Source organism: Nicotiana tabacum, chromosome 4 (genome assembly GCF_000715075.1).
Source record: "Nicotiana tabacum cultivar K326 chromosome 4, ASM71507v2, whole genome shotgun sequence".
Taxonomy (NCBI): domain Eukaryota; kingdom Viridiplantae; phylum Streptophyta; class Magnoliopsida; order Solanales; family Solanaceae; genus Nicotiana; species Nicotiana tabacum.
The window spans coordinates 40,828,412-40,900,500 of NC_134083.1; the positions used below are offsets into that span (position 1 = coordinate 40,828,412).

The 72,089-nt window shown below is 37.8% G+C and overlaps 3 protein-coding genes across 8 annotated transcripts in view; 2 read left to right on the forward strand and 1 right to left on the reverse strand.

The window, feature by feature from the left end:
* Positions 1–10,563: 10,563 nt before the first annotated feature.
* LOC107788601 (cytochrome P450 71A3-like) lies at positions 10,564–13,823 on the reverse strand. 5 transcript variants are annotated; one of them, XR_012708639.1, is made up of 4 exons: positions 12,637–13,823; positions 11,837–12,177; positions 11,652–11,756; positions 10,564–11,076 (listed from the first exon to the last, which is right to left on the reverse strand). XR_012708639.1 is itself a non-coding variant. In XM_075251741.1 (3 exons), the coding sequence occupies exons 1-3, from the start codon at positions 13,528–13,530 to the stop codon at positions 11,069–11,071; spliced, it is 1,428 nt and encodes a 475-aa protein (XP_075107842.1). In that variant the 5' UTR covers positions 13,531–13,823; the 3' UTR covers positions 10,564–11,068. The 5 variants fall into 5 exon arrangements, 3 of the variants coding, with proteins under 3 accessions (XP_075107842.1, XP_075107841.1, XP_075107843.1); XR_012708638.1 differs by having other exon boundaries at positions 11,568–11,756; XM_075251741.1 differs by having other exon boundaries at positions 11,652–12,177.
* An 11,979-nt stretch (positions 13,824–25,802) lies between these two features.
* LOC107788598 (cytochrome P450 736A117-like) lies at positions 25,803–39,043 on the forward strand. Its single transcript, XM_075251147.1, has 2 exons — positions 25,803–26,881; positions 37,981–39,043. The coding sequence occupies exons 1-2, from the start codon at positions 25,853–25,855 to the stop codon at positions 38,590–38,592; spliced, it is 1,641 nt and encodes a 546-aa protein (XP_075107248.1). The 5' UTR covers positions 25,803–25,852; the 3' UTR covers positions 38,593–39,043.
* Positions 39,044–69,797: 30,754 nt separating this feature from the next.
* LOC107793203 (E3 ubiquitin-protein ligase RGLG2) overlaps positions 69,798–72,089 on the forward strand; it is a 6,127-nt gene continuing 3,835 nt past the window's right edge. The window contains exons 1-3 of one of the 2 annotated variants that reach the window (XM_016615501.2): positions 69,944–70,082; positions 70,314–70,377; positions 71,310–71,542. In XM_016615501.2, the coding sequence (XP_016470987.1) occupies positions 71,315–71,542 (228 nt within the window). In that variant the 5' untranslated portion in view covers positions 69,944–70,082; positions 70,314–70,377; positions 71,310–71,314. Of the gene's footprint in view, positions 70,083–70,313; positions 70,378–71,309; positions 71,543–72,089 lie in introns of both variants that reach the window. The other variant, XM_016615500.2, reaches the window with a different exon arrangement.

Here is a 72,089-nt window from a genome sequence, read left to right on the forward strand (position 1 = left end):
GCATATAGCCTCAATATGATTTTTAACATGATTCCCAGTTCAATTTCTTTAACACATGAAAGTGCATGGATAGTGCCAAGATTATTTGACTACAAAATTTCACGAAATCAATTACGTCGCAACTCCTACGGTGCACGCCTACACGCCCGTCACCTAGCATGTGCGCCACCTCCAAACAAATCACATAACACGTATATTTAGGGTTCATATCTTTAGCTCCAAGTTTAGAAATATTATTTACCTCGAACAAGCAGAATCTGATGCCGAGCAAGCTAAAAAATACTCCGAAAATTCTATTCCGCGCGTATCAACCTCCAAACGCCTTCCTATCTCCTCAATTCAAAACAAACGATCCATATCTATTCAAGCCACATGTAAATTAATCACAATATACTCCAATACTTATAATTTAACAATTTAAAAAAAATTCTCAAACTCCGCTCGAAAGGTCGGCAGTGGGCACCACATCTCAGAATCCGACAAAACTCACAAACTCCAACAACCCATTCAATTACGAGTCCAACCATACTAGTTTCACTCAAATCCGACCCCGAATCGACATTCAAATCCCAAAAATTTATTTTATGAAATTCCTACAATTTTTCCCAATTTTCCATCTCATAATTCTAATTAAATGATGAAAACAATGATATATTCATGTATATTAACCAAATCCGAGTTAGAATCACTTATCTCGATGAATTTCTTGAAAATCCGATGAAACATAGCCACAAACCGAGATCCCAAAGTCCAAATATGAAATAATACTCTAACCCACATTTATAAAGTACAACAATCTGATCTCCCATTGTTCTGACCACACATTTTTTGTGCGGTCCGCACATTCCAAGTTCCGCGGCCGCAATCCAAATTGTGCGATCGCACTTCAACAGTGACTGCACTACCAGAATTCAATAAATTGGCCATAACATTCGATACAAATGTCAAAATTAATAATGGTTTCTTTATGAATACTAGACTCAAAGGGCTACAACTTTCATTTTTGGATCATCTCCAAATTCTTTATAGATTAAAAGATATAAGCTTACGAAGCCAGACTATCAAACCTGCAGATTTTCCTTTCTGTGGCCACATAAGGATTTCTGCGGTCCACATATTTTTCACTGCCTCCACACTTTGGGAGTTTGCGACCGAACATTCGCACTCCAAAAATGTGCCCTCCGCACTTCAACTGCTCCAGGACACCATCAAAGTGCTGAAATGCCCAAACTCGTTCAAAACTCACCCCGAAACACACCCGAGCCACTTGGGACCCCATCCAAATATACCAACAAGTCCCGTAATATAACACGGATCTACTCGAGGCTTCAAATCACACCTAACAATATCAAAATCATGAATCACACCTCAAATCGAACTTAATGAACTTTGAATCTTCCAACTTCCAAAATGCGTGCCGAAACGTATCAAATCAATCCGGAATGACTTTAAATTTTTTACACAAGTTATAAATGATATAACGAAGCTACTGAAATTTTCGGAACCACAATCCGAACCCGATATCATCAAAGCCAACTCCCGGTCAAACTTATGAACATTCCAAACCTTCAAATTTTCAACTTTCGCCAATTGGTGTCGAAACCTTCTAGAAATATCCAAATGAAATTTCGGGCATACGCCCAAGTCTAAAATCATCGTCCGTACCTAACGGAATTATTAAAATTTCGATACCAGGTCGAATACTAAAATGTCAAACTTGGTCAACTCTTCCAACTTAAAGCTTCAAACATAAAATTTATTCTTCCGAACTAATTTTGAAACACTTGAAAACTAAAACCGATAATTCACATACGTCATAATATATCAAATGAAGCTATTCAACAGTTCAAATAGTTAAAACGAGCGTAAATACTCAAAATGACAAGTCGGATCGTTACAGATTTTGAATGAATAAACCAAATAAAAAATAAAAAATGAAAAAATTACTTAATTAAAACACAAGAGGGGACACTAGACATGTACAAACTGAGAATTGAATCTCTACCTTTATTTGTTAAGGTGCACCCAATAATCGTAGAACCATAGGAATCGTTGAACTCAGACATAGAATCTTAAGTTTTTTGAAATAAAATTTACATATTTTAAAACTACTCACAATATTATTAATTCAAAATATTTAGAAGGCCTACAAAAAAAATTATGGTCAAAGAATTTAACTCTCACAATCCCAATGATGACACATAAATTGAAATAGAGGAGCTCCATCCAATAATAAGTGTCATCTTTTGCTTTTTGAGAGTAGGTTTGACTAGTCTATGAAGCTAATTTGAATTAGATAAGAACAACTCATATTCTTAAATTAATACTTCGATATTAAAAAATTATATGAAAAATACTATAAGTTTCAATTCTTCTCATATCAATATTATGAAATAATATAATTTAAAATATTGGTTAATTAGTTTGAATATGCAAAAGCGAAAAGTGAAAGAGACAGAGAAAGTGCATTTTTATTAAAAATAGTGAGAGATTGAACTAATGAACAATTATTTTTAGGAAGTCTCTACATTTAACAATAGAAAAAGACGAACTTTTTAATTTCCTAGTGAATTGTTAGAGGCAGCCCACCTTGGAGTAGTACTATAATGTTTTAAATCTCAATGTGGAATGCAACTTCCTGAGGCACTACTACTTAGAGTCCGGAACCAAAAATGTTGTCATTTTGAACTCAAGGGACAAAAATAGTTGGAAAAAAGTTTGGACTACAGTTTTATATATAGCGCATGTTTTTAATACTAAAATCGTGTTTCGAAATACATATTTTTGAATGTTTTTGACCGGAGAAAATAAGCCGCTTTTACAACCGAATCGAGCACAAATCGCGTTCAACTCTACGAGGCAGCCTTGGATCGTGTTTTTTATCAATAAAATAATAACGACAAGAGATTTCGAGGATCAAAGTGGGCTACAATGGAGGCTTTTTAAAAAAGAATGGGGAGGGGGAGGGGACCGTTTTTGAGAGCTTCTGTCGAGGAAGAGAAGCTGTGATGTTATTTATATAAGTATAGTGCATGTATTACATGCACTATACCTGACCGACTTTTGAAGTTCAGGTATAGCGCATGTAATATATGTGTTATACTGGGTATTTCAAAATAGTAAGCATAGCGTTTGTATTTCATGCGCTATACCTTAACGGGTAACTGGCCGTTAAGGTATAACGCATTAAAAATATGTTCTATATATAAAATTATAGTCCAGACATTTTTCAACCTATTTTTGTCTTCAAGGTTTTGGGTTTTTTGAAATCGTCTGCTTCGTCTTGTGGCAGTGGAGGATGAGAGATTTCTCTTAGCTATGGTAGAAAAGTTGATGAGAAGTGATGGATAATGAGAGAGGATGAGGGTACTTAACTAGGCTTTTGGAAGATTGAAGGGTTGCATCGGTTAGAGGAAAAGGCAGGTTCAGATTGCAGTGACACTTCTGAGGAGTTGCTTCGGCAGCACCAATGGAAGAGTAATAATAGCACTCACATCAAATTAATACACTCACCAATTAAGCAAACTAAAAAAGAAGTAAAATATTTACAAAGATACGGAAGATTTTTACGTAATAGACAAAATACCAATCTTTTTACGCAGTAGACAAAATCTTTCTTCCAAAAGAAGTTTTGTAAAAATATCAGCAAGTTGGGACTCAGTACTAATGAAGTCTAACAAAATATCACCTTTTGCAACATGATCGCAAATAAAATGATGCTTAATTTCTATATGTTTTGCCCTAGAATGATGTACAGAATTTTTGACAGACAAATAACACTTGTATTATCACAGAAAATAGGAGTAGAAGTGAGAGATAAATTATAATCGAGAAGTTGATGCATGATCCAAAGAACTTGTGTACAACAGCTTCCAACAGCTAAATACTCTCCTTCAGTAGTTGACAAGGCAACACAATATTTTTCTTGCTATGCCAGAAAATTAGAGCATTCCCCGGTTATTAGCATGTGCCACTAGTACTTTTTCTTTCAGTCCTATCACTTGCAAAATCTGCATCTGAAAAACCTTTTAAATCAAAATTGTTGGAATGAGCATACCATAGTCCTAATTCAGTGGTCCCAACGAGATATCTAATAATGCGTTTTACTGCAGTCAAATGAGATTCCTTTGGAGCCGAATAAATCTTGCACACTTACAAACACTGAATATTATATCTGGTCGACTAGCCGTGAGATATAATAGAGATCCAATCATTCCTCTATACATTGTTTCATCCACACTTTTTCCATTCCTGTCCTCTTCAAGCGTAGTTGTTGGACTCATTGGAGTTCCAATGGGCTTTGCATTCTCCATTCCAAACTTTTTTATGAGTTCCCTGTTGTACTTGGTTTGGCTAATAGAAATCTCTTTGGAAGATTTCTTGATTTGTAATCCAAGAAAGAAGGTTATCTCACCCATCATGCTCATTTCGAATTCTCCTTTCATGATATGAGCAAATTCTTTACATAATATAGAGTTAGAGCTCCCAAAAATAATATCGTGTACATAAATTTGAGTAATAAGATTACCTGAATTTGAACGCTTAATAAACAGAGTTGTGTCGATGTTACCTCATTTGAAACCTTGATTTATAAGAAAAGAGCTTAATCTTTCATACCAGGTTCGAGGGGCTTGCTTGAGTCTGCATAAAGCTTTTGACAGCTTGAATACATGGTTTGAAAAGTTGTTGCTTACAAAGCCAGGAGGTTGTTTCACGTATACTTCTTCAGAGATATATCCATTTAGGAAGGCGCTTTTTATATCCATTTGAAATAGTTTGAATCCTTTATGAGCAGCTAAAGCAAGTAGTATTCAAATGGATTCTAATCTTGCTACAGGAGCAAATGTTTCATCGTAGTCGATTCCTTCTTGCTGAGAGTAACCTTGGGCGACTAGCCTTGCTTTGTAAAGAACTACCTGACCAGATTCATTCAGCTTATTTCTGAAAACCCATTTAGTTCCTACGATGGAAGCATTTGAAGGTTTTGGAAGCAAGCCCCACACTTTATTTCTTTCAAATTGATCAAGTTCATCTTTCATGGATTTGATCCAATAGTCATTTTTTAGGGCTTCATCAACCTTTTTTGGCTCAAGTTGTGATATTAAGGCCACGTGAGAGTTGAGCTTTTGAGATCTTCTGGTAGTGATACCTTCTTGTGGATTTCTAATGATGTACTTGTGGGGATATCCAAGTTCACTTTTCCATTCATTTGGAATACCTGTGACTGGCTCCTTTTCCACAGTAATTGACTGTTCAGCAGAAAATGGTTCATGGACTTCAATGTGCTCCTCAGTTGACTGATTTTGCTGATTTGTCACTTGATCGTGACTGTCTTTTCCTGATTCGTCTTCAATAAATCAACCATGCTTTTAAAAATGAACCTCATAGTCATTATCACATAGTTGACTAATACTGAGAACATTGTAACCAAGTTCATCAACCAGGTACACTTCGTCTATATCACATGTTCAGCTGAGAGAAACGCTTCCAACACCAATTACATTCCCTTTTGATTTGTCTCCAAACGTGATTGTTCCTCCATCTAGTTTGGTGACCATCTTGAATAGTTGTTTGTCACCAGTCATATGTATGGAACACGTGCTATCAAGGTACCATTTCCCTTTTCGATTCTTCTTGTGTTATTCCTTGAAAAAAGAAAAATTACTTATTTTTAGGTACCCAAGCCTGCTTGGGTCCTGAATGATTAGTGCTCTGAGTATTAGCTTGACTAAAGGGATTGGGTCACCAGACCCATCTCCTGTTGTTCTTAAACTTGCAATGATTAGAGGTATGACCGAGTTTTTCACAATTAAAATATGAGGGGTTATTGGAATTTTCAGAGACTTTTTCTCCTCTGATTTTAATCCTCCAATGGTTAGAGTTATGCCCATTTTTTCCACAATGAGTACATGCAGAAAGATTTCTAGTTCTAGTCGGAGATTTATGACGAGTAAACTGATTTGATCTAACTGAACTATGATTGATGGATTTTCGCAATCCATTCATTTGAAGTTGAAGTTCATTAACTTCATCTTGAAGCATATCTCTCTCAATTTCACATACTTCTAACTTCAAAGCCCGGTCTTTCTTTTCTCTTTGGATTTTTCGAAGTTCATTCAGAACTTTCTCAATATCTACAAGAGCAATATCAATAAATTCTTGGAGTTCATGATCATTAGGACATGTAGGAAGACGTACCTAACTTATTCATTCGTCTGCCATGAGACCAAGTTCACCCGAGTCTTCATCGCTATCTTCTTTAATGGCCATGAAGCACATGTTGGCAAGTTATTCGTGATCAGATTCTTCTTCATCACTCCAAGCTCCAAATGATTTCTTCTTTTAAAAGTTCCTGCTTAGTTTCTTTTTCAGTTCAGGGAATTCAGCTTGAATGTGTTTATGTTTTCCACTCTCGTAGCATCTTCCATCATTTTTGTCATTATCATTGTTCATCTTCCCTTTTCTAAAATTTGATTTACCTCTTATGTTGTTTCTGTTTTTCTTCATCATGCTTGTTACAACTTTGGAAAGCATAGCTATGTTCTCATCTTCTTCTTCTTCTTTTTCTTCTTCTTCTTCTTCTTCTTCTTCTTCTTCTTCTTCTTCTTCAGCCACATTTGCTTTGAATGCAACTGTCTTCTTCTTTTCTTGTTGAACTTGCCTATCTAAGTGTGTTTTCTCAAACGCAATTAGATCACCTCTAAATTCATCATAGGACATTTTGTCAAGATCCTGACATTCCAAAGCAATGACTTTGGGTTGCCAAATTGTGGGAAGACTTCTCAGAATTTTTCTGACTTGTTCTCCACTTTTGATTGGTCTACCAAATGATTTTAAGTCTCCGTGAATTTTGCTGAACCTGGAAAATATTTCCTCTACTGATTTTCCATCCTTCATTTGAAACAATTCATAGTCTCGAACTAGGAGATTGATCCTTGTTTCTTTCACTTTGTTGGTTCCTTCATATGTGACCTCTAACTTATCCTACATTTTTTTGCAGTTTTACAACTTGATATCTTTTCATATTCTTCTCCGCTGATAGCATTGTGCAACAGATATTTTGCCTTAGCATTCACTTGAATAACGACTGATTGTTCTTCAGTGTAATCATCTAAGTCAAGAGTATCAGATGATATTATGATTTGACTGTTGTCGTCCTTCTTTGGCAGAATTGGAAGATTTTCTTTCTTGATCATGCGCCAAAATTTAATATCATATGACATAGTGTAGGTCTCCATGCGCACTTTCCAATGAGAGAAGTGCTGACCATTGGAGTAAGGGGATCGTACCTGAGAAGTTCCTTCTTGAAATAGTGCTCCAACGACTGTATTTGATCCCATGATCTTTTCCTCACTTGTTGTTAAGCAATGTTAGTGAGTCTTACTCTGATACCAATTGAAAGTACAAGAGAGGGGTGAATTGTAACTAATTTAAAAACTTAGTCGACTTAGAAGAGACTTAGTCGACTTAGCTTTATCAGCAGGTTTGATTGACGATGAAAATAAATTGCAAGAAATTTAAAGGCTGAGAACACATGAGTTTTATACTAGTTCAGTACCGGTATGGTACCTACATCCAATTACCTTGGGTCACCAGGGTTCTCTTACATTTTCAATGGTTGGTTTCAGTAGCAGTGGTTTTATGGATCATTTACCACCAACAATTTTCGGCAACAATATTTTATAAACTTGACACAACTCTTGTTTTGCTTCCTAATACTTCCTTTCTCTTGAGAAACTAGTAAACTTAGGAATACAGTGTTTGTGCTAAGAACTAGGAAGATATAGAAAACAGTGGTAAGTTGCGTAGTTGAATTTTTGAGTTTGCCAGTATAACGACCTGGTCAATCGTTTCGAGAGTTGTAGCCTCATTTTTCCCATTTCTGCTTATTTATATGTTGTCCAGCTGTGTTGAATTGAATCGAGTTGGTAGGTTTGGGTTCGGAGTAGTTTTGGAATGAAATGAATACTTAGTCTCTTAGTTAGAAAGTTAAGTTAGAAAAGTCAATCGGAAGTTGACTTATGAGTAAACGAATTCAGATGTGAATTTTTATGATTCCGTTAGCTTTGTTGGGTGATTTTTGACTTAGGAGTGTGTCCGGATTGTAATTTGGAGGTCCGTGGTAGAATTAGGCTTGAATTGGCGAAAGTTAGAAATTTGGCGATTTTGGTCAGCAGTAGAAAATTAGGTATCGGGGTCGGAATGGAATTTTGGAAGTTGGATTAGGTTCGTAGTGTCATTTTTGATGTGTGTGCAAAATTTGAGGTCATTCGGACATGGTTTGAAAGGTTTCGGCTTCGTTGGCGAATTTTGGAAGTTTAGAAGTTCTTAGGCTTGAATCCGAGGTTGATTTGGTGTTATAGTATTGTTTTGGGTGTTCCGAAGGTTCGACTAAGCTCAGGTAGTGATATGTGACTTGTTGGAATTATGGGTTGAGGTCCCGAGGGGCTCGGGATGATTTCGGATGGGTATCGGGGAGTTTGGAAGTTGGAAAATGCAGCTGAAGCTGTTGCTACTGCTATTTTCGTCGCTGGTGCGCAAGGGGGTTCGCAGGTGTGGGCAGTGCTGGGATAGGCAGGATGCGCAGGTGCGAGAAGGATATCGCATCTGCGAGCCCGCAGGTGCGAGACCTGGGGCGCAGATGCGTAAGGAAGGAAGAAGGATGGCTTCGCAGATGCGGCGTGTCACGCGCAGGTGCGCAAGCGCAGGTGTGACAGGTTGGTCGCAGATGCAGAACCTGGGCTCATAAGTGAGTTCCACACCTGCAATGGAGTTTTTCGCAGATGCGGTTGCGCAGAAGTGAGAAAGGGTCCACAGGTGCGGAACCCCTGGGGCAGAACCTATAAAAGTAACCCTTCGCGAATGTTTGCCCTTTTTCCACCATTGTTGAACGGTTTTTGAGCTTAGGGCAGTGTTTTCCAAGGGAGAAACAAGAGATATCACTGAGGTAAGTTACTTGGGTTTATTTACGCGTGTTTTTAATGATTTTCTGCTGATTAGCCATGAAATTAGTAGGGGTTTAGGGTGAAATTGAGGGAGTTAGGTTTTGAGTTTTGGAGAGTTTTAAGTAAGGATTTGAGGGACCAAACGGAGTCCAATTTTGATGAATTTTATATGGTTAGACTCGGGAGAGGACGAGGATTGTTATTCTGCCATTTTTGACTAGTTTCGAGATGTGGTCCTGGGGGTCTGGCTTTAGCCGATTTCGGAATTTTGGTCTATTTATGTAGTTTTTATTGTGTAATTCGATTCGTTAGCCTATGTTGATAGTAGTATTCTGATTTTGGTTAGATTCAGAGCTTTTGGAGACCGAGTCCAGAGACGAGGGCATCCCGGAGTAGGATTTTACGCTGTTAAGGTAAGTAACCGTTTTAACTCTGGCTTTGAGGGTATAAACCCGGAGATTTGACATCATGTGATTGTTTGGAAGTGATGCCCATGCTAGGTTAGGACGTGTGGGTGTGCACCGCGAGGTGATTCAGACTTGGTCCGTCCCATGAGGCTGTGAGACCTAATGGCTATTATTTGTGGTTATGTGTTTATTTATTGTTGAACTTGTTTGCCTTCATGTTAGAGATCAAACTTAGGCTTTATTCATACTCATATTATTTGCACTCAGTCATAGATATTATTGTACATGTTTACGTCAATCCCTATTATTTTGCTGATATGATGTGATACTTGACGTGGGCTGTATTTCCCTTATTTGTTTATGATGGTGAGGCTAGAGATGTACATGACTGAGTGAGGCCGAGGGCCTGTTGTGAGTATTTGATTGAGACACGTGAGGTGTCTGTGCAGCATGTGAGTTGTCCGTGCGGATTCGGGTATTGATACCATAGCGCGTGAGTTGTCCGCGTAGAACGTGAGTTGACCGTGCGGATCCAGGGATTTAATATTATGGCACGTGAGTTATCCGTGCAGCACATGAGTTATCCGTGCAGCACGTGAGTTATTCGTGCTTAGCGCTTGGGCTTTGGGATCCCCTCCGGAGTCTGTACATACCCCCAGTGAGCGCAGGTACGTATTGAGTGTTGAGTGCGATTGCCGAGAACCGAGTGCTGAGTGATGGAGTGACATTGCTGTGAGGATTCATTGCTTTTGTTGTTGCTGCATTTTACCCGTTAATTTCTTTGTAGCATTTATTGAGTTGATGGAATTTACCTGTTTATTTTTGTTTATTTTAAATTGTGATAAAGAAGTAATTTAATTATTTTACTTAGCTCATCACTACTACTCAGTTCCTTAGTTATTTCTTTTACTACTGAGTCGATTGTACTCACACTACACCCCTGCACTTTATGTGCAGATTCAGGTAAGTTAGAGCACGGCAATCGTTGAGTTCAGGCCGGCTATCGTTAGAGACTGCAAGGTAGCTGTTTGCGTCTGCAGGACCTTGTTACTCCTTTTATCATTTCTTATTTTGGACTGTATTGACAGTTAGACAGTTTTATTTCTTAGTTCATAGATTTAGACGCTCATGACTTAGTAACACCCCGATGTTTGGGGCTCGTTTTCATATTTTCTATAATTATATTTAGAGTTGATTTAGTTTATGAAAAATTCAAATGTTGAAAATATTTTATTAAATTCTTATAATCGATTTAGTAGTAATATTTTGGGAAATAGGCTTGCCTTGTAACACGATAGGCGCCATCACGACCATGGTTAGATTTTGGGTCGTGACATAGCGTGAGTATTTGCCATTCAAAGCAAAGCTGCAGATTGACCCTTGAATGATGCACAAAATATTCTAAGAGTTTTAACCCAAGGGGTGCCTCCGAATCCTGCTCAAGAGATGGGCTGGATTCATTTACGTCCTTCCTTTTCGTATTCATAATCAGGGGAGTGATTTGTGGCTTGACTTGATTGATCAATCTTCTGAATCTCCAGATTCCAAATCAATCCTTGAAGTAGGGACTGTCTTTCTATAGCGATTGCGCTTGATCTTGTTTCCTTTTTTATGGCCTTGACATCCTTTGATTTAGCATTGTCCTTGCTGCATTTGATCTTGTTTCCTTTATGATATCTTTAACATATTGACTACCTTTGATTTAGTACTGCTTTCCTAATTTCCTGCAATTAAATAGATACAGTTAGATTTATATTATTGTCATCATTGAAACTTAGGTATAACAAAGTCTATATATATAAAATGTCAAATTCGTTCAAGTAGTACGACGATGATTCATTCTGATAATATTTTTCACGTTAATGGAATAAAGACTTGCTCCTTGAGTCCTCTCTCAAACATGGACCAAGAGCAAATAGATTGACACATAAAACATTTCTATTTTGTAGTAGTTGTACACTGTTGTATGTTATGCAAAAAGATTCTGCTTCAAAAGCCCTGGGCTCAGTTTATCCTTTTCTTCATTTTCTTACAACTGTGGTATTCTGCAAATTTGCGTGCATTGGTACCTATTATCTTCTATCTGTAAAAGTATCAGATAAACTTAAAGTATAAATATCGTACATAGTTTTATTATAACATTCATTTAGAGCTTTTTTTCTTCATCTCTAGCAAGTATTTAACATGGGTGAATATTTCAGAAAAGGCTACTAACTAGAGTAAGGAGTGGCCACTGCTAGCAAAGGTGATTTCCTACGAACAGTGATGCCAGTGCCTTCAGTCATATCCAAATCCCCACCTTTTATCCCTTGTGGTAATGCAAAATTGAACTTGTGCACAAGCCTTGCTAATGCTAGCTCATTTACAATAATACCAAAAGCAATTCCTGGACAGCCCCTCCTGCCTGCACCAAAGGGAATCAACTCAAAGTTTAGTCCTTTGACATCAATATCACTACTTAAAAAAAATCTCTCTGGCCGGTACTTCTCTGGATTTTCCCACGACAATGGGTCTCTTCCGATTGCCCAAGCATTAACAATGACTTGAGTTTTAGCAGGGATATGATAGCCTAGTAATTTTACGTCTTCCAATGATTCTCGAGGGATTAGCAGTGGAACCGGTGGATGAAGTCTGAGAGTTTCTTTGATCACTGCTTTCAGATACTGCATATTTCCTAAGTCGTCCTCTGTTATCTCTGATTTCCCTTGGGCTAATTGTCGCACTTCATTCTGTAATTTTTCCATGGCACTCGGATGCGTCAAAAGCTCTGTCATTATCCACTCCAGAGTTGTATAAGTTGTATCCGTACCAGCAGCAAATGTATCCTATGCATTAAAAAGAAACACAGAGCAATTAAATAGCTGAAGCTCCATTTTACATCCAGAGTTTTCCAATATTTGAATTACAGTCACTATCCATGGGTGGATGAAGCAGTAAAACACTTGGTGCAGTTTCACCATTGCTTTTCTTCTTGAATTAATTAGTATTATTTCACATTCATTGATTTAATTTTTTTGAAGAATTAGCCCAAATAGCCGCCCACCCAACTACTTAAACTAAAAATAGCATGCGAAAGTATGATATATGCATAATTTATGTATTATATGTGTATAATCAATATATAATTTATGTATATGATAGAAAAACTAAACAATGAATATGACCGGCCATTTGTGTATAGAAAATATCAAAGACACACACCATAAGAAATACCTTAAGACACCAAATTTTTATTATGGGGACAATACTAATACAATTCAGGTTTGGAAGTACGAGAGGCTTACCAAGAGAATAGCTTTCAATGAATCCCTTTGAAGAGGATAGCCTGTTTCATCTGCATTCTGAATTTCCAACAAAACGTCCACGAAGTCTTTAGCTTCCCCCGAGCGGTATTCTCCTTTTCTGATATGTTCTTCAATCACACTCTCCAAAAATGTGTCCAACTCTTTTGCTGTTTTCTCCACTTCAGTGTCAAGACCACTAATTTTATTGAGCCATTCAAGCCATGGAATATATTCCCCAACGTTGAATGTACCTAAAAGGTTCACAAATCCATCTAAGGTGGCTTTAGCATTTATTCCACTTTCCCCTTCATTATATTTCCTCCCTAAGGCCACTCTGCTAATAATGTTATTAGTCAGAGAACAGAAAAGATCTCTCAAATCTATCACCGAACTCGAATATTCACACTCTTGTTTGATATTTTCAATCATGTTCGATATTTCTTCTTCTCTGACATAACGAAAAGATCGGACTCTTTTGTTGCTAAGAAGATGAAGCACAGTAACACTTCTTACTTGCCTCCAATATTCACCATAAGGACTGAAGGCTATATCTTTGGAGCCATAAAATAGTCTATCAGCAATGCTGGATTTAGGTCTGCTTGACCAGACGAGATCATGGGTTTTCATGATATTACGAGCAGCAGCAGCACAGGAAGCAACGACCACTGGCTTACTGCCAAAGTGAAGTAGCATTACTGGACCATGTTTTTCTGATAGTTTATGGAGAGAACGATGAGGATGTGACCCAAGTTGGTGCAAATTTCCTATTATTGGAAGCTTTCTTGGAGATGGTGGTAACTTATTTTGGGTGTTTGAAGTAGTAAAGAACCGTTGATGGAGGAAGAAAATGAAAACAAGCAGAGAAATTATAAGAGTGTAAAAGGGGAGATCCATTTTTGTTTGAGCAAGGAGTATTAGAAGAATTCAAGAATTGGGTATAATATATTTGGAGACAAATGTATATAGAAAACAAACGTCATACCTAAAGCTGATTTTGTGTGTTGGCACATATTCGGAAAAGCTTCACCACACAAACTAAAGGAGACGTTCGACCGCAATTATCTGCATTGCATGACAAAAAGGAACCAAGATACTTGCCCTGCTTCTAGCTAGCAAATAATTACATTTTCTTTTTCTTTCTTTTTTGTTCTTTTCATCTTGGTTTCCATATATAATTCCTTTCTATGTGATAAGGAAAATGAAAAAATCCCAATGCGTTCATTTCATATTATATTTCTATAAATAGCTAAATTGAAGTCCACAAAAGTAATTAAAAATTGTATACGATAATGTTCTTTCATTGAGGCACATTGTTCTTCGTTTTCAACGATACATAAGGCCATAAGTTTTTGTTTGCTTTTTTCCATTTTAATTTATATTGATTTTTTTTCATCTTCTACTAAATTGACAAAATAATAATACAATTTCGCAACAAATTTTGGGGCAATCTCTCATTATAGTCAAGAGTGTAATAAGTGTATATTACTCCATATTACACACTAAGATAATAAATAGTCCTTCCCGATAGCGGCATCAAAAATTTATTGCGGTCAAACGCACATGCAAGTATACGCGATCGTCAAGTAATAGGTAATTAGAAGTCAGATGTTGAAACTTATATCCAACTATTAACTAAATTAGATTATCCTAATTATTTAGATAATGATCATACTATATTATAAGGATGAAGATCAAAATTTAAATGTGAAAGACCAAAATGACCCTATAATATTATTGAATTTTTATGCCCTTAAAATTTATATTAATAATACCTTCAATATTAATAAATAAAATAAGTAAACTACAAAAGTTATTTTATAATGTTAAATTTGCCTTGAGATTGTCAAAGAATTAATTAAGGTACATGTGTCTAAATTCTTCGCTTTATAAAGTTAAGCTATTTACGGTTCTTATATTTTATCTTCTCCTTTTATCTTTCTTAGCTTAAATATTCAGATTATTATGATTTCTAAGTGCAATTCTTTTCTTATAAATGCAATCATAATTTAAAGCGTCTTACCATCTATGTACAAAACGATATAAAATTTTCAGTTTTATACTAATTATATGGAATATACGTACAACGTGTGTGCCCAACGACTAGTTAAACTCAAAAGTGGTGATACTAAACTAATTAAACTAAAAAGAAAACACTAATAAACTCTAAACAAAAGTAGAATAGGTTTTTATGTTATCAATATGATGAAAACGATCTAGGATTATGAGCTATCTAACAATCCTATAGTATTCTTCACTTAAATTGACTAATTAATTTATCTAATTTATTAGTTGACATGGTTAATATTGCTCATAAGAATCTATCGAGTTCTTACTCGTTTATTCAAGCTAATCTAACGCCGATATGTCTATGGAGTTAGAATCAATAAGAATGCATTCATAATTTCCGAAATAACCAAGCAAGGCAATTAGCATATGTCTATCCTAACAGCGAATTTGTTCCCCGATGCCCAGATTCAAGAACCTGCTCCACTCAATCCTATCTAGAATTCCCGATGCCCAAATTCAAGAACCTGCTCTACTCAATCCTATCTAAAATTCTCACTTTCGAGTTCATAAACTAAAGGAGACGTTCGACCGCAATTATTTGCATTGCATGACAAAAAAGGAAAACGTAATCTAACTTTAACCACAAAATTTGTTTCGTACGATGTACGTTCACTAGATAGTTGATAAGCAACTAATATACTTGCCCTGCTTCTAGCTAGCAAATAATTACATTTTCTTTTTCTTTCTTTTTTGTTCTTTTCATCTTGGTTTTCATATATAATTCCTTTCTATGTGATACGGAAAATGAAAAAATCCAGCATAGTTATGAACATGTTGTTTGTGTTTTGAGTATTTTTGAAGTAAGGCATAAGTTAAGGGAAGTGTAAGTGATTGCATATGCTACAGTTTAATTGTTGCTATCAACCATGGTCATTGGTGTAGTGTGTCTCGAATGTGTAAATATGAAGTGCTCAAGGATAGTGTAAATTGTTGGTTGACTCGAGGATGAGCAACATTTAAGTGTGGGTTAGTGATATTTAGCTATAATTATATATATTTTTAGTGCGTTACCTACCTTATATTTTGGTGCTTTAATACTAAATTGTACTGTATTTAATTGAGTTTATTTTATGTGTAGGTATTTTATGATGAAAATTGTAAGCAAAGCAAATATTTTGAAAGTATATTATATGTATTTAAATGATTGCATGCAATTGTAGACACAAGAATTAAAGAATTGAAGGTTTGGAGATTACCTATTAGCACTCAAAAGCAACGAGCTTCGAGAGAAAAAGTTAGGCAACAATAAATTGGATAAGTAGGTGAAGCGAGACTTTCTGCTGGCGTTTGAGCTAGCGAGGCACGGTTTGACGCGAGAAGCTTCGCGCGTGACGCGTGATCCGAGTCTCAAGCCTATTTTGTCTTCTTTTTTTATTTTGAATTTGGTTATTTTGTCTAGACATTTTCCCTACACCTATAAATACTCTTTAAACACCATTTCTTAGAGAGATTGGACGAAGGGAGAGCACAGAGCCGCCGGGGAAGCTGGAATTCATCAAATTACATTTTTCTTCCATCAAACTTTGTAAACTTTACGTTTCTTTGAATGAATTATTGTTTTGCTACCATGTCTATGTGGAGCTAAACTTCGTATTCTTGGGTTGTGGTTGTCATGAATGTTGAAATTTATTAATTATATTACTGTTAATTCGAGTTATCATCTTTGGTTGTTTCTCTAATTCTGTGCATAATTGCTTAATTGTTTGACCAGCAGTTGAGTTCTATTTACTATTTATGCTATGCTTGGGAGAGTAAAAGTAGAGAGAGCTTGTTTCTGAACCCGTGGCACGGGGAAAGATTTCGCGGTTAGGTTAACAGTCTTACTTAGTTGAATACCGTATTATATTCGTTCTTGATAGATTCAAAACTAGGAATATAAGGTTGATATATTATGGATAGACAGATAGTATTGTGGGAACATGCTATTTATATAAACGATCCGGTCAACTAGCAATCATAGATAATGTGGATTAACATGTGTAATTACGAACCCAATAGGATTGGCAAACCGACCACAGCCCTGGAATCTTCTTCTCCTTTGATTAAAATCTAACCATAATCGCTTACTCCTAATTAATTTAGCTAATTACTTGTTTAATTTTCGCAATAGTAGTTTAGTAGAAAAATAATATTTTTTTATTATCTTGGACAGTAAACTGACTTTAGTTTGCTTAGTTAACGATTAATATAAGTCTCAGTGGGTTCGACATCCGACTTTCGAGTCACTTTATTATTTAATGGCCACGTATATTTGCATGTACTTGAGAACCAACAAGTTTTTGACTAGTCCGAATTTAGGGAGTGTTACAACTTCATCCTTTATACTTTTAAGAGAATGCAACCCAGCCCTCTGCCAAGAACAAAAGAACACCAACATTTGAAAAATTCTGACCAACATGAAAAGAGAAAAAAACTAGCAAGAATAAAAAAATAAAAATTAAATAGCTTAATTAGCTTCAAGATTAGCTGAAGCCTAAACAGATGGTCAACGAATACACCACATGAATCAAGAAAAATACGAGACAGATCAATTATATTTATTTTTAAAAACAAATTAAGTATTCATGGGGCAGATTAGCAAGTTAGCGTCTACAGTGGGATCAATAATTCAACAAGTAGCTGTATATCTATTTTTTTTAACAGAACAGACGAAAAGTTTTCATCACCCAATGCCTCACGTAAAATATCAGATTTTTCTAAAGATTGCAAGAAATACTCATAACCTTAATAAAGATTTAACACATCCTTGACAGTTATGTATAAAATGAAATCTCCATGACTTAGAACTAATCTCAAACGTTGACACATATCTAGTTTTTCACGTGAAACTAGCCTTAATCCTTTTAGAAAGCCACAACCTCAATGTAAACGAAGCTCTTCCTTGTTTTATTTATCGAAAATGTTGGATTTTCAAGTGTGTAAACTAAGTTTGAAGAAATTTCCTATTTGTTTTTTAAGCTAATCGAGAATCAGAAATTAGTGCTACATACACCCTAAAACTATGTTATTTCATTGACTTAGAATTTGTAAAAGTGTGTTTCTTTTACGTGTGTGGAAGTTTGTCTATTTATTGCAGACGAAACTTTCAAAAGGATAGAGCACAACTGCACAGAGAGATGGTAATCGCGCCATAGGTGATAGGACTGTAGTTGGAAATTATCTCCATCAACTAGAAATTTTGATGTTTCTTCTTGATCCTTTATACTTTGTGAGAATGCATCCCAGCCCTCTTCCAAGAGCAAAAGAACATCAACATTTGTAAAGTTATAACAAGCACGAAAAGAAAAGAAAAACAAGCAAGAATCACTAAAATATTACTAGTGAATAACGTAGCTGAAGAAATGTTAAAGAATTCACCACGTAAATCAAGGAAAATACATGACAGATCCCAATTATAGAATTATTTAAAGAAACCAAAGTATACATGGTGCAAACTTGCAAGTTTGCGTCTAATTCAACTAGTAGCTATTAATTTCTGTAATAGTATGTGTAAACTAATTACTATCTCAAAATCAATTCGAGAAGAAAATGGTGGTGAGAGTACACCAAGTACTTTTTTGCATTCATCATCCTCCCATGGTTAGTACTAACTTACAAGGTCGTTTTTTTTTTAATTGGCTGTTTCTGGCTAATGCATAGGACGCGTTTGCTGCGGGTGCGGATTCAACATATACAGCTCTAGAGTGGACAATGACTGAGCTTTTGAGGCATCCAAGAGCCATGAAAACATTACAAAATGAAGTGCGAGGACTAGCCCAAGGGAAATCAGAGATAACAGAGGATGATTTAGGAAATATGCAGTACCTGAAAGCCGTGATCAAGGAGAGTCTCAGACTTCATCCACCGTTTCCACTACTAATCCCTCGAGAACCAACAGAAGACGTAAAATTACTAGGCTATCACATACCTGCTAAAACTCAAGTCATAATTAATGCTTGGGCAATCGGAAGAGATCCGTTGTCGTTAGGGATGGCAATGGGGCGGGTTTGTGAGTTTACGGTTGGGGGACGGGTTCAATTTTTAACTAAAAACATCACGCGGGGCGAGAATTTTATTTTTTGAACTAACAGACATAAAGGCTAAATATTATATTCTTGAGCGGTCTTAAATAGGAAACATCAATCAAAAACCAAAGACTGTTTTGCTAGCATAAGTTGGAACCAACGACAAACTTTTGGCATAGATTTTAAATTTGCAGATGAAAGTCATTCTAGAACCATTGTAAGTTATAAAAATAATTGTATACGGTAATGCCATTGAAAATACAAATACAGTAGTGAATTAATGACAGAACAATTACATATGAGACAACAATAAGGATTTCCTTCAGCTAATTTTTATTGGCAAAAAAATCACCAAAAAAGAGAGAATTTTTATTAAAAAAATTGTGGGGCGAGGCGGGTGGAGTGTGGAGCGGGTGGACGCAGTGCGGGGCGGGACGGGTTGAAATTGTACGGGTTCAGACAGAACCCGCCCCGCACCTGCACCCGCACCGCCTGCCATTACTAGTTGTCGTGGGATGATCCAGAGGAGTACCGACCAGAGAGGTTCTTGAATAGTAATATTGACGTCAACGGACTAAATTTTGAGTTGATTCCCTTCGGAGCAGGCAGAAGGGGCTGCCCAGGACGTTCCTTTGCTATTGCGGGGATTGAGTTAGCATTGGCAAAGCTTGTGCACAAGTTCAATTTTGCATTACCGGAAGGGTTAAGAGAGGAGGATTTGGATATGACTGAAAATACTAGCCTCACTGTCCGTAGGAAATCACCTTTGCTAGCCGTGGCAACTCCGTCCTCTAGTTAGGACTTCTTTTCTCCAATTTTTACAACTACCAGCTACTACGGTAATAATTTCAGAACCAGTAATAAATGTACTGTTCGACTTCCTTTTTGGGTGCTTTTACATCTGCTTTATTTTCTCATATGTAAGACTTATTAATCAGCCATCCTGCCTTTCCATATCCTACACCTTACTAGAATTTCTTAATGTAAATGGGTGTGTACTCTTGCACTAGATATCGAATGTTCACTGTAATTCTACACACTCATTTCTTCTATGTATGTGGTATCTCAAAGCAGTGACCATAGAGAGCCTATGATATGGCCAAAAAAAACATGTACGTACAAGCTAAGTCCTTATTAATGCTTGGGCACTTGGAAGAGACCCTGCTAGCTGTGGGAAAATTGGAGTAAAAACGAAATTTGTCACACCCAATTTACCCACTTCTTGTGTCGTGCGAGTGTCTGCTTCAACAATTATATTATATTTGTTATAAAATATAGTTCAAAGTAACAATATAGAACAAGGAAAAACAAGCTAAGAGATATAGAGAGAAAGAGAGGAGAGATTCTTATTTTTTCTTCAATTGTGTGTATTTTCCTATCTATTACAAGGCATTTATATAGGCATGAAAAGTGAAGAAAAATATGTCATTGAATATGTCATTAAGCATTTGAGAAGATCATGGAGGAAGAGTAAACATCCACCATAATTTGATTTTTCTTATAACACTCCCCCTTGGATGTCCATAGATAATATGCCTCATTAAAACCTTATTAGGAAAAAACCCTATGGGAAAAAAATCCAGTGAAGAAAAAAGAGTACACATGTTTAGAAATACGTCTTTTGGTTGCCTCGTTAAAACCTTGCAAGGAAAACCCAGTGGGAAAAAATCTTGTAAGGTAAAAAGAGTACAACGTGTATTAACTCCCCCTGATGAGAGCATCAATTCACATCCTTGAGCCTTCGCATCCCAATCTTGTATACTAGTTTCTTGAAGGTTAACGTCGGTAGAGATTTAGTGAACAAATTAGCCATATTATCACTTGAACATATCTATTGCACATTGATATCACCATTCTTTTAAAGATCATGCGTAAAAAGTAACGTTGGTGAAATGTGTTTTGTCTTATCCCCTTTTATAAATCCTCCCTTCAATTGGGCATGCTGCATTGTCTTCATATAAAAATGTGGGTAGTTTGTCACACTTTAAACTATATTTGTCTCGAATAAGGTGTATTATAGACCTCAACCATACACATTCTCGACTTGCTTCATGAATAGCAATTATCTCAGTATGATTAGATGAAGTAGCCACGATTGATTGCTTAGTCGATCGCCAAGATATGGCAGTGCCTCCATATGTAAACACATATCCTGTTTGAGATCGAGCATTGTGTGGGTCAGATAAATACCCATCATCGGCATAACCAACAAGATCGGACTGCAATCATTGCCATAAAATAATCTCATATTGGTAGTCCCTTTTAGATACTGCAATATGTGTTTGATTCCATTCCAATGTCTCCTTGTAGGAGCATAACTATATCTTGTTAAGACACTAACTGAAAAAGTTATGTTAGACCTTGTAATGTTAGAAAGATACATTAGTGCACCAATTGCTCTAAGATATGGTATTTCGGGACCAAGAAGCTCTTCATTATTTTCATGAGGTCGGAATGGATCTTTATTTATATCGAGTGATCTCACAACCATCAGGGTACTCAATGGATGTGCTTTATCTATATAGAATCGCTTTAAAATCTTTTTAGTGTATGCTGATTGATGGACGAAAATTCCATCTTTCATATACTCAATTTATAGACCAAGATAAAATTTTGTCTTTCCAAGATCTTTTATTTCAAATTCTTTCTTTAAATAGTATACTGCTTTAGGAAGCTCCCTAGGAGTTCCAATGATATTTAAATCATCAACGATTATAACAAATTTAGATCCAGATCTTTTTATAACGACACAAGGACAAATTGAATCATTCTTGTACCTTTCTTTTAACAGGTACTCACTCAGGCGATTATACCACATGCGCCATGATTTTTTCAATCCGTATAAGGATTTTTGAAGATTTATTTAATAAATTTCTTGGAAACCTTAATATGCTTCAGAACAATTTAAATCCTTCAATGATTTTCATTATACGCATATCACGTTTTTCTTGTATTGCCAGATTAAAACCTGAAATGGCGACATCCACCACAAGAGAACATGTCTCTATATAATCAATGCCAGGATATGTACAAATTTTCTTGTGACACAAGTCGTCTTTTTGTCTATAGACTTGACTTTTTTTCCGCACAAGAACACATTTATACCTCCACTGGCTTTATACTTTCAGGTGTTGGGACTATCCGTTCAACTTTATATTTTTCAGGTGAAATTAATTTTCATTGCGTATTTTTTATTTGGCCAATCATTTATCTGTCCAAATTTTATGACAGATTTGAGCTCAAGATCCTCGTCAATATTAATAATATTGAGCGCTACATTATATAAACAATATCGTCGACGATCATTTTAAATCGGTTCTACTATTACCCAATAAAGACATAATTTATTGAGATCTCTTTATCTTATTATTTTCAGGTACTTGAGCCTCTCCCATGAGGTCTTATGAAGTGTTATGTCGTGGCTCTCTTCTAGATCACTTGCCTCCTTATTATGACCATCTTGAACATTTGTTCATCTTCTTCTTCAAGGAGTTTTATCTTTGGAATCGAGTAGTCTATTATGCTGCATGCATGCCATAGACTCTATTCATTATGAACTTTATTTTATTTGGAGCATTAGCAGCTGAATATGATATTTAGTTTTGGATCAGCAAATACGCCTGGAAATATTTTGCAAATAAATTATTACTTGAACTTCAAGTTCATTTTTTCTCGTACGAGTATTTATATGTACTCATAATAATTCATTACATGCATTACTTTTTCAACTGCCCATTTTTTCCCTTATTGTTAAGATCACCAACACATATCCCTAGCCTTATTTGGGGACCCATCTTTGTGTATTGTAGTGGAACAATTAAATCATATAACACATTCATATTTCTAGATAAAAAATTATTTGGTTCCTGACCCTGAACCGATTGTGATAGGGAGAACTTATCATAACTTGGTTAGATGTGTACAAGTGTTGTTGTATATTAAATAATACATCACATATCAAATTTTATTTTGGCAGTTTTATTCTCATAACCAATGATTTAGATATAATTGGAAGCATACAATTTCTGCTAAACCGACTTGGATTTAAACTAGTATTATCAAGATAAATCATCATAATTTATATTCTGGAACTGTGCTCTAATAATTTGAGCAATCAATCTTGCAAAAGCCAAAGTGCAAGTTGATAACAAATGCACATGTGACCATAGAATAGATGCATCTATTAAAATCATATAATAGTAAACGGTCCACATGGCAGGTAACTGGGCCCATATATTTATCACTTTTTATTTGTTCCAGAAATTAATGGATTCAATCCCAACCTTAACTGGCATATCATGAGAATAAGCAGCACAAGAGAAATCTTGAAGAATCTTCTATTTCTTCAATATATGCCAATATAATTCTCAATTAATTTTTCGCATCATAATTGAACCGGGATGGTCAACCGGTCATGCCAACTAATATTTGTTTCAGTAAACCTCTAGTTTACTTGTGACATTATGATTCCATCACCATACTTATATTTTTATAGTATAAATAGAAAGAAAATCGGGTAACCTTTCATATTTACCCATTATGATTATAGAAATATGAAGATATTCAATATTCCTTTCATTTATAACCTCAATATGCCAACCACTTTGACTTATACATTTGAAACTCAAAAAGTTTCTTTTGAAACTTTACAATATCAATGTCGTGAATAATTTTATTCATCCGGATAGTAAAAAATTAATTTTTTCGGAGCTCTTAACAACTTTTATACTACAAGATCTTTTGTCACACCATTCATATGGTAAATGTCTCCTTCACGAAGAAAATTATATCATAATAAATTGTCATGGTAAAAATCATCATAAGCAAAATTATTTCTTGTTTTAATTTTGCCTTTAATAATCTTTTATAAGGCACACCAAAATATTTTTTGGCGTATCACATGTACGCGACCAATGACATATTCATGTAACCACACAATAATATTTATTCTCTTTATTTCACTCAAACCTCCCTTAGAGGTGAGTTGTGTGGTATTCATCTAATCATGCATTCCATGTCTTTATTCATTACTTTTATCACATATTGCCACATTCACCTTTAGGAATGGGTCTGCATTCTCAATGTTTATCACAAGCCACATTCTCTTCAAGGAATGTATCATAATCAGCGGCGTACTTTATTACTTTTTATACCAATTTGATGGTAAACATTGCCTTCACATTTTTAAGGACTATTTTGAGAACCCTTACTGTTCTCCTTTTATAATCATAGTGATGATTATTATTATTTTGATCTTTGGAACGCCCACGTTCATTGTTCAACCACTTTTCTTCATTTAGATGTATTATGTGCCGCTACCACATTCACTTCAAGAATGGAGCAAATCAAGTAGGACAATATTCATGCCTTTCATGAAAAATATATTATTTTTCTTTAGTTATTATTATATCATCAATATGGTATAGTGGGACTCAAACCCAATATCTTACCAATATAAAGGCATGTTAGACCATAATGAATTGGGACTTAAACCCAGCTCTTATCATCATGGAGCATCAGGACTTGATCCTGATGTCTTCTCCTCATGGTGCATTGCGACTTGAACTCATTGAAGTTGATATCATTAATAGCAAAGGACAAAAATAATTTCAAATACGAAGGAAATGCTTACCTCTTGAGTTAAACTCTTCATAATGTCATTTGGATATAATCCTCAACAATAGACTTTCGTTTACTCAAATCAGCTAAGTAATTAGTGTCAAGCAGATATATGAAAATACAAAAGAATATTAAAAATTCACATGTGGTCTTTGCTGCAATAAGCTTACTTCAAGATGAAAGTTATATGACCAGAACATTAAGAAAAAATTATGTATCAAACAGAATAATAGTACTACTAGTTATAGCAGAACCTTTAAGTCAATCAGGGAATCAAAACAATAGTGGACAAATCTATGTCTACTATCTACTACTATATGTTTTCCATATAGAAATGATTCAACATGTTAATTTGATAAAAACTACATCAATGAAAAATTTGGTTTATTATTATTATTATTATTATTATTATTATTATTATTATTATTATAATTATTATTATTATTATTATTATTATTATTATTATTATTATTATTATATTTGACAGTAAACTAATATATAATCATTATACTAGGCATACTAAAATCGTATTATAAGGTAAAATTAACCATAAGCATACATAATAAAGTATAATTTTAATTTCGTAGATTATTTAGTATACCGCATGTCACCTATTATTTAGTTCATGAAAATTTAATAAGGTGACATCCTTAGCAGCCGCATAAATACTAATTTTCTAATAATCAGACAATTGTTTATTCTAAATAGTGGTACAAACTTATCCCATTTAAAGCTTGGACTTGTTGTTGTAGCAGAAAGACGTGTCTGTAACACTACATACCTTTCTGAATAAAATCTAGATAATTTTGACAATAGATCATCGAGATATACCTTACCAGAAGTGGAATTCAACCTTGAGGTTAGAGATTTCATGCTGATAACGTGTTATAAAATATAGCTCAAAGTAACAATATAGAACAAGAAAAAACAAGTTAAGAGATATAGAGAGAAAGAGAAGAGAGATTCTTATTTCTTCTTCAATTGTATGTATTTTCCTATCTATTACAAGGCCTTTATATAGGCATGAAAAGCGAAGAAAAATATATCATTAAATATGTCATTAAGCATAGAAATATGTCATTGAATATGTCATTAAGCATTTGAGAAAATCATGGAGAAAGAGTAGACATCCACCATAATTTGACTTTTCTTATAACAATATTATTTTTATTTTTTTAATTTATTTAATTTTTTCTTCTCTGCCAGCTTACTTAGTGTTGACAATTGTATACTAGCACGAAATTTGGCTGCTTCTTTGACGTCTCTTATGCATACAATTTTCCTACAGGAGCTTAAGACGACAACATATAGCTAGTCAGAAGTTTTCTCAGTAGAGGCCAAAAGGTTGGATTCTAATAATAATAATAATGATAATAAATATAGATAACGTTGATAAATCCTTGACTGAATCCAGGAAAATTTGAATATACTCCAAAAGTTTATTTCTATGTGCGCGCTCTAGCTGAATTATTAAAGCTCTCATTGAACTTACCACAAAAGTCTAGAAATAGCTGAATTATTCCTTAATGTACACTATTTTTAGTCTTCTTCTGAAATTCAGATTTGTATCTCCTTCTGTTCTTGTGTTTGAAACTAAGCACATAAACAATATGTTCAGCTCCTTGCAATGGCTAGAGTCATTGTCCTTCCATCCATTTTTGTCCTCTTTTTTAGCCCTTTCACTCATTTCCTTCCTTGTTTGGTGGCTCCTCATGACTAAAACTAAAACCAAAAATCTTCCCCCTTCTCCCCCAAAATTACCATTTATTGGTCACTTGCACAAACTAGGCTTGTATCCTCATCACTCTCTACACAAGTTAGCTCAACAATATGGACCCTTAATGTTTCTTAAACTGGGAAGTGTGAATACTCTTGTTGTTTCCTCAGCTGAGGCAGCTTCCGAAATAATGAAAACTCATGACCTTATTTTCTGTGACAGGCCTAAATCCAACATCAACAAGAAACTTCTTTACGACTTTAAGGATGTTTCTGTCGCGCCTTATGGCGAGTACTGGAGACAAATGAGAAGCATATGTGTCCTTCAGTTGCTTAGCAACAAAAGAGTTCAATCTTTTCGCGTTGTAAGGGAAGAAGAGGCTGCCCTGTTACTCAAGAAAATCAGGGAGTACTGTTCTCCAGAGGCAGTGAATTTGAGTGAATTGTTTATGACACTTACAAATGATATAGTGAGTAGAGCAGCTTTTGGGAGGAAATATAGTGGAGGGGAGAGTGGAGAGAAGTTTAGGAAGCTAATGAAGACATTTGTGGGAATATTAGGTGGATTTGATTTTGGGACATTTCTGCCTTCACTTGCATGGGTTGATAGAGTAAGTGGTTTAGAAGCAAAAGTGGAGAGAGTTGCAAAGGAGATGGATGAGTTTCTTGAGGGAGTAGTGGAAGAACATTTAGATAATCATAAAAGGGTAACTAACTTATTGGGTAGAAGAGTGGAGAATGAAGGCAGAGAGGATTTTGTTGATGTTTTGCTTGGGATTTACAAGCAAAACATGGCTGACTTTTCAATTGACAGAGATAGTATCAAAGCTCTCATTGTGGTAAGTTGTTTCTGCATTGAACTCTGTAATTATCTCACTAAAATTTTAAATTGCTAAAAAAGACATACTTTTATTTACTTAAATTACATCCGCATTCCTGTGTTTGGCCTGAGCCGGACACATGAAAATTAATATGTAAACACATGAATAGCTATGCAGGAAAAGAAAGAAATTGCAGAATTAGACATCAGATATTGTTGATTTGTTTTTGAACGGCGTGAATGGGAAATGGAAGAAACACTTCTTGGAACACATTTTCATCTCATTCTTTTATTGTCTATAAATTTAGAGGCTTAACCTCATTTTTCATACATGGAAAATCTGAAAATTTCTCCCGTCTTTTCTACATTGTTGCATTGTTTTTCCCAATAAACATAAGTGTCAAGTGTGATTTGCTCCGTTTGTTAAGTCGATGAAGTTCTATGATTTGTAGTGCTACTATTACAACATAATTATTCTGTTATATCATATGAGGAATTAATTCAAAACCTTGGACAACAATAAGGGGATTAAGTATCTTAAAGACATACAAGCAACTTACGGACTCGGAATAATTTTTTGTTTTATTTATTGAACTAATGTTACTTTGTTTCTCTGAATTTCTGGTTTTGAACACAGCTTACCAACAGATATTCATATGCATGCATCGGCTAGTTAGTATTTTGCTTTAGTTCTCGATCTTTTCCCCCATACAAATGACATTAGCTCTCAGGTAGAGTATCAATTACTAATGATACGGCATGAATGTGGGTAGCAAGATTAATAACTCCAAATGTATTGTTTGTATCGTAGAGAGCATGCTAATTGCTTCCATTCTAATTAACGCAAATCATTCCTCACAATAAGTTGATGCTGGTACAATTAAATGTTATTATTTACTCCTATTCTATTATGTGTATAATATGATGTAGCTAGCTGCTAGCTAGTCGTAGATTTATATTATAGAGATACAACAACAACAACTCAGTGGGATTCCACAAGTGGGGTCTGGGAGGGTAATGTATATGCAGATCTTACCCCTACCCTGGAGGATAGAGAGGTTGTTTCCGAAAGACCCTCGGCTTGAGAGCAAAGAATAGGAACAAGTAAATAACAACAACAAGGCAAGAAAAATGATATCAATAATGTAAGGATCGGAGAAAAAATAAATTGAAGAAATCAATAGCAATAGCTTATATTATAGAGATATGAAGACGCCAAATATCACCATTTTATAGTAATTGAATGGCGAAGGAATTTATTTAGTTATGACCCGCTATAGCTCCTTTAAATATGTTGATAGAAACTAAGGATCCAGCAAATTATATAGAGAACCAAGTTCTCTTTTAGTTTCCATTGAAACGCACGCACACTGCAGTAAGTAAATGACACAATGAAATTTTACGTGGAAAACTCCCAACTCACGGGATTAAAAATCACGACCTACCCTTGTAGGATTTCAACTTCACTACTGAGCAACTTTAGATTACAACCTATTGTAACCTAAGAATTAAAACTCGTAATCCCTCACTAACTTATAACAACTCTATTACAAGCCCCTTTGTAATAACTCTATTACAAAGCTTACAACTCGACTAACTCTAGCCAAGACACAAACACAAGGTTTATGATTTTACAAAAGTTTCCTACACAATGCTTCTAACTAAGCTAAGTAGGAATCACAAGTAAAGTACTTTAACAAAGGTGCAACACAACTAAGGACATGTAATGACTCAATACAGGAAACTGGTCCTTTGTTATGTTGTTCTTTGTTCTTGATGCCCTTGAGAATCGCTCGATGGATTGATACACAGACTTGAGAGAATGCTCGATGGATTTTTCAATGTTCAAGTGATGTTTTGCCATTAATTTAATGTTAATATTACATAGGTGACATCACTTGAATGATGCAAGCATATTTGGTACAAGGGCATTCTCAATGAAGTTGACTGTTACAATGTTTTGCATTGTTGAGTGTGCAGGCAGCAACTTTACTGTTGTTGGGAGGTTGACTGGGACGGTCACCAAGGGAACTGGTATCCATCTGTTCCCCTTGTTGTTTCTTTGACTCTTAAGAGATGATTCGCCTCCCCAGCTTGAGACTTGTTATGCTCACGTACTTGAGGATGTGTATCAGGTTCCTTATCTGGTTCTTATCAGTAAATTTGTTAGATCATCAAAACATAACACGAATGCATATATCCTATCAATTTCCCCCTTTTTGATGATGACAAACTTATAATTGAAGTTCCCCCTAAGAACCAGAATTCCCCCTAAATCTGTTGTTCCATATCTTGTTCCCCCTCAACTTACTCTCCCCCCTTTTGAAATCATAAAAAGATTAGTAGCAAGCAATAAGAAAAAAGAAGTCTAGCTTGATTAACTCATGCCACATGTGTACACACACCATGACATAAAATAGAGCAAAAGAGAAAGACATACACAGCAAAAGGACGAAATTATCATAAAGCTTTGGAAATAAAACAGGGAGCAGTTTCATTGTTACCAAATCATCCACAAAATAAAAATAACAAAAGGTACCAGTCTTAAACATCTCTAAGCATAAGAAAAAAAGAACAAAGGACAGACACTAAGAACTTGACACTGGGAAGGGGACAGCTTTTAAGGAGCACTGGAATGGGGAGCACTGGAGGTAGAGGAAGAGGCAAGGGTTCAAAGAACGATGTCCATTCGAGCATTTGCGGACACCTGCTCGGTTAGCAACCTTTCCTTCAGGTCCTCAACCTGTTTCCTGAGAGCAGCATTTTCCTTTGTCAGACGGGCAACCTCTATGCTTTAGGAACTACTAGAACCAGATGCCTCCTGGGCCTGACTGAGCTGACCTTCGAGAATGACATTTTGTGCCTTCGGCTTCCTTATTTCTTCAGTGGAAACATTTTGAGCGTTGATCAGCTGAGAGATGGTGGAATTGTTGCCAACCCCTCCACTCCTATCAATGCACTCACACTCTTCAAGGGTGGTTTTGGAGAACGATTGCTTGCGAATTCCTACCTTAGCCTTTCCCAAGGGAACTTTAAAGAATTTAAATACTTTAGTGAGGAGGAACCCGTAAGGCAACCTATGATTTTCATCCTTGAACTCTACCACTTTCTTCATGTGCTCTATCATAAGACCAGGCAGGTTTATAGTGGTGTAGCCATCCAGTGCTTCCATGAGAACTAAGACTGATCATGATGTAATGGAGCGTCTTTCAGTACGTGGGTGCAAAACTTTGTTCACCATTTCCAATAGCAGTTGGTATACTGGAAGGAGAGCTTTCTTGTATACCCGTTCCCCTTGTTGCACTGCCTTATCCTTTATGATGGCATTTCTGAATGGAGGACATCCCATCAGTAGGCACGCCCAAAATGGTTCCTAGTACAGTAATATCCATCACAAAATCAACATCATTCACCTTCAGGCAGATGTTATCATCCTCAACTGTGAAGAAGTCAACATAGAAACTACGCACTTCTGCCTCATATACCTTGGTACTGTCACTTGTGAACAAATGTGTCCACTGTTGGAATTCACAGATATCCACCAGTTGGTGCATTTCTGACATGTCAAGAATATCAGGGGCAAATGCACGGCCCCACAGCACCTTTTGGTTTCTCAAATTTTCCCTTCCAGCATCCCGGGTCGCACCAACCTTGGCCTTTTTGGAGGAACCAGGTTCCATACTGTCACCAGCCTTCCTTTTCACTGATTTTCTTGCACTTTTTCTTTTCTCGGCAGATTTCTCAGACACCTGTTCAACCAACTCTTCAGTCACTTTCTTCCCAGATTTGGAAACTACTTTCTCATCAGATTTGTCAACTACTTGCTCACCAGATTTTTCACCCTCAATATTGCTGAAACCCATCTCACTCAAAGATGACTCTTTCTTGGACTTTGGAATTGTAAGTTTCTTTGAGGACTTACGAACTAAGGAACTAGGTTCCTCATCCACTTCATCATCAATATCGACAGCTAGTGTTGGAGGCACTACTTTCTTATTTACAATCTTCCCATCCTTTACCAATCTCCTCTTCTTCTATTTTTCTTTCCTTTTCCTAAGAATTAACTCAAGAGCTTCCTTCTTCTGCAACCTAGTGGTAGGTCTCTTAGGAGTTGACTCTTGGGGAGTTGCCTGTCTACTCATAACCCCGATGAAGCTCACAAGAGCCACATTATCATAGTCATCTTCACTATCCCTATTCTCCTCCTCAGATAAAGATCTCATTTTAGGGACAATAATGGACAATGGCTCCGCATAGAAATAAGGAGAGGGAGCAGGATCAGTACTAACCTGGGGTTCTTGTAGAGAACCAAGAGTTTTATCCCAAGTAGAAGAAGAGGGCTCCTCTTGGGTGGAGGGATCAGGTCCCTCAGTTGGTTCCCCAGTAGTATTGTCAAGTGCCAAAGTATTGACAGGCACCAGTTCCCTACTCTCTACGTGTGTACCATTTTCTTCCCCCTAAGACCCATTGGCTTCAGACACACCCTCATAACCCCAATAAGACTTCCCTCATCAGTTATTGACAGAATATTTTCTATAGCCTCTTGTTCTGGTAACTCTAAGGTAAACTCAGAAAACATAGGAAGAGCATTACCTGTAGAATCGGCAGCATACAGATCAAGGCATGGGGTAGTCTTTACCGATTCATCACTGTTACAACCCACTCCTTGTATCCCAGAACTTTCTTCCACTGGTCGACTAGAAATTTCCTGATTTTCTTTTTTAGCCACTGTATCTGGTTCTACCATTTTTTTCGATGTGTCAGAAGGAGAGGACGCTGCCATAAATTTCTTGGGAGTCGAGGTTTTATGACTCCGATGAGAGCCACTACTCGACTGAGTTGGAGAGGAACCAATAGGTGGTTTTGCCTCTAGCTAAGGGTTTGGACTAGATGGTGTAGGGATTGTGGCCTCTAGCACTGGTGTTTCAATGGGTGAAGACACAGTGGGGACGATGCTTGGAATATTCTGAGTTTCCAGATTTTCAGACATGGTGGAGGGTAGTAAGAATTTGATGAAATAAGAGAGGGTTTGGTTTGAAAGAGAAATTTTTGGTTTTGATGTGAACAGTTATGATAGTGACCGTGAGAGAAGCTATTTAAGAGGGGTGAGGGACCGGTTAGGAACGGGTATCAATTTGGGTAGACGGGTCATTTCCTAATGGGTAGGACGCTTGAGTTCCAAAAGGAGAGAGAAAAGGAAAGACTGACATTTTAATGACGTTGCACCATTTTAGCCGTTAAAAAGATGTGGATGAGAGTACATAGAAACTACTAACCTGTGTTAAAGGAACTAGGTTCCCTCACAGATTTTGTAAATGTGAACTTCATCCTTTGACTAAAATGAGATATCATTGGCTACTTGTTTGCTCTGTAATCGTCATGTGTGTCTACCTGAAACGGTATAAAGATGAGTTAGACTTTTCCAGAAAATACTTTTTAGCCATTTTACCTGCACATTTCTTTCATAACCAATCATTGAGGGACCAGGTCCTTAGCTTGATTTTATCAACCCTAGTTCCAAGCGGTTCCTTTCAAAGTGCTCTCTACTCAGTGCTTTGGTGAAGATGTCTGCAATTTGATCTTCTGTGCTGTAAAATTTCATGCAAATGAGCCATTTTTCAACATTATCTCTGAGGAAGTGGTGTCGCACATCAATGTGCTTCGTTCTCTTATGTTGAACCGTATTCTTGGCCATGTTGAGAACATTTGTGTTATCACATAGTAAGGGCACACAGTCAAAAAATACACCATAATCTTCCAGCTGCTGCTTGATCTATAGCAATTGAGCACAGCAAGAGGCAGCCGCCACATATTCAGCTTTAGTAGTTGAAAGAGCCACTGAGTTTTGTTTTCTTGTACCCCATGAGATCAGACATGATCCCAGAAAATATGCCATACTAGAAGTGTTTTTCCTATCCACCAGATAACCAGCATCTTTCAATTCTTCCTTGATATTTTCTGGCTCAATTTGAGAGAGAAAAGCTGAGAAGGCAAGCACGTTTCTTGTTTTTGATTTGGTTTGAATTCCTGAGTCAAGAGGAGTGATCACATTTTCAAGAGGATGTGAACTTTTGTGTTTCCAGTTAAACACTTGAACCTCATTGTGGGAAGGTCCAGGTATTTCTGAATGTGATCCTTAGTTGTCGTGAGTTCTGCTTCTTACCTCAGCATGTGGGGTGCCTTGTACAGCAACAACAACTCTTTTTTCAGCTTCAGTTATTGTGATTGAGGAACTAGGTTCCTCCCCATCAGTTGGAGATATGACTGCACCATCATCATTTGATTCCTTGACGTGGCTCATCATGTCAGCTTTTCCATTTGCCATGTCAATGACTTCACCAGGGACAATTGATTGTTCTCCATTTTGATCAACCTTATCATATGAGTCCTTCCCACATGAATGGTGAGATTCATCAAAGATCACATGTATACTTTCCTCAACGCATTGAGTTCGTTTGTTGTATACTTTGTAGGCTTTGTTTTGTGATGAATAACCTAGAAAGATCTCTTCATCACTTTTGGCATCGAACTTTCCCAGTGCTTCCTTGCCATTATTGAGAACAAAGCATTTGCACCCAGATGTCCTTAGATATGTCAGCTTGGGCTTCCTCCCGTTCAGTAGTTCATATGGGGTTTTGTTCAGAAGGGACCTGATCATGCACATGTTCACCAAGTAGCATGCAGTGTTGATGGCTTCTGCCCAAACATTTATGCAATGCCACTGTCGATCAATATTGTTCTTGCCATATCTTCAAGGGTCCTATTCTTCCTCTCTACAACACCATTTTGTTGAGGTATTCTTGGAGCTGAAAAATTATGAGTGATGCCATTTTCAGCGCAGAATTCATCGAATTTGGCATTAGCAAATTATGTGCCATGATCGGACCTTATACTTAATACATTATGGCTCATCTTCACTTGGATCTTCTTCACAAATGCAACAAATACTTCAAAGGTTTCATCCTTGGATCTGAGAAACAGAGTCCATGTGAATCTGGAATAGTCATCCATAATAACAAAGATGTACTTATTTCCTCCTCTACTTGGCACTCTCATAGGTCCACATAGATCCATATGGAGGAGATCAAGTGGCCTTGAGGTACTAATTTCCTTTTTGGGCTTGAAAGAAGATCTGACTTGCTTTTCTTTTACACATGCATCACAGGCCTTGTGATTCTTGAAGCTTGAGTTGGGCAAGCCACGAACCAGGTCCTTCTTGACCAATTTATTAAGCAACATAAATCTTGCATGGCCCAGTCTTTTGTGCCATAGTTCAGCATCATCATCTACAACACTCAGAAAACTGAGATCCCCATTTTGCGGGGATTCAAAGTCAGCAACATAGATATTTTTTGTATCTTTTAGCCACCAAAACCACTTCATCAATCACAAGATTTGTGACCGTGCATATTTTTGACACAAATTCCACTTTTTTCCCCTTGTCACAGATTTTGGGAGACACTTAGCAAGCTGTACTTCAACCCGTTCACGTAGTACATATTTTTAATAAAGTGAGAAAGAGACTTTCCAATCCTTCCAACTCCCAGAATGTATCCCTTATTGCAGTTTCCAAAGGACGCACTCCCTCCTTGCAGGGCCTTGAGTGAAAGGAAATTATTTGTGCTTCCAGTCATGTGCTTCGAGCAGCCACTATCCATGTACCATTGTTGGCTGCTCCCTTTCACTGCTCCCTGCACAAGAAAATCAAGGGTTAGACTTAGGAACCCAAACAAGTTTGAGTCCCTTGTAATGAGGAAAGGGATGAATCAGGACTCTTCTGGTTCAAGCAGGCATCACATGTTTTTTTATACGAGGGACCAGGTTCTTTAGCAGTAGTTACCTTTTTAGCAAAAACTTTATTTTTCTGTTGAGACTGAAATCTGGCCTTACAGGTTTCCTTAAAGTGCCCAGTATTACCACAGTGAGTGCAGAGCCAGTTATCAGGTACAGTAACGCACTTGCTATGAGGGTTGTATGGAGTCTTTTCCCTTTGAAGCCTTATTCCTTGCATGTTTACCCCATTGTTCTTATACATGGCAATGATAGCATCAGAGGACCAGGTCCACTTGAGTGATTTTTCTAGATCACTCTTAACTCTTCCTAGATCTTCCTGAAGTTGCTTATTTTTCTCTAGTTCGGCACACAGACTGATTTTACTGATTTTACTGATTTTAACTCATCTTCAATCCTAAGATGTTCCTCACTTGCAACTTCCTTTCCCTTTCGAGTAATCTCATGACCACCTTCTCCTTTTTGTTCATCAATTGTTTCCTTTAGGTCCACAACTACCACTAATAGGTCATCTCTCTCATGCTCTATATTAGCTACCTTTTCAGTTAAGGCTTTTTTCTCTTTTTTAAGAAACTCAATGGTCTCTTTTAAATCAACCACAACAACCGTTAGGTCATCTCTCTCATGTTCTATGTTTGCAATTATTTTAGCTAGGGCATCTTTTTCTTTTTTCAAACTCTCAATGGTTTCTTTTAAATCGACCACACAAACTACTAGATCATCTCTCTCATGTTCTACTTCTCCTAGTTCCACAGTTAATGCATTTTTATTATTTATAAGACTGTGATAAGCATCAATTAAAATATTTTCCAAAGACATAAGTTGTTTTGGAGAGTAAGACTTCAGATTTCCTTGAACATCTAGAAAGTTTACCTCATCGTCAGATTGTGCCATCAAGGCAAAAATAGTGTTATATTCAGTTGCTTCACTCTCTACTGCCATCATGGAGTTGTTGCCTTTTTCATCATCTTTTCCAGATTCACTGTAATAGTCTCCCCATATAGCAAGAGCTTGTTTCACAACGTTGTCAGCAACATCTTTTCTTTTGAACCATTTGTCAGGAACCTGGATCCTCTTAGTTGATTAGTCTGTGTTATGTTTGTACTGATCTTGCTTGAGGAGAGGGAAATATTTGATGAAATATCCTGACTTCCCACACTTATAACATAGGTCATAGCCTCTTTTCTTGTCGGAGCTGCCCCGTTTTGGAATACCTTCATTTCTGCGAACTATTTTCTAAAACCTCTTTGTCAAGTAAGCCATATCAGCATCCTCACCACTTGATTCATTGTTGTCTGTCTTGAGTACCAGGTTTTTCTCCCTTTTGGGCTCTCTTCTATCATTGTCCTTCTTTTTCTTCATTTCATAAGTTTTCAGATTCCCAATGAGTTCATCAATGGTCAGCTTCTGTAGATCCTTTGCCTCGTGATAGTATTTACTTTGCTTTTCCGGGAACTAGGTAATACGCTAAGTATTTTCCTGATAGGTTTGTTCCTTGGAATAATTTCTCCTAGAGAATGGAGCTCATTGATGATAGAGGTGAAGCGAGTGTGCATGTCCTGAATGGACTCATCATCCTTCATCCTGGAGAGCTCATATTTTGTGATTAGCATATCAATTTTCGACTCCTTGACTTGAGTTGTCCCTTCATGAGCTGTTTGGAGAGCTTCCCAGATCTCCTTAGCGGATTGACATGCTGAAATCCTATTATATTCGTCTGGTCCAATATCACAGACGAGAAATTATTTTTGCTCAACAGTTCTTCTCTATGGCCTTGCGATCGGCATCGTTGAATTCCTTTCTTTTTTTGGGAACTGTTACTGCTGGGTCACCACTGGTCTTCATAGGGACGAAGGGTCCATCGCAGATAACATCCCAAAACTCTGAATCTTCAGCCATGATAAAATCATGCATCCTTGTCTTCCACCATCCATAGTATTGGCCGTTGAATCTTGGTGGTCTATAGTAGATTGACCTTCTTCAAAGTTTGGTGGAGCAGCCATGAGGATCCTTTCTAGGTGTTAGCCTGATAGAAAGAACCTGATCTGATACCAATTGATAGAAACTAAGGATCCACCAAACTATATAGAGAACCAGGTTCTCTATTAGTTTCCACTGAAACGCACGCACACTGCAGTAAGTAAATGATACAACGGAATTTTACGTGAAAAACTCCCAGCTCACAGGATTAAAAACCACGACCTACCCTTGTAGGATTTCAATTTCACTGCTGAACAACTTTAGATTACAACCTATTGTAACCTAGGAATTAAAACTCTTAATCCCTCACTAACTTATAACAACTTTATTACAAACCCCTTTGTAATAACTCTATTACAAAGCTTACAACTCGACTAACTCTAGCCAAGACACAAACATAAGGTTTATGATTTTACAAAAGTTTTCTACACAATGCTTCTAACTAAGCTAAGTAGGAATCACAAGTAAAGTACTTTGACAAAGATGCAACACAACTAAGAACATGTAATGACTCAATACAGGAAACTGGTTCTTTGTTATGTTGTTCTTTGTTCTTGATGCCCTTGAGAATCGCTCGCTGGATTGATGCACAGACTTGAGAGAATGCTGGATGGATTATTCAATGTTCAAGTGATGTTTTGCCTTTGGTTTAATGTTAATATTACATAGGTGATATCACTTGAATGATGCGAGCATGTTTGGTATAAGGGCATTCCCAATGAAGTTGACTGTTGCACTATTTTACACCATTGCGTGTGCAGACAGCAACTTTGCAGCTATTAGGAGGTTGACTGGTACGGTCACCAAGGGAACTGATGTCCATATATTCCCCTTGTTGTTTTTTTGACTCTTAAGAGATGATTTACGTCCCCAGCTTGAGACTTGTTATACTCACGTACTTGAGGATTTGTATCAGATTCCTTATCTGGTTCTTATCAGTAAGTTTGTTAAATTATCAAAACATTACACGAATTTATATATCCTATTATATATTTTCGGAAAACATGTGGTAGCTGAAGACAGATGTACCTTCACTACAATGTTGTTAAAACTTAACCAATACTATGTTTTTGCTAACTTTATTTCAACTCTCTGATGGTTAATATCCATACTAATTTAATTTAAATATCAATAGAGAATAATATCTGCTGCCCTGAGATCTCAGATCTTCACCGACTTCCCATGATGACATAAACGATGTGATTTATGGCCAATAACACCATTAATTTGGTGGTATTATTGGTAATCAATCACATCACTTAATTATATATCTTTATAATCTGTCCTTGTCATTTTCTTCTTGTTTTGTAATTTAATTTATTAACCAAAACGACTGCTCTTTGTTAGGACATCTTTGCGGGAGGAACTGATACAACTTACACTCTGTTGGAATGGACGATGACAGAGCTTCTAAGTCATCCTAATGCCATGAACAAACTCCAGGATGAAGTGAGAGAAATAGGTAAAGGGAAGAAAGAATTAGTGTGTGGGGATTACTTAGACAAAATGCATTACTTAAAAGCAGTTATTAAAGAAACACTGCGCTTACATCCTCCGATTCCTCTGTTAGTTCCTCGACAAGCAAGACAAGATGTTAAAGTAATGGGCTATGATATTAAAGCTGGAACTATGGTTATAACTAATGGTTGGGCTATAGGGAGAGACCCTGCAATTTGGGATGATGCGGAGGAATTTAAGCCAGAGAGATTCTTGAATTCGTCGATAGACTTTAAAGGGCATGATTTTGGATTGATACCATTTGGAGCAGGAAGAAGGGGATGTCCTGGGATTTCATTTGCGATGGCTACTAATGAGCTTGTGTTAGCAAATGTTGTGAAGAATTTTAATTGGGAGTTGCCAAAGGGGCAAGATCTGGATATGACTGAATGCACTGGTTTAACCACTCACAGGAAAGTCCCTCTGCTTGCTGTTGCAACTCCTAATGTGATCCAAGAATGAGAAAAAAACAGGAATGTGGACGTAAAATCGTAAAAGGGTGTTACTCTTTATTTAACGACGGAAGTATACTATTAGTAGTAATTAAGATTATATTTGATTAGATGTTTGGAAGTTACTTGATAACAGCTATATTTTCGTTGTTCGCTTAAACCTGGACTTCGAGAATTTGAGTTAGTATCAAAACCAGATGGAGAATTAAGGAAGGAAGGTGAAAGAAAAATGATGGCAAATTACACATTCAAAATGTTGGAGCATATAATGCTTGAGAACTGATAGCACCGTGATTACACAACATAGTGAAAACATATGAACTGCCAAAGAAATGTGCACAAAATTTCAGTATTCCTACGGCGTGAATATCACCTGCGATCATATTTTGTAGTCTTTTGAGTGCTGCCTGAAATAATTGGAAAATTAATTCCTTTTGGCAAGAGAGTATTCATAAATGATTTTCATATCCTTTATAAGATCAAAGTTATATCAGGTATTTTGTCCTTCATGTATACTTAAAAAACAAATTAACAAAAAAGGTGTTCATATAGTACTTGTTATGAATAAAACATAATATGCTGGAAGTTTATACGCATGAGCTCTATTATCCTGCATATAATGCTGAAACTTTCTGTGTTTCAACAAAATAATGGCTATTTTTTTAATAATTTTACAAACGCTGGCTATTTTTTAATTATCAGTCCGAAAACTGGCTAATCCGTGCTATTTTTACCTCTTTTGCTCGTGTTGGCCGGGGTACACGAATGGGCCGTAGGACATCAAGTGAATGGCCTTTTGGGCTTTCAGGAAAGAGAGTTTGTTGGGCCAAGAAATCATGTCGGATACCATTTATATTTTGACCCTGTTAAGAAAAAATTTGAAAAAATAGTTCGAGGCTAGAATTTTGAAGCACCGGAAATTCTGCAGTATGCTTAAACATTCTGGCAGCATGTTTTAAATTTTGGCAGCATGCTTTAAAATATTGGCATCGTGCTTCAAATTTTGGCAGCATGCTTTAAAATTCTGACAGTGTGCTTCAAAAGTCTGGTAGTGTGCTTTAATTCTAGCGGGGGGCTATTTTTTAAAACTTTTTTTAACGTTGTCAAAATTTGAACAATGACGCTAAATTGTGCGAATCGCCCGCTCGGTCACGAGTAGAGATCTAGCTTTTAGTATTTCACACTTTAAAAAAAAAAAAAACTTTCGTCTCATTTAAAAGTAAAAGATCGTGAAAAGAACGGTGAAATAACTCCACCAACAAAACTTTTTTATGCAATTATGTTTCTTTTTTTTTAATCTTTATTTTTTGAGCTCGAGCAAATTTGTTAAATAAAATTATACCACATTTAAGAACTTGTCATGATGTTATAAATTCACTGAAAGTTGATCATGGATAAGAGGAAGCGGAACTAAAATCCAAGGCTCAGGATTCCGCCTTGCAAGAATACCTTTTTGCTTAGTGATCATGTATTATAAGTGTATTATGTTTAGAGTAGAATACTCCTTTTCAGCTTATCATATCTATATATACGGTCGAAATAGATTTCGGCCTTTGCACGTCTGATCGAGTTCGAAAGATAATCGATCGAAGTGAGACTTCGAGATGGGTTCCGAAGATGAAACAAACAAGCTTCGAACTCGAGAGGCCGATCAATGTCGAGTTCGATATTGTTATCGAGCTCGAATCCAAATCGAATTATAATGCAGAGTAAAGCTATCAAGCTTGTGATCGAGAGACCGACCAGCATTGGCCCCGAATCAATTCAAGGGTCCGAGTCAGAATCGAGCTTAAGCCAAAGATCGAGAGCTCGAGTTAGTATCAGGCTCAAGCCGAGATCAAGAGCTCGAGTCAGATCGGGCTCACATACAAAAGTCATTGCAATCCCACTAGATGAGAGAATCTTGGCAGGAATTTGGGAAAAGCTATTCTATCATAGGTTCCCCACTATTTATTTTTAATTATATTCAAAGTAGGATCCCTCCACTATAAGAGGGATAGACTATTATTTCTGTAAGGATCCAACATCAAGGGCATACATACACTCTTATAGTCAGATATTACTATTGACAAAGAAATAGAGGAGAGATTATCCTCTTATGAGCTTTATACATTGATTCATTTTCCTAGTTCATACAATCGCTTTCTAATTCAATATTGGTTCGTATTTTATTCTTTACAGGTCAATATTCGATATATTTCTACTTATTTTCTGATTTGTGCCAAGTTGTACCACGTATCCTTTGAACTACGTATAAATTCAACTCTATCCATTTTTCTGGTAAACAGTTTGGCGCCCACCGTGGGGCTAAGGATAACAGTGGTTATTTGATACGAATCTGAAAAAATACGCCATTGTGTTTTGCGCTTGTTTTCAAAATATCTTGAATTTAGGATTAGCTACGATTAACCATCAATCAAATAGCTTCACCGATCGATAACGGGGTCGGTCTTCAAGACGAAAATAACAACTTGACACCCAGTACTGAGAGACCACTTGTAAACGCCGTTGGAGTTCGAATCGGAGCGCCAATTGGTATCAATTCACATGTGGCCATTGAGGCGAACCTACATGCTGAACCCGAGAATAGCATCCATAGTGGCACTCGGTCTGCGGCTCGAGATACCCATAACATCGAGGAAAACGGCGTTAGCTTGCGTATGATTTTCGAATTGTTGGAAGCCCAACAAGCAGCAATAACTCAGTTGCATAGCCAAACCCAGCTACAAAGCAGGCCGGAGCCCAATCCACCCCGATAAATCACCCACAGAACGGAACCAGCCATAGTGAAGTCAAATGAGCAAGAATCGGGGACTACTCCCGAAATTGCTAAATTGCTCGAGGAACTCACAAAGCGAGTCAAAGCCAACGATAAAGAAGAAGAAACTTATAACTCTAGGGTCAATCAGATCCCAGGAGCTCCACCAATGATAAAAGGGTTGGATTCAAAATATTTCGTGCAAAAACCTTTTCCCTCGAGCGCAGCCTTGAAACGAATCCCTAAAAAAAATCCATATGCCCGAAATTTCCAAATATAACGGAACGACCGATCCCAACGAGCACGTCACTTCTTACACATATGCATCAAGGGCAATGATTTAGAAGACGATGAAATCGAATCTGTGTTGTTAAAAAAATTCGGAGAGACCCTTTCGAAGGGAGCAATGATTTGGTATCACAACCTACCACCAAATTCCATCGACTCGTTCGCCATGTTAGCAGATTCTTTTGTGAAAGCACATTCCGGTGCCATAAAAGTCACAACAAGGAAATCGAACCTCTTCAAGGTAAGACAAAAGGATAACGAGATGCTGAGGGAGTTCGTATCCCATTTTCAAATGGAACGAATGGACTTGCCAACAGTCACAGACGATTGGGCTGTTCAGGCTTTCATCAAGGTTTGAACGAGCAAAGTTCGACGGTTTCACGGCGATTAAAGCATAACCTGATCGAATACCTAGCCATCACGTGGGCCGACGTACATAATCAGTACCAATCAAAAATTAGGGTCGAAGATGATCAATTGGGGTCTGAACCCGTTGTTCGAAGGGATACTAATCGAGAACGAGGTCCGATCGGGGATCGATACCAACCGTACAACGGAAGCCACAGAGTCAGTGAATCGAGACATAACCTCAGACAAAATAACAAAAGAAGTGATCGAGGTCAAGGGTCCCGGGGGCTGATGAACAGAGGTAGGTTCGATAGGCCTGCAGGATCTAAGGAAGTACCTCGGTTATCGGAAAATAACTTCAGCATTGATGCATCCGCCATCGTATCGGCTATCAGATGCATCAAAGACACTAAATGGCCTCGACCCATGCAGACTGATCCTGCCTAGAGGAATCCCAATCAAATGTGTGAATATCATGGCACCCATGACCATAGAACGGAAGATTACAGGCAACTAAGAGAGGAAGTAGCCCGGTTATTTAACAAATGGCACCTTCGGGAATTTTTGAGCGATTGGGCGATGAACCATTTTAAAAACAGGGATTTCGGCAAGCAAAACGAACAAGAAGAACCACAACACGTCATTCACATGATCATCGGCGGCACCGATACCCCTCAGGGACTAGTGCTTAAACGCACTAAGACATCGATTGTGAGAGAAAAGTGATCTCGAACTCAAGATTACACACCCATAGAAACTTTGTCCTTCAATGATGAAGATGCAGAAGGAGTCATACAACCTTATAACGATGCACTGGTAATATCCGTACTCATGAATAAAACTAAAGTTAAGCGTGTGTTGATTGATCCAGGTAGCTCGGCCAACACTATCAGATTGAAGGTCGTAGAACAACTTGGCCTGCAGGACCAGATCGTACCCGCAACCCTAGTTCTAAACAGATTCAATATGGCATGTGAAACCACCAAAGGCGAGATAATTCAACCAATAAACGTGGTCGGAACCATCCAAGAAACGAAGTTCCACGTAATCGAAGGCGACATGAGATACAACTCCCTTTTCGGAAGGCTATGAATCCACAACATGAGAGCTGTACCTTCGACTTTACACCAGGTCCTCAAATTCCCAATATCGAGAGGAGTCAAAACAGTGTACGGAGAACAACCAGCCGTAAGAGAAATGTCCGTCGTCGAGGAAGCGAAACCGATATCCTCGCCTTTGCCAGTAAAGGGATCGAGCTTAGAAGGGGAACGAGATACCAAATAGCAATCACAGACATCGGCTTTGACCCAACTAGATAACCAGAAGATCAAAGAAGATGATGATCAGAGGATCCCTCGATCCTTCGTGATTCCCGATGACTCCGACGCCACCAAATCAACAATTGAGGAACTGGAGCAAGTCACACTAATCGAGCACTGGCCCGAACGAAAGGTATACCTGGGAACGGGGTTGAGCCCCGAACTCAGGAAGAAACTTATTCAATTTCTTATCGATAACATTGATTGCTTTTCCTGGTCCCATCTAGATATAACAGGGATCCCACCGGACATAATGACGCATCGGCTAAACTTGGACCCTAGGTTCAGATCGGTGAAGCAAAAGAAAAGACCCTAGTCCGAGGTAAAACACGCATTCATAAAAGATGAGGTAACCAAACTTCTCAAGATAGGGTCCATTCGGGAGTTGAAATATCCCGAATGGTTAGCCAATATAGTTGTAGTGCCTAAAAAAGGGAAAAAATTTAGAATGTGTGTGGACTATAAGGATTTGAACAAAGCATGCCCCAAAGATTCTTTTCCGCTGCCCAACATCGATCGCATGATCGATGCCACGGCCGGCCACGAGATCTTCACTTTTCTCGATGCCTATTCCGGGTATAATCAAATCTAGATGAACCCGGAGGACCAGAAAAAGACTTCATTTGTCACCAAATATGGAACACATTGTTATAATGTGATGCCCTTCGGGCTAAAAAATGCAGGGGCTACTTACTAACGCCTAGTAAATAAAATGTTCGAAGAACAAATAAGTAAATCAATGAAAGTTTATATTGATGCCATGCTAGGACCATCAATAAGCAAATAAGTCCCTGCACGCAGAGGACCATCTGACCCATTTGCAGGAAACGTTCGAGATTTTGAGGAAATACAACATGAAGCTCAACCCCGAAAAATGTGCTTTCGGGGTCGGTTCTGGCAAGTTCCTCGGCTTCATGGTGCCAAATCGGGAAATCGAGATTAACCCCGATAAAATCAAGGCCATCGAAGACATCACCATCGTGGACAGTGTGAAAGTTGTACAAAGGCTAACGGGATGGATTGCAGCCTTAGGCCAATTCATTTTGAGATCATCAAATCGAAGTCACAAATTTTTTTCTCGACTCAAAAAGAAGAACGATTTCGCTTGGACCCCGAAATGCCAATAGGCATTAAAGGAACTAAAGCAATATCTGTCGAGCCCAGCACTACTTCACACTCCAAAAATAGATGAAAAACTTTCCTTGTACTTGGCAGTATCAGAAATCGCAGTAAGTGGTGTCCTAGTTCGGGAAGAGCAAGGTACGCAATTTCTCATTTATTATATAAGTCGGACCTTAGGAGAAGCATAAACTAGATATTCGCACCTACAAAAATTGGCACTTGCACTGATAAGCGCCTCTTGAAAGTTACGACCGTACTTTCAATGTCACCCTATATGCGTATTAACGACTTACCTGCTTCGTAATATTTTGCACAAGCCCGAACTATCAGGCCGATTGGCCAAATGGGCCGTCGAACTCAGTGAGTACGATATCGAATATCAACCCCGCACGGCCATCAAGTCTTAAATTTTAGCAGACTTCGTGGCCGATTTCACACCAACCCTCATACCCGAAGTCGAAAAAGAACTCCTGTTGAAAGCTGGTACGTCATCGGGGGTATGGACCCTATTTACGAACGGGTCTTCGAACGTGAAGGGGTCCGGGCTAGGCATAGTTTTAAACCCACCCACGGGTAATACTATTAGGCAATCTATTAAAACTACCAGGTTGACTAACAACGAGGCTGAGTATGAGGCCATGATTGCAGGTCTCGAGCTAGCTAAAAACTTGGGAGCGGAAGTCATTGAAGCCAAATGTGACTCTTTGTTGGTGGTAAGTCAAGTAAACAAAATAAACCTTCGAAGTTCGAGAAGATAGAATGAAAAGGTATTTTGACAAACTACATATCACTTTGCACCATTTCAAACAATGAACTTTACAGCATGTTCCACGAGAGCAAAACAGTGAGGCTGATGCACTTGCGAATTTGGGATCATCGGTCGAGGAAGGTGAATTGAGCTCGGGGACTGTCGTTCAACTTTCGAGATCCGTGATCGAAGAAGGTCACGCCGAGATAAATTCTACGAGCTTAACCTTGGATTGGAGAAATAAGTATATTGAATACTTAAAGAACGGAAAGCTCCCATCGGTTCCTAAAGATTCAAGGGCCCTACGGGCTAAAGCTGCTCGATTCACGTTGGCTTCATATGGAACGCTATACCGAAGGACATTCGATGGACCATTGGCAATATGCTTGGGTCCAGGAGATACCGATTACATCCTACGTGAGGTGCACGAGGGCACTTGTGGGAATCACTCTGCTGCCGATCCATTAGTCCGAAAAATAATCAGGGCAGGGTATTATTGGATCAATATGGGCAAAGATGCGAAGGAATTTGTTCGAAGATGTGACAAATATCAAAGGTTTTCACCAATGATCTATCAAATCGGAGAGCAACTTCACTCAGTTCTATCCCCATGGCCATTCATGAAATGGGGAATGGATATCGTTGGCCCTCTGCCATCGACCCAGGTAAAGATAAATTTATTTTATTTATGACTGACTATTTCTCTAAATGGGTTGAAGCACTGGCGTTCGAGAAAGTAAGAGAGAGAGAAGTTATAGACTTTATCTGGGATCATATCGTATGTCGATTCGGGATACCCGCCGAAATAGTATGTGACAATGGGAATCAATTTGTTCGTAGAAAAGTGACGAAATTCTTCAAAGATTACAAGATAAGAAGGATATTATCGACACCGTATCACCCCAATGGGAACGGACAGGCTGAATCAACGAATAAAACTATCATTCAAAACCTAAAAAAGAGGCTGAATGACGCTAAAGGAAAGTGGAGAGAAATCCTACCCGAAGTCATTTGGGAATATCGAACAACGTCAAAATCTAGTACGTGGGCAACCCCATTCTCTTGAGTATATGGGTCCGAAGCATTGATACTAGTCGAAGTATTGATACTACTGCTAAGGTATGACCCTCCCATATTCATTTACATTTCAAAACTGACCCCTGCAGAAGTCCGATCAGGAGCTAAGATGGATCCTTCAATACGAAGCCTTAGATCTGAAAGAACGCGTTGTACTTTTTTTCCCTTAGACCGGTTTTATCCCAAATGGGTTTTTCGGTAAGGTTTTTAATGAGGCAGCCAATGATCGTGCTGCACTTACAACAGTATCCGAGGCCTCTTTACAATCGACCTCGAATACTGGGGGGCATTGGCCCTCAAATATATCAAGTTCTGATGCAAGAAAGTTATTTCGCAACAACGGGGTTCTAATAGGAAAAGTTGTAAGAGCCAAATGGTCAAAACGAACCATGCTCATGTAGTTGGCCCGAACCCAGATGCGAAACATGAACACATGTATAGTGACTTGCAAAGAAAGTTCTCCTCTTTACCAACATCTTATATCCAAGAAAAATTCCTCTATTTGGAGATTTATTACGCAAACAAAATTAAGATAAACTCGACGACTAAGCCTACAGGCTACTTTTATTTCGAGTTCGAGCAAGCACTCACTCGACCATTATGCCTACGGGCTACATTGCTTCGAGTTCGATTCATTCACTCGATGACTAAGCCTACGGGCTACTTTTATTTTGAGTTCGAGCAAGCACTCACTCGATCATAACGCCTACGGGCCATATTACATCGAGTTCGAATGATTCACTCGACTACTAAGCCTACGGGCTACTTTTATTTCGAGTTCGAGCAAGCACTCACTCGACCATTACGCCTACGGGATACATTACTTCGAGTTCAAATCATTCACTCGACGACTAAGCCTATGGGCTACTTTCATTTCGAGTTCGAGCAAACAACTCACTCGACCATTATGCCTATGGGCTACATTGCTTCGAGTTTGAATCATTCACTCGACGACTAAGCCTATGGGCTAGTTTTATTTCAAGTTCAAGCAAGCACTCACTCGACCATTACGCCTACAGGCTACATTACTTCGAGTTCGAATCATTCACTCGACTACTAAGCCTACGGGCTACTTTTATTTCGAGTTCGAGCAAGCACTCACTCGACCATTATGCCTACGGGCTACATTGCTTCGAGTTCGAATCATTCACTCGACGACTAAGCCTATGGGCTACTTTTATTTTGAGTTCGAGCAAGCACTCACTCGACCATTACACCTACGGGCTACATTACTTCGAGTTTGAATCATTCACTCGACTATTAAGCCTACTGGCTACTTTTATTTCGAGTTCGAGCAAGCATTCACTCGACCATTATGCCTACGGGCCACATTACTTCGAGTTTGAATCATTCACTCGACTACTAAGCATACGGGCTACTTTTATTTTAAGTTCGAACAAGCACTCACTCGACCATTACGTCTACAGGCTATATTTATTCAAGCTCGAATCATTGACTCAACTAATAAGCCTAAGGGCTACATCACTTCAAGTTTGAATAAGCGCTCGCTCGAGGCTACGGAGTCCAAATTTGATTAAGTTGTTTAAATCCTTGTGAAAACATTCATAAGGCATGAATAAAGTCTTCACAAAACAGAAGCAAGTCGGCAAAATCGTCTATATACAAAATTGTCTACATGATTGATTACACCATAAACATTAAGGACTAAGCTTCTTGGTCATCCTCAGGAGCGGTCTCTTCTCTATCGGGCTCCCCCTGTTCTCGGATCCGCTCTCACTCCCATCATCATCATCATCATCATCATCATTGTCATCATCATCGTCATCGGAAACCAGGGCTTCAGCATCAGCTTCGAGTTCTTTGGCCCTTTTTATCTCTTCAGCGAGGTCAAAACCACGAGCATGGATCTCTTCGAGGGTTTCCCTCCGAGATCGGCACTTAGCAAGTTCAGCGACCCAATGTGCTCGAGTATTGGTGGTCTCGGCTACCTCTCTTGCTTGGACCTGGGCAGCTTTAGCATCGGCCCGATAGACAGCCATGAGTGCATCTGTATCGGCCTTTGCCTTTTCGGCATCATATTCGGCCTTGGCAAGTACAAAGGCTAACCGAGCCTCGAGCTCCTCTATTCTTCTTGCTTGAACCAGGCCTTTTTCCTTCATTCTCTGAAGTTGGGTTTCGGCCGATGATAACTGGGCTCGAGCAGTTTCTTTCTCTGTAGCAAAGCGGTCCATACCTTCTTTCCACTGCAAAGACTCCGCTTTTATCACGTCGAACTTCTCACGAAGCTTCCCGATCATCTCAACTTTTTTGCTGCAACTGTGAGACCGAAAAATTAGCCATCATTCTGGTATCAAGCCCATAGGCTTTTAAAAGTATCATTACCTGCTCGGACAAATCGGTCTGATCTCGGTAAGCCTTGGCCAACTCAGCTCAGAGGTCTTTTATTTCCTCTTCCCTTTTGCCCTAAGAGAAGTTTTATGGAGTTCGTCTCATCAGTAACCCGTTGAAGGTCAGCCTCGTATCGATGCAGCCCGTTTTGGGGCCGAGAACATGATTCTCGATGAACTGTCGCTGCCTACAAGAAAAACAAAAAACAAAGTTAACGAAAAGTAAACATAAAGGTAGCACCGACAAAATAATTTTAAGGCTTACCAGATTCAAAGCCTGCTGCACCCCGTAAAAAAGATCTAATTCATCACTAGTACCGGCAACGTCCTCGATACCGGTAAACAGGTTACGAAAGGGATCCTCTCCATCGTGAGGCCTGTCTAGATCGAGGGACCCCAAAGCTTGGGCTTCCCGAATCACCCCTGCAGAAAAAGCGGGAAAGGTGGGCGAATCTTCGATTGTTGCTGCCCCAAATGAATCACTTGGAGCATTCTCTTCGTGTCGAAAGGATTCAAGGGCCCCCCTTCAGACATATACCCCATCTGTTGGCTCTGATGGGATGCATCTTCGATCTTCGATAATTCGAGGATTCCACACAAATCTTTCTTCTCTATATCCTCAGTTTGAGGCGGAGCCTCATGAAGCATCATCGATCAAGCTGCCGATGGGTCATCAGTGGTTATCTTCATTCGAGCCGCCAGCGCGAACCCATCGTTTTCTTCTTCTTCTTCATCTTCATCCCTTAGACGCAGAACAGATTCCACGGTTAAAGAAATGGCATTCTTGTTCGGCTTACGAGCCGTCCTCTTCTTCGGTTTTAGATCTTCGGGAACGGAGGCTCTTTTCCTTTTATTTTCCTTTACCGGCTTTGGGGCAAAGGTCAAAGTTTCTTTCTCGTTGGACAATGGCCTCAAAATCGCATCTTTACCCAAACCTGCATATGGGAAATTTTATTAAAATATTTGGAAACCATCTTGTTCGAATTATCAAAAAGTATGAGAAAGGGGCTTACTATGATTTTTGGCTCTCACCGACCCTTTGACAAATCACGCCATGAGCGCTCGGCGTATGTAGAGGTCGAAACAAGAGCTTGTACCAAGTTCTTGAGATCGGGAACTGCTCCAGGCATCCAGGGAACCGCTACATCACAAAAAGAAGAGTGTCGATGAGAAAAAAATGAAAGAATAAAATAGAAGTAACAACAGGATTACACTTACATTTCATATTCCACTCCTCGGGAAAGGGCATCTTTTCGGTCGGAATCAGGCCCGAAGTCCTCACTCTAACGAACATGCCCATCCAGCCCTGATACCTGTCCTCATCAATGCTCGAGAACAGAGCCTTGGTAGCCCGATGCTGAAGTTTTATTAACCCTCCTTGAAAAAGTCGAGGACGGTACAATCAGATAAGATGGTCAAGAGTGAACGACATCCCTTCGATTTTGCTCACAAAGTATCGGATCAGGATAACGATCCGCCAAAAAGAAGGATGGACCTGTCCTAGGGTTATTTGGTATTGATGACAGAAGTCAATAATAACGGAATCGAGGGGACCTAACGTGAAAGGGTAAGTATACACATTCAAAAACTCTTTCACGTAAATGGTGATATCTTCATCAGAAGTAGGAATTATTTTTTTTTAAAATCCCAATTGCAATCTTTCTTTAGCTGTTTGAGGTGCTTCTCAGTTATCGAACATATGTACCTCGATACTGTCTCACATCGGCCAGGGACCGATGAGCCTTTATCGACCTTAAAATCAGAAGTAAGAACACACGCCCCGGGAATGCACTCCCCAGGCCGTGGTTCTGCCGATGTCTCATCGGCGGCACACTGTGAAGATGAAGCCTTCTCTTTCTGAGGAATGGTTTGTGATGTTTTTTCCATTTTCGAATTCAAAGGTGAGGAATAGAAAAAAGTGACAAAGATTTGGTAGAATTGAAGAGGGGCCTTTACAAAGAGAAATCATAGATTTGCGGGTAAGTCAGAGAATACAAAAAGGGACTTGGAAAATTAGGAGGATTGAAGATGTAAAAGTGGTAAATGATAAAAGGAAGGGTTATTTATAGGTTTAAGTGATGGCGGTTTAGTATCAGCGGTGGCCGACCACCGTCTGACATGCATTAAATGCCTTGAAAGACTAAATCGACAGAACATCTATCACATGCGTCATGATCAAGCCCGATGGAAACGTCAGGTTATAATCCGATCGAGCCGTTGAAAAGTCATATCGTTTCTCACCACATTCTTCCTGAGAAACGAGGGGACTATCTGTATACAGTCGAAATAGATTTCGGCCTTCGCACGTCTGATCGAGTTCGAAAGATAATAGATCGAAGTGAGACTTCGAGATGGGTTCCGAAGAGAGAACAAACAAGCTTCAAACCCGAGGGGCCGATCAATGTCGAGTTCGATATTGTTATCGAGCTCGAATCCAAATCGAACTATGATGCAGAGTAAATCTATCAAGCTTATGATCCAGAGACTGACCAGCATTGGCCCCGAATCAATTCAAGGGTCCGAGTCAGAATCGAGCTTAAGCCAAAGATCGAGAGCTCGAGTTAGAATCAGGCTCAAGCCGAGATCAAGAGCTCGAGTCAGATCGATCTTACAGACAAAAGTCATTGCAATCTCACTAGATGAGAGAATCTTGGCAGGAATTTGGGAAAAGCTATTCTATCATAGGTTCCCCACTATGTATTTTTAATTATATTTAAAGTAGGATCCCTCCACTATAAGAGGGATAGGCTATTATTTCTGTAAGGATCTAATATCAAGGGCATACATACACTCTTATAGTCAGATATTACTATTGACAGAGAAATATAGGAGAGATTATCCTCTTGTGAGCTTTATACATTGATTCATTTTGCTAGTTCATACAATCGCTTTCTAATTCAATATTGGTTCGTATTTCATTCTTTTCGGGTCACTATTCGATATATTTCTACTTACTTTCTGATTTGTACCAAGTTGTACCACATATCCTTAGAACTACATATAAATTCAACTCTATCCATTTTTCGGGTAAACAATCTAACATCTCAAATTGTTATAAGTGAGACAAGGTCACTCATTACTTATGTAAAAACATTACTGTATGTTAAACGCCACAACTTTTTCTATCATATTGTACAAAATTGGGCATTTCCAATTCTTATTCAGGGTATGACAAGGTTCGATTTTTTGTCCCCTCCATGTATTTAATTTTTTTGATATTTATATATAACTTATTTAGGGACAAAAACTCCTTTAATTTGTATTTAAGGAAGCTTAATGACTATGGAGTACAATCTGAAAAAGATAGTAGTAGTACTAATAAAGTGTCCTGTATTGGGTAAAATATGTTATGACACGTGGCCGTCCGAGAAAGGGACACGTGGAACCCAAAACAGGGGATGACCGAAGACTGAAGACAACTGTTTCGTTTGTCACCGAGAAGAATAATGCTTATAAAGATGTAATAAATGCTCTTCTTACCCGGTAGAATTCAACAGAGAATATTCATAGCATTAAGAGCAATTACCCGTTACAAGAAATTTGGCATTTATGTTCACCGTTACATCTTCATCAATGCCCCTCATAATTGACATTAAAGAAGGGCACGACCCTAGGACCTTTTTCATAGTTATAAATAGTGAGCTCAGTTGTCATTGTAAAGGAGACGAATTTTCTGGCAAACTTACACTATATTTATACAAAGCTCAATCCAATCTTGTCTTCTGATTTCTCAATTCTTTTGTGGTTGTGCCCGAAAACCTTGTTCCCGAAATTGTTGCTTCTGTTGTTTCGTCTATATCTTAAGGCTAAGTATTGCGTAACTCTTCAATTATTTATTTATTTCATGATCAAATTAATTCACTTATCTAGAAACCACGTATAAATTCATCTGTACCGTTTTACGGATAAACATGATCGCCGGATGCAAATTTAAAAATACTTAATAATTAGCACTTCAAATATTCAACAATTGATCGGATCACATAACGCTATTTTGCAGGCTAGATTCTCTAGGCTTTTTGCTTTCTAACAAAGTTGACACTAACTGGAATACTTTTTACAAATAATTCGTTCGCATATCAATCAGAATGCATCAATGATTTGTCATCTTATAAGGGAAAAAAAGAGAATATCCCAGACGAATCAAAAATAGAAGGTTTCAGCACTTTGGTAGTAGTAGTAGCATAATATTAAAATAATAATAATAATAATAATAATAATAATAATAATAATAATAATAATAATAATAATAATAATAATAATAATAATAAAGGAAGGAAATGTCACATTGTATGAGGAGAAAAATGGAATTATCTAAATTAAGAACATTTGAAAACTGTTGCGTTTTGGACATAGAATAATAAAACTGATTGCCTAGTGATCACTCAACTTTGTGATAATTGACCATCAAAGTCATTTAAGAGTATCTTTTATTTATCTTTAAAAAGTCACTTTACTTTACCTAGTTAACTTCAATGGTCATCTTTGCAATATTTCTATTTTTCGATAACATTTAATGACGTGTCAATTTAATTTTAATAAAAAATAATTAAAAGACTAATTTAGAATTTAAAAAAGTAGAAGGTATAGTACTTATAAGTTGAATATGTATTATTCAAGGTAATGTAAGTATTACGAGTATATTACATCCAAAAAGTTTTTCATATTCCTATATTACATCTAAAAAGTTGAATGTGTAACCATTGAAGTTAACTAGGCAAAGTAAATCGAATTTTGAAAGACCAAAAAATAAAAAAAGACTTTGATGGCTGATCATCCAGGCAATCAACTCTATAATAATAATAATAATAATAATAATAATAATAATAATAATAATAATAATAATAAGAAGAAGAAGAAGAAGAAGAAGAAGTCACTGTTTGACAAGCAGTGAAGCAAAGTGAATTTAAAGGTGACAAGTGCATATTCTGATATGGTTCAATTATTTGATCTGAAAAGTAAGATTTGACTAAATTCAAGAAATTGACATGTTAAAGGTTTAATTTATACTCAGATAAATTGCCAACTCAAAAAAAATAATCCAAAATGAAAATGACCCCTCAACTCTAGTATCCTGCTGTGTTCTTTCCGAATTATGAGTTGGAGTCTTTGGCGTATTGAAACAGAATTCAATTCCTTATACAATAAGCTTAAAGTCATTATCATGTACTATAATATTTGGGGATTTTCCTTGTATGTATGCATTAAAACTTGATTATCATTCAATTTGTCGCTTTAATAATTATGGAAAATAGAAAAATGCGGAAATGTTGACAAAGTATAAATAGACCAAATCAACAGATCTGGTAGAATTCTGAGATATCCTGTTCCCATTTGTAGTAGCCTAGTAGGACTGTAAACTTCTTGGAAATAAATCAATAATTTGTCCACATGTAAATTGGAGACTTTATTCAGTATTAACTAAAACAATTTTTTATGTTTTAAATACTTTTATTTAAGTGTTAATGATACTTTTACTTTTATATTCCAAATTACATTACACATCAAAATAGTACTTAAATTTTGAATAAGTTATATATGTACAGTAATATTTACGTGAGAAATAAAAATAGTGACAGAACATTGTCTTAGTGATATAGAATTTTGTATGTAGAACCAACTGTTGTTTTAGCCGCGCCAAATCTTAAGTCGTGATTATGTTTTCTAATGTGAACCCAAAATACACCATACGAATATACATTCATAAAGGGAGAAAACGTATGTGCATTGCCAATATTAATTATTCGAGCTATCTATCAAGCACTAGTGTTATGAATTATTATAGTAAGTATTTGAGAATTGCGAACAAGAAAAAACAATAAAATTCATCCTTACCCTACCAAGCACTAGTGTTATGATAAGTATTTGACCCCACGTTTATATTTACACTAAATTAAATAATTTAATTCTAATTATTCAAGATTTGAATGCACTAAGGGGTCGTTTGGTAGGATGCAATACAGAAAATAATGCATGCATTAGCTTTTGAAATTACTAATCTCTTGTTTGGTAAATCTTTTCAACCTATGTATTATTAATGCAAGTATAAGTTATACAACCTATTTGGTATTATCCTATGTATAACTAATACATAGCAAAGCATGGTATTAGCAATACCAAAACTATTAATGCATGCATTAGCATGGTTAAAGATAAAATTGTCCTTAAAGTCCCTTAAAGCTAAAGAATATGGAGGGCATTTTTGTAAACAACTAATTTTCTTAAAAATTATACAATGCATTTTGATTTTTATTACACCCGTAACGACCCGACTTTTCGTTTTAAGAAGTTACGCCTCGTTCATCAACTTAAGGTCTAGAATAATTTCGTAATATGTATTATGACCCGCGTGAGTGGTCGAGTTTGGTTCTCGGAAGATTCGGAATTTAATTTAAAGAACAATTCTCATTTTTGAAGTTTAAATAGAAAGAGTTGATCGGAGAGTTGACTTTTGAGCAAACGGCTCCGGAATGGAACTTTGATAATGTCAATAGCTTCGTATGGTGATTTCTGACTTAGACGTGTGTCCGAATTTGGATTTGAAAGTCCGTAGAACAATTCGACGCATTTTGGTGAAAGTTGGAAAATAGAAGATTTTTGAAAAAGTCCGACCGAAGGTTGAATTTTTTATAACAAGGTCGGATTTTGATTCCGAAAATTAGAATAGCTCCATTACGTCATTTATGACTTGTGTGCAAAATTTGAAGTCATTCCGGATTGATTTGATACGTTTCGACGCAAAATATAGAAGTTGGAAGATTTGAAAATACATAATTCGATTCGATGCACGATTCGTAATTTCGGCGCTGTTTGACGTGGTTTGAAACCTCGACTAAATTTGTATTGTATTTTGGGACATGTTGATATATTTGGTTAAAGTCCCGAGGGTCTCAGGTAGATTTCGGAAGGTTAACGGAGCAATTTGGGCTTGAAGGAAACTACTGAAAAATGGCAACAGCTAGTGGAATCGCTTCTGCGATGCCATGGCCGCAGAAGCGAGGCATTCACCGCAGAAGCGAAGATGGAAGGGCATGGCAGTAGTCGCAGGTGCAAAGAAATTCACGCACTTGCGGAAGCGCAGAAGCGACTGCTTTCGCAAATGCACAGGTTGCATCGCACCTGCGAATGCGCAGAAGCGGAGAGGGGTCCGCAGTTGCGATGGGGTTGTTGCCCGTGGTCTGTCACAAAAGCGAGAAGGGTCTCGCAAAAGCGGCTTCGCAGAAGCGCAAATTTTGTCCGCAGAAGCGAAAACTGGGCAGAAACATAAGGATTGAACTTGGTCATTTTTCCATTTTCGTTTTAGATTTTTGGAGCTCGATTTTGGGCGATTTTGGAGGGATTTTTCACAAGCTTGGTTGGGGTAAGTGTTCTATATCCTAATGTGATTATATTTTATGAATCTATGGTTATATTCATCATTTATTTCGGATTTAAATGGAAGAAATCAAGATTTTTGTAAAATCTTCCAAAAACGAAAATTCAAGATTTAGAGGATGATTTGTTATTGGAATTCGATAAAATTGGTATGGTTGAACTCGTATCGGAATGAGTGTTCGAATTTCATGAAAATTATGTCGAGTTCTGAGAGGCGGGCCATGCGTTGACTTTTGTTGACTTTTTGGAATAAATTTTAAAGTCGACGTATTATTATCCGGAATTATTTTCGATGAATTTTAATAAAGTTGTACAATTAATTTGGATAGATTTGAGCTGTCCGGAGGTTAATTCAAGCAAGAAGGCGATTTTGGAATATCGGCATAACTTCAAAAAAGAAAGTATCTTGCCTAACCTTGAGTGGGGGAATTACCCCTTAGGCATTGAGTCTTATGTGAAAATTGTGTAATTGAAAGTCATGTACGCGAGGTGACGAGTACGTACTCGGGCTTATATGTGCAAAATTTATTCGTTTAAAGTTTTAGGCATTTTTTTGTATTAAATTGGATAATTGTTAGCATTTAGTAAATCCTTGAATTATCACGCCTCATTCCTTATTTGTCGACTTTGTATTTTATATAATAATTTGGTGTTATTGTCACTTGGATTTTATGTGAATTCCGTATATTTGTTGATTTGATATTTTTCTTGGAATTAAATTCATGATGGAATCCTTATCTGCAAATATTTATTAAATAAGTTTAAATTGAGGAGTTAATATAATTATCAAGAATTTGGATTAATGAAGGCGTTGCCCTATGCTGAGAATTTTTTACCTCTGTTAATTGTTTTGAGGTTTTATATACGTTGTGTGGAGCCTTGGGCTATTTATGGAGAGATTTATTGATTCTGCTACATATTTGGAATTTGGTTGTGGTCAGAGGCAAGTTATGATATAAATTGTTGTATTATGTTGTGGTTTAAACACTCTCCTTGATGTTATTTATGCTTCCTACCTTGCTTGTTAATAATATGCATGTGCTTGGTAAGGAAGAGTGTAAAGCATGAAGGGTGATGTTATGCCATTTGAGAGTGTAAAGCATGAAGGGTGATGCCGTGCGATTTAAATTATATTATCATGTGAGGGAGAGCGTCAATCACGAAGGGTGATGTCGTGCCATTTGAGAGTGTAAAGCACGAAGGGTGATGTCGTGCCATTGAGAGTGTAAAAGCACGAAGGGTGATGCCATGCTCTTTCATTTATATTATCATGTGAGGATGAGAGTAAAAGCACGAAGGGTGATGACGTGCCATTATTTTTATATTATCATATATTCATGGCACGAAGGGTATTTCCGTGTAGGCGAGGACGAGAGACATACATTATATTGTGATATCGTTTTGTTGTGTATACATTCATGCCTTTATCTTAAGATGTTATTGTGCATATATGTTTTCTATATGACTTGTAGTCGTTGTTGCTTACTGTGTAACTATGCCTCGTAAAAAGGACTAAGCAGTCGCAACAAATATAATCCGATTCAAGTCCGGAGTCGAATCCCACAGGGAACTAACCTATTTACTACAACTTTTAACAATGCTAATGATAAGCTCAAACAATTTCCGGATGCAAGATTTTTAATAGAGCATAAGTGGAATTTATTTATCTAATGAAAAATGATAACAAAATTAGCAATAATCAAGAATAAGGTTGAATTCAAAGATTAAAAGGATCTAGAGCTATTGATTTTCCCAATTGCTGGACTAATTCCTGACACGTTAGCTATAATCTCGCCGTAATACTCTATGAGGATTATGAGTTCCAGGCTACCGTAATTATCTCTCGATCAATTACGATAATTTATTAGAAGCATTCTCTCGAACTACTCTAGTTAATAATTTATGCAACTCGGAATTATCCCACCAAAGCTTCGTTATCTCTAACCCTGCTTTTAAATTCAAGTAATAATCTCTTAACTTATCCGAAAGTGGTATTGTTCAACAACAATCTAACCAAGTGTTCTTTCTCAAGCAACACAAGGTAACTAGACACGATTAATCAATGGCCCTTTCAATTAATCAAAACACAACACATAGTTGAACAATTATAGAATAAGAACGACTCAATTATATCTAAACATAGTCAAAACTTCATCCAACAATTGGTTCTATCAACACTAGATGATGGCTTTAGCTACTCATACTAATGGATAAAAATTCACTATAACAATTCATAATCAACAACGGAACTAAGAAGAAGAAGATGAAAACTCTTAGAAAATTCTCCGTCTTCTCTCTCTTGTTCTTGCCTCCAAAATCTCCTAAAAAAAGCTCTTCCTCTCTTCTGGGCGAATTAGGCTTCATATAGGTTTAGGTTAGTTGCCTTAGAAATTAAATAATTTCCCCCTGAGTTGTTGGCCTCCGTCCGCCAGTCCGCGGCCGTGGATTCGACCGTGGATTTCAGCCAGTGTTCTGCCTCCAGTGTGCGGTCCAATTCGCGGTCAACTCCGTTGCCGCACACTTGGAAGGGACCTCCCCGCTTGCTTTTCTCGCTCCTTTTCGACTAGGCTAACCTTCGATTGGCCTTCCACACTCCATATTGACTCCAAAACACTCTTTCGCTTCCTCCTAGCTCGAAGTGGCTCCTGCAAAGCATAAAATTCTTAATTAGAGCATTTTGTTATCTTTTAGCATTCAAATATCAATAAAGTGCGGCTAAATTAGAGTATAAATAGTGTCTAAATTGATAAATATAGCCTACTATCAACACCCCATACTTAAACCATTGCTCGTCCCCGAGCAATCAAACAACACTCTACATAGGCCTAACTTCACTGAGCGACTTCCCTAACTCGTCACACCAAGAATATTTCACATAGTTTGAGTATACATTAGTATAACATCTACACCTCAAGAGTAGACTCCCGTGAGCCACGCAATATTCCTAACCGCCTTACTTACTCTATTCAGAAGTCTAGACTTACCTCTCCTTCGTGAATCAAGTTCCTGCTCACTACAAAAGAGACTCATTCCACAATCAATAAAATTCACGCACATTGAGGAACTTCAAAATAAACAGAATTCACTCACCCTCAGAAATGATATTCTTGTGCCACAGAAAATGCTCCATAGGCTTGCCCGTAGTATACTACTCTACTAATTGAGCTTGTTCAATCTAGGATCAAGTAGGACTTTATTTGGCTGTAATGTAGGCTGCAGGTCGGATAGGATATATTTGGATATAATAGTGACTACACCTCCCCAAGCACTTTAATACATATATTTTATAATCAAGCCCACACTTAAGTTAAATCAATATTTTCACCTTCAACACCACGTAAATTACCCCACACTTCTTTGAGCATAATCACCTTAAAAGCCACCACAGAATATTACTAATCAACATGATACACTATTAACACATGATATATTTTTTTTAATAAGGTGCACCTTTCTCCTGATTTCCCTAGTTCCACTCAAAAGCCCCACCAACTACCCCACACTTTATCCTTTATAGATTCATAGTAATTCAAGTGCTTACGAGAGGTAAAGGGTTCAAAAAGATGGTCAATTCAAACAAGGGATAAGACTTGTAATGTGTTTGCCAAGGAAACAGGATTACAGGCTCAACGGGGTTAACTACGATACATAAAAAATAGGTGGGTGGAATATGTATATATATGGTTCAATAAAGAAATGCCTATATCACTTCCCAGACTAAATAAGACTACTATTTCGCTTTGCAGACACACAAGGCAAGTTCTAGGGATCAAATGTCGTGCACAGAACACCACAAGCCTCACATATACATGGCATATGACTCACTCCAGATCGGATCATCAAACACTTAGATCAGAGTACTTAAGCTAAATTAAGAACATACAGTTTAAGGCATTCTTACAAGAGTCAACAAATGAGCCTAAGCGTCATACTAAGTACCCGCTATATTCAAGGCATTACAAAGTTAAGAGATCCTATTCTAATCCTGCCCATAGCCCATAAGTTCCTAACTAAAAAATAAAAACTAACTACACCCGGTTCAAATGAAACCCTTGGAAAAGAACCGTGGTTTAAAAAAAAACTAAGGGGGAATTGATACACTACTACAAAAGAAAATCCACGCTCACCGCACCATTTTTTTTTTTTACTTTTAACAAAAAAAAATTCTTTCGACTTTAGTCCCTCAAGAAACCCGTCGAATGATATCTATCGTCGGGACAATTCGAAAATAATTTATGTAAATAAACTACGAAACTATTCTACATACAACATACAACAAAGTATCCCCCACCCCACACTTAAAAAGATGGCATGTCCCCATGTCATACAAAATAAAGTAATGCGAGGTAAAGGAACTTCCATGGTGGATTAGTCTTGATCGGAGACAGTGCCAGTGTCGAGATAACACGCCCTCCCCAACGCACGTAGCCAGGCCATGATTTTATTCTCTGACTTCGCATTTTGGGTGGCCAAGGCATCAACTCTAACCCCCAATTCCGTGACGGAAGTGCACGGCCCTGCCATATCCTATTCTAAGGTTGTCATCCGTGTACTCCGTTTAACCTGGGATGGTCCTTCAGCCGCTGCAGCTTGTTCCTGTGGGGGTGAGGCAGGTTCAACCTCCTCATGCCCTTCATCGCCCTCCTCCAGCGCATCAGAATCGTCACTATGAGTTGCCCTAGGTGCCACCGGGTCTTTCCTGATGGTCACTTTGTCTGCCCGGAACTTTGCTTCTTTCTTCACCATGCCATCCGCATTTGGGTTCTCAGGCATCCTTGCTGCCTGGCACAATCTAGTGACCAGAGAGGGGAAAAAGAACCCATACCTCTTATGTGGTGAACGGACGAACATCTCAGACTGAATAACCTGGGCCACATCAAAATCGTGGCCATTCATGAAGCACCAGATCAAGGAAGCTCTCGGACCATTTACCTCCGTGGTGTTGTGGGACGGCAGCAAGCGACTGTTGATGATGTACAACTAGAACTTTCCTTCAAAAGTGAGTGAGGCAGAGTGTAGCTTCGATCCCGGCACAACCCACACTACCTCTTTGTCTGGTGCACAGATAGTTCTGAAAAACCTGTTCCATGTGATGGGTTCTCGCTTGTAAGTATCATAGAAATCCTCCTCCCCATTGAATACATGCAATCAATACACTCTCCTGATGGCTTCTATCGAGGCATCCACCCCCGTATGTCGCACAGTGCATATTCTATCCTCATGTTCGGGGCAATTGGCATAGAACTCCCGGACAAGCATTAAGTTACCCTCCTCCGGCTCTTCGAAAAATTTGTCCAACCTGCGCCTGATCAACTCCCAATACATATTATGGCACTCATCCTAGAGGGACGCCCTGTCAATACCCCTCTCCGGTACAGGTTTTTTAGTGGCCTTTAAATTAAAACGGTCTTGGGCAGCTCTGGAGACAAACCTGGTACGATCAAACTGAGTTGCACTGGCCGGTGCCTGTGCCCGGGATGAACCTCCATGACCACTTGATGAGGCTCCGATGGTGCGTCTCTTCTTTGAAGGTGTCATGGTACCTACATAACAAACACTACTATAAGTAATCGGCGAAATATGGGAACCAATGGCGGTTACTCAGACTCCACTCGCACAATTGGTCACAATTTACATTCAAACTCATTGTGGCAATTCAACAAACACTTAAGGTGCATATACCCCCCAAGTTACCCAAAGCCCCAATTAAACTTCCATTCCTCACAAACTCAACAATGTCTTCCCCCAATTCAACAAAATCTATTAGCCTTACATGCCACATATATACTACAATCCTAAACCAAGACAAGAGTACCCATGATTCTACTATCCTACACATACAATAGCAAAGGAAAAGAATGGGAAAAATAAAAAATAAAAAAAAATAAAATACTAAGAAAGAGTAATAGAATCATGTTACTTACTTGGAGATCTTAGGAGGAACGGAGATTGGGGATTGGTTGAGTGGAGAATAGGAGAAAGTAGAAAAAGCTTGTTGATGAGAGAAATTTTGAGGGAGAGGGAGAAGGGTGTGTGTGTTTTAGGGGAAGGGGGAAGGGTTTTAGATTTTGTTAAGGGGGAGGGAAAGAAGAGGTAGGGAGTGGGCGGTTAGGGAGGGGGGGTTAAGTAAAAAAGAAAAAAAAATTAATACCAAATTCTGAACCTGGTGCCGCCTAATCTGCGGTCGCGGATGAGGAACAGTGAGGAGGACAAAATCCGCGGTCAAGTCCTTGGGTACGGATGGGGAGGCAGTGGTCTGTGCAAAATCCGCGGCCTACTCCGCGGTCCAATCCGCGGCCGCGGATATCGATCTCCAGTAAATTTTTGTCTTTTTCGCACTTTACCTATCTTCGGGTTAATTTCGTCCCCCGAATCCTTCCGATGTGCATAATTTTATCCCTGCACATTAGTAGATCGTTCAATGCCGTTCAAAATCAACTACAAAAACAAGAGTAAAGAAAAATAATGGGTTGCCTCCCAATAAGCGCCTGAGTTAACGTCGCGGCACGACGATTTACAACAAACCATGGGTTGCCTCCCAAGAAGCGCCTGATTTAACATCGCGGCACGATGCAGGCTTTAATTATTACTCTTCGCTTGCGTATTGGGGCTCTTCCAAAGATATCACCACTCTATCCCCCTTTTCTTCGACCATTCCAAGGTAATGTTTCAACCTTTGCCCATTCACTGTGAACTTATTTGTCCCATCTTCGAATTCAATTTCTACAGGGTCCTAACCATCGGGACTTCAACTTACCCGGAAACAATCTCAATCTTGAGTTGTATAACAACACTAGATCTTCGGGTTTGAAGTTCTGATCTAGAATGTGCTTATCATGCATCATTTTCATCCTTTCTTTGTACAATCTTGCATTCTCAAATGCATGGAACCTGAATTCCTCGAGTTCATGTAACTCAGTGACTCTGCTGGTGCCTGCGGTCTCCATATCCAAATTCAACTGCTGCAGTGCCTAAAGGGCTTTATGTTCGAGCTTTACCGGAAGATGGCATGCTTTTCCAAACACCAACTTCTATAGTGACATAACAATTGGAGTTGTAAATGCTGTGCGGTACGCCCATAATGCATTTTCCAACTTCTTTGCCCAATCAGTCCTTGTCGCATTTACTGTCTTGGTCAGGACACTTTTGATTTCCCTGTTGGACACTTCAACTTGCCCGCTCATCTGTGGGTGGTAAGATGTGGCTACCTTATGGCGAACTCCATACTTTTCCAACAGCCGTGCGAACACTCTATTGCAAAAATGGGTTCCACCATCACTGATTATAGCTCTCGGGGTGCCAAAACGTGTGAAGATGTTTTTCTTTAGGAAGCCTGTCACCACTTTTGCATCATTGGTTGGTAGAGCCACCGCTTCGACCCATTTGGAGACATAGTCAATTGCTACCAATATGTATTTGTTACCATACGAGCTGACGAAAGGCCCCATAAAGTCAATCCCCCACATGTCAAAAACCTCCACCTCTTGAATTGTGGTCATTGGCATCTCGTGACGTCGAGATATGTTGCCTGTCCTTTGGCACTCATCGCAACTTTTTACCCAAGCATAGGCATACTTTAACAGAGTTGGCCAATACAACCCCGGTTCCAACACTTTTGTTGCTGTCTGGATTCCTTCAAAGTGTCTACCATATGGTGAAGCATGGCAAGCCTGCAAAACATAAGGTTGATCTTTCTCTGGAATACACCTCCGGATCATGTTATCTACACATATTCTAAAAAGTAGAGGTTCATCCCAATAATAAGATCGACAATCGCGAAAGAACTTTTTGTTTTGAATTGAAGAAAGTTCATAAGGTACAATATTGCTTGCTAAATAGTTAGCAATATCAGCATACCATGGCGACTCCTCCGTTGTCACAGTGAGTAACTGTTTAACCGGGAATGTCTCTATTATATCTTCAACCTCCATCTTCTTTTTAGCTCCTTCCAACCTTGAGAGGTGGTCTGCCACTTGATTGTCCGTCCCTATTCTGTCATCCTCCTCTTGCAGTATCACATCCACGACCTCCACTAGCGAGCAATTTGCAAATTCGCTGGGTCTTCTCATGGATTGTTGAACGTTGAATATTATTTCTTCATTGTTCAACCTCATTTTCAACTCTCCAGTCTCACAATCAATCAATGCTCTCCCAGTGGCTAAGAACGGCCTTCCCAGAATGATGGGTATATCTTCATCCACTTGACAGTCTAGATTAACGAAGTCTGCAGGGAATACAAACTTCCCCACTTGAACAAGCACATCATCAAGAATTTTTGTCGGTCTTTTGACTGTGCGATCAGCCAGTTGCAACAACATTGAGGTCGGTCTAGCTCTTCCAATGCCCAGTTTTGTATAGATTGCCAAGGTAATCAAGTTTGTACAGGCCCCAAAGTCACACAATGCTTTAGAAAAAGCATAACTCCCAATAGTGCATGGAATAGTGAAACTACCTGGTTCAGACACTTTTTGAGCCATAGGTCTTGTCACTACAGTGCTGCAGGTCTACGTCAGAGTTACAGTGGACAGGTCCTGGAAGTCAAATTTTCGCGACATCAGATCCTTCATCATTTTTGCATACCCTGGAATTTCCCTCAAAGCATCCATCAGTGGATATTCAATTGAATTTGTCGAAGCATTTCCATGAATTTCCTGTATTAATAATCTTTCTTTTGATTTTCCAATCTCTGAGAGAATGGTGCAGGAGTCAACCTCTGCCCACTGCTTGGTGTCTTTTCTTTGTTGGAAGATTTTTCTACCACCTGTTCTGAGAGTTGTTCACCTTCCTTCTCCTTACCCTTGTCAAAATGTGCTTATTCAATTATAACCTCGGTGAGCTTTGCTGACTCATCTGCCTCTAATATAACTGGAGTAGTTGGCATAGTCTCTCTTCTAGATTGAGCAACTTCTTGCTCTCTGTCTAAATCTCTTCCATTCCTGAGACTCAATGCCATTAGCTGATTTGGGTTATGTTCCTTTGGGTTAATATTTGTATCTGCAGGCAATGTTCCTTGTGGGAGATTGTTCAAGGCCATAGACAGCTGTCCCAATTGAGTTTCAATGCCTTTGATTGCCGAATCATGTGGTGCTAACTTTTCTTGTATCTTATCATTTGTCCCAATAAGTTGTTGTAGCATGCCCCTGATTTCTTTCATGTTGTTGTCCTGCTGTTGATGAGGTGGTTGGTAGGCCAACTGTTGCTGGTGCTGCTGATTATAGCCATGTTGCCTTTGATAAGGCACGACTTGGCCTTGTGGTCGTGCGCTTCCTGGATTGGGGTTGTGTTGTGGCTGGTTTGGTCTGTACTACTGGTTTGGTGCTGGTCCCCATTGCTGCCCACCTTGCCTCTGACCTCCGAAATTGTTGACATAATTCATGTCCCTCTCTGACATGGTTGTCATTCTCTCTACTCCATGAGCATACATATGACTGGTTTATGCAAGGAGTGCACAAGCCTCCATTTGTTGTATCAATAATGTGCACTTGCTTTGTACCCATCTCATCAATTTTCTTTGTCAGTAAGCTCATCTGGATCATGAGAGTGGCTATGTTCTCTACATTGGAATTATTTGGGTCAAGAGCAACAGAATGCACTATTGGTGTAAGTGTCATACCTCTAGTCATCCAACCTGAATTTTGAGCCATCTTGTCGAGAAGAATCTTGCACTCTGTGAACGTTTTGCTCAAAAATGCACCCCCAGCTGAAGCATCTACATTGGCCTTCAAACTGTCTGCCAAACCCATGTAGAATCTCTGTCCTAGCATCTGATCTGGAATGCCATGGTGCGGACAGTTCACTAGCATACCCTTAAACCTCTCACAGGTTTCTTGCAAGGTCTCAGCCGGTTTCTGCCTGAACTGCAATATCTCATCAATTTGCCTTGCAGTCTTGTTGGGAGGAAAAAACTTGTTTAAGAACTGCTTGACTAATTCTTCCCAAGCAGCAATGGAGTTTATTGGGAGTGAATTCAGCCAAGTTTGAGCCTCTCTAGTCACCAAGAATGAGAACAATAGTAGTTTAATTGCTTCAGGAGTCACATTCGGTTGTCTTTAAGTCACACAAATTGATAGGAAGTTCTTCAGATGTTGTTGTGGGTCTTTGATGTATGAACCGGAGAACAGTCCCTTATTCTGTAACAAGTGCAGCATATTGTTGGTAATCTGAAATGTCTCCGCTTGTATCTGAGGAACAGCAATGACGGTGGCCAGGTTATCAGCAGTTGGTTGTGCCCAATCATAAAGAGCAGCTTCTGGCATAAGAGGTGCCACCATTCTATTGTTTGGGTCAACACGATTATTCCGATTGTTTACGTTGACTTCATCCACGTTGTCCATTTCACTTTCGAGTTGGTTTTTTTGTTTTAACCGTTTGTTCTTCTTGTTGGCACGATTCAATACCCTGAATGCTTTCTCGGGGTCTGAGAGTCCTTCAAAAAGTTCACCAGTCCTCAAAAAGCTTCTAGGCATACACCTGAGTCACAGAAGAGTTCAAACGTAAGAATTACAATGGAAATATTTTAACACCGTAGGAAGTTGATCTAAACTAAGAATCCTAGAAATTCTTCTAAGTTGTAATAAATAACACCGTTAGTTCCCCAGCAACGGCGCCAAAATTTGATCATGCCCAACTATGCCTTGTAAAAAGGACTAAGCGACCGCAACAAATATAATCCGATTCAAGTCCGGAGTCGAATCCCACAGGGAACTAACCTATTTACTACAACTTTTAACAATGCTAATGATAAGCTCAAATAATTTTCGGATGCAAGATTTTTAATAGAGCATAAGTGGAATTTATTTATCTAATGAAAAATGACAATAAAATTAGCAATAATCAAGAATAAGGTTGAATTCAAAGATTAAAAGGATCTAGGGCTATTGATTTTCCCAATTGCTGGACTAATTCCTGACACGTTAGCTATAATCTCGCCGTAATACTCTATGAGAATTATGAGTTCCGGGCTACCGTAATTATCTCTCGATCAATTACGATAATTTATTAGAAGTATTCTCTCGAACTACTCTAGTTAATAATTTATGCAACTCGGAATTATCCCACCAAAGCTTCGTTATCTCTAACCCTGCTTTTAAATTCAAGTAATTAATTTTTTAACTTACCCGAAAGTGGTGTTGTTCAACAACAATCTAAGCAAGTGTTCTTTCTCAAGTAACACAAGGTAACTAGACACGATTAATCAAGGGCCCTTTCAATTAATCAAAACACAACACATAGTTGAACAATCATAGAATAAGAACGGCTCAATTATATCTAAACATAGTCAAAACTTCATCCAACAATTGGTTCCATCAACTCTAGATGATGGCTTTAGCTACTCATACTAATGGATAAAAATTTACTATAACAATTCATAATCAACAATGGAACTAAGAAGAAGAAGATGAAAACTCTTAGGAAATTCTCCGTCTTCTCTCTCTTGTTCTTGCCTCCAAAATCTCCTAAAAAAAGCTCTTCCTTTCTTCTGGGCGTATTAGGCTTCATATAGGTTTAGGTTAGTTGCCTTAGAAATTACATAATTTTCCCCTAAGTTGTTGGCCTCCGTCCGCCAGTCCGCGGCTGCGGATTCAACTGCGGATTTCAGCCAGTGTTCTGCCTCCAGTGTGCGGTCCAATTCGCGGTCAACTCCGTTGCCGCACACCTGGAGGGGACCTCCCCGCTTGCTTTTCTCGCTCCTTTTCGACTAGGCTAACCTTCGATCGGCCTTCCACACTCCATATTGACTCCAAAACACTCTTTCGCTTCCTCCTAGCTCGGAGTGGCTTCTGCAAAGCATAAAATTCCTAATTAGAGCATTTTGTTATCTTTTAGTATTCAAATATCAATAAAGTGCTGCTAAATTAGAGTATAAATAGTGTCTAAATTGCGTAAATATAGCCTACTATCATTGTGCACTTATGTTTTCTATGTGACTTGTAGTTGTTGTTGCTTATTGTGTGTCTCCCACTTTATTTCTTTTATTGTTATTGACTTTTCTCATATATATATATATATATATATATAGATGTTATTGTGCACCTATATTTTCTATTGTAGTCGTTGTTGCTTACTGTGTGCCTCCCACTTTATTTCTTTTATTGTTTTTGACTTTTCTCCCACCTAGTTGATATTGTTATATGTATGCACAATGAGAAAGGGATAAATGCACGAAGGGTGTCACATGGTGACTTTTATTGGAAAGAATTATATTTGCAAGATATTTACTTATAAGAATTATATTTAAAAGATATCTACTTGAAAGAATTATATTTGAAAGATATTTACTTGAAAGAATTATATTCGAAAGATATTTATTTGAAAGAATTATAATGGAAAGATATTTATTTGGAGGAAGTATATTCGAAATATATTAGGCGTGTAAGAGAATTATCACTTATTATGCTAAGCCAAACACTTAGAATTATTTTGAGAAAATATTTATAACTAATTGCAACTGTCTTTATTATTCGTTTGAGCAATATTTAGTGTGTTCCTGTTGCCTTGCTGTTTAAATCACTAGTTGATTGGTGTTGCTATCACTGCTATTTATTTTCTATTATTTTTGTATGTTATATTGCACAGGTTATTTAACGAGTGAGTGTCTTGACTGTACCTCGTCACTATTCCACTGAGGTTAGTCTTGATACTGACTAGGTACCGACTGTGGTGTACTCATACTACACTTCTGCATATTTTTGTGTAGAGCCAGGTATTGGAGATATTGGATTCGGACATAGATTAGAGTATGATCGCAAGGATTCAAGGTAGGATTGCTTGGTCGTCGCAGTCCCTTGGAGTCTTTCCATTTTATTGTACTGTTAATTTCTTATTCGAACATTATTGTATATTAGACCCTCGAGATAATTCCATGTATTCAGTTAGAATTCGTGACTTAGTATTACCAGTCTTGTGAGATTGTATCAAATTATATGTTTAAAAAAAAATGGCTTGAATTATGATTATAATCGGCTTACTTAGTCTTAGAGACTAAGTGCCATCACGACGCTTGTGGTGGGATTTTGGGTCGTGACAACACCACACCAAACAGTAGATAAGAAATAATCATTGCATTATTAATGTTTGCGTTAGTAACTCATGCATTACTAATACACTTATTCAGCACTATTCTTATACACCCTACCAAACGACCCCTAAGTATTTATGCCTAACTTCTAGCAAAGGCGGATATAATTTTTGGTGCAATGTGTGAATTTTTATGTATATGAGTCCATAATTTAAAAATATAAGAATCTTAAATATTGAATTTACAGAACTTGAATCTTGGATCCACATCTAATTACTAGTACTCTTTATGTTAGGATGTAGCTAAGGTTCTGCTTACGGTTTGACAGTTTTTTAACCTAAGCTTTATATTCACTTTATATATATACATAATTTATTCAAAACTAAGAGGGGTTGCTCTGATGATAAGCGACCTCCACTTTCAACCAAGAGGTTGTGAGTTCGAGTCACCCTAAGAGCAAGCTGGAAGAATGCGTTGGAAACAACGTCCATTAATGACTGGGTTGTTGTTGTTCTATTCAAAACTAAATAAACTTGTCTTTTCTAAAATTCAAAATTCATAAACTCAAATCTTTAACTTCCTTTAATAGAAGTACAGTGGAATCCTAACTCCGTAAATAAAGGAATATTTTTGTAATTGCAGAATAATTAATTGTCATATAGTTTGATTGTGATTCCTGTTATTCCTCTAACAATATTGTGAAAAAGGTAAAAATATTACCAAAATTGGATAGGACCTTCTTTTTCCTCCTAATTTGAGTAGGACTTGGATACAGTATATACAAGGTATAAAAAGACCAAATCCAAGTGATCTGTTGGGAATTCGGAGTTATCCCATTTAAGAGAGAAACAGAAAAGTATAACACTATAACTAGAGAAACTTCAGAGAAACAACCTGTGTACAAGTAAACGAGAGACGTGCGCTACGAAACAAAACAAAAAGAAAAACAAGCGTTGGTCCACTACTCCTAAAAGCTTAAACAGCAAAAGCTTCTTCATTGTCCAACCCACCTTTTCTGCCCCGCTTCTTCTACCCGGAATTCAGCACACAGACTCAGGAATCTCAAGTAATGCAGCAAAAACCAAGCGGCACTTGAACAGGTGCCACATACACTCTTAATTATTTTTCTTTTTTTTTGTTTGCGTTAATTTCTTGCTAAAATTGGGACGACCCTTTTGTTGTTAATTGATATGAGTCTTTCCGTTTTTATATACGTTTGTAATGTTAATTGGTTCTATATAATTATGGGTGAGCTGAATATGTCTCAAAACAGTCTGTTATTGGGTTTTTGTAGTTGTTCTGATTATACATTTTGACTTCCTGAATGTTAGCAAAAAGGTGTTGATTAAAGATTGGACTCAAATTGAAGTCTTTGACAGATATTACAAATTACAGGCACGTTGTTACTTGAAATTCAAGTGTTTCTTGGCTTAATTTTGGTAATCTTGGATTTATATTTTATAATTTGGCAATATTATTTAATATCTTATTACATTATTCAACTTTGTTTCATCTTATAACCTGCAATTAACCAGTCAGGAGTGGGGGTAGAGAGAAGTTTTCCCTTCCCTTTTGCCGCTTTAACAAATTTTCTTGGGGTTTTCTATTTCCTCTTCAATTTTTTCTTCTTTCTTTTTGACGGGTAGAGGGTTCGGGAAGGGGTTTGTAGGATGGGTAATATATAAACATTTGTTCTAGTTTTGACTACCGATTCAATAAAAGAAACCTGATGTCGAAAACGAATTTTAGTTATCAACTTTTGAAAGATATAAGTTTTATTGAACTTATATTCATACATGACTAGTCCTGTGACAGTTACTCAAATATCAGTTTTTCTTGGTTGATCTTAATGATTGGTTGGTGAACATCCTGGCTGGGCCGAACTAGAAACATATACCGATGCAATCACACAACAATGAGCCAGACAGGCTTGGCCCCGAAGAGCTTTGATGTTTACAACAGTCTAGTGTTGCACTGTTTAATACCAATATCATCTTTTGCTCCCTTATGATTAATTTCAGCTATTAATCCTCCTGCTTCTTCACTTGCAAACTTCAGCACATTCTTCTGTTGACCATTTTAGTAGTGGTTACCAGGTTGAACCTAGATAAGCCTTTGGTGTTCTTTTCAACCTACTACTGTTGGATAAAATTTTACCTATCTCATCAAACTTTTTTCGTGGTTTATGTGAAATGCAACTTGTTAGGAGTGTGTTTGGTCTAACTGTAAGTCTTAGCCTTTAAGTTTGGTCACTTTTCATTTTTAATATCTTGTTGCCAATAAATGTGTTAAAAGTTCGTTGTTAAAAGAATTGATTTGGTCTATAGATCTCATGGGTGGCAAGAGTTCAAAAAGATCAACAACTGGTCGATATGCATCATTTGGGTCCAGTTCATATTCAGGTTATCAAGGCTATCCGCAGTCACCATATACTCAACCAAGCTACAATTATCCCCCGCCGCCTCCTTGTCAAACATATGGTGGTCCACCTCCTGAGTCAAGGAAAAGGCTTGAGAGGAAATATTCTAAGATAGATGATGACTACCACAGCATAGAGCAGGTAAAGTGAAACACTTTCAATTTATAAATGAGTAGAAGGATAACACTTCAGCAAGTTTATGATACTTTGGAATATCGACCATAATCTCCTCAACCTGTTTTATTTGTTAACAATAGTCCATAATGCTTCTGGTCATGCTGAAAGTGAGCATTTGTTCTTCACGTTCCGCATCAAGATATTTATGCTGTCATCTGTGGACGTTACAAATGCAGTAATGAACTTTGAATATGGCATCAGTTTTATGTTAATTCATGCTGAAATATGCGGTAGTATGCAATAGTATACCTGTATGTTTTTCTGCCACTCGCATCTAAATTCTGTTCGCAGCTGCTTTGTAAGATTACAATATGCATATGTAAAAGATAAGTCATTACAAGCTTTGGTTGTACTGGATACCATGGTCAGATCTAACTAGTTGATTCGAGTTATTTTTTATGTCAATATGTTCGATCCTCGTAGTTATTCTGCTCCCTTCTTGGAAAAAGAGTCTAAATGTCTTCCTGTATCCTACTTTTATCTTTGGTGAAGCAACTTGTTGTCTAACTTT

What these genes read in the sequence shown, in the direction of transcription:
- LOC107788601 (XM_075251740.1), bottom strand. Translation starts at nt 13,530, where the DNA reads ATGGATCTCCCCTTTTACACTCTTATAATTTCTCTGCTTGTTTTCATT. An exon ending in CATTGAAAGCTATTCTCTTG is followed by an intron (nt 12,178 to 12,636) that starts GTAAGCCTCTCG and finishes TTTAATGCATAG; the next exon opens with GATACATTTGCTGCTGGTAC.
- LOC107788598 (XM_075251147.1), top strand. Translation starts at nt 25,853, where the DNA reads ATGTACACTATTTTTAGTCTTCTTCTGAAATTCAGATTTGTATCTCCT. An exon ending in GTATCAAAGCTCTCATTGTG is followed by an intron (nt 26,882 to 37,980) that starts GTAAGTTGTTTC and finishes GCTCTTTGTTAG; the next exon opens with GACATCTTTGCGGGAGGAAC.